The 72089-nt window shown below is 45.3% G+C and overlaps 2 protein-coding genes across 2 annotated transcripts; one reads left to right on the top strand and one right to left on the bottom strand.

Annotated features, from left to right (window-relative positions):
* Window positions 1-5780: 5780 nt before the first annotated feature.
* On the bottom strand, window positions 5781-7609 carry LOC125544132 (aspartyl protease family protein 2-like). The gene has a single exon (XM_048707713.2). The coding sequence runs from the start codon at window positions 7563-7565 to the stop codon at window positions 5994-5996; it is 1572 nt and encodes a 523-aa protein (XP_048563670.2). The 5' UTR covers window positions 7566-7609; the 3' UTR covers window positions 5781-5993.
* A 6879-nt stretch (window positions 7610-14488) lies between these two features.
* LOC147979796 (uncharacterized) lies at window positions 14489-45712 on the top strand. Its single transcript, XM_087515348.1, has 3 exons — window positions 14489-14965; window positions 45266-45442; window positions 45569-45712. Exons 1-3 carry the CDS (start codon window positions 14489-14491, stop codon window positions 45710-45712), a joined length of 798 nt encoding a protein of 265 aa, XP_087371474.1.
* Window positions 45713-72089: the final 26377 nt, after the last annotated feature.

The raw sequence follows: 72089 nt of genomic DNA, 5'->3' as shown, positions 1-72089 counted from the left end.
CACATTGTAAGGGACGATCTGTGTAAGAAAAACCAAAAAACACACACATAGCACTACTAGAAATAGCAACAAAACAAAAGAACTAACTGTTAGAAGGTTCATATAATGTGTTACCGCTGCAGGAACAAAACACAGTTGGAAATAGATGGCAAACAATGTGCCGGTTGCAAGGCTGGTTGCGCACCTTGACTTGCACACTCGACATGGTGGTGGTTGCCTATTCTACACAAAACATATTGAAAACTAAATATATAATCAGTTTGTACACTAGTAAATCAATTTCTACTAAACATAATTGGAGTTCATTTTACACAAAACATATTTAAAACTAAGTATATAATTCTACACTAGTAATTGTATACACAAATAAACAAAATCCACAGAGGGAGACACAAATAAACAAATTCTACACTAGTAATTGATAGGAGTTTATTTTATTTATTCCTAACATTCTAGACTACACTACCAGATTAAGTTGAACTTAAATCATTAATATTCCAGACACTCAAAATATTTCTAATAAAAATGCACTACAAATATTAGATTCTACATAATAGCAATCAGCACTAAAATTTCCACACAAAGCAATCCATGCAACTAACTTTGGATTCTACATCACACAAAGCAATCCATGATATATACTAAAGTTTCTACACAAATTAAAGCAACCCCCTAAATTAGCTTCTACATGAATCCCAAGGATTTCGTGTGGCATATCCGCGGACGAAGGAGGTGGGAGTGGAAAGGAAGGAGATGCGATGGGAGGGGAAGGAGTGGATCGAACCTTGCTGCCGGCGAGGGGCGGCGACGGGTGGTTGAGGGGGGTGCATACAGGGTGGGTGTGAAATAAGAGGGCGGTGGCTTAGGTCTTCTACTAAGTTGACTCAGGTGGACCATTGCTGGCGTGGGCCTAAAGTGCAACGCCATAGCTAATAACGACCCGAATAAGAAAGACTAAGATTAATGAAAGACTTAACCAAATAAAAGATTCAAAATTAGAACAGGTAGTAAAGAAATAAAAGTCCTAAAATGATAAAAACACTAATAATAATGATGACGAAAATATAATATAATATATTCATTATTTTGTGACTAGTATTATCATTGAATACTTAAAACGCATGATAAAATTGAAAAATTATTTCAGGCATGCATAGAAAACCAACACCAACACTAACAAATTAACTACGGCGGGCATAGAAAACCAACGCCACCTACATTTCAGATGGTGAGTGCATATGGGCCAACACGTTTGTGGAGTGTCTAGAAAAAACAACGTCAACACTAAACATGTAAAGCTCACGTGCTAATTATGCCAACGCCAACACTATTTGAAAAAAATAGTGTTGGCCTGGCATTGATGGAAAATGGTGCGCCACCAACGAAAGTTGTGGCTAGCCGTTTTTCCACCAGTGTTTGCCAAGTGAAGGAGGAACAATTTTTTAAGCTTGTGTTCATCAAGGTCGCCCTCGGGGAAATAGTTGGCTCTTAAGATTGTAGCACATAGCGAATCAGGATTATCTAGGAGATGCCAAGCTTGTTTAACTAACAATGCCATATTGAAACAATGTAAATCTCACAATCCCATTCCTCCTTGATTTTTTAGAACACACATTTTCCACTACGCCATTCAGTGCATCCTTTTTTGATTGTCCTCATCACCCCACCAAAATTTTGATATCGGGTCAATAATTCCTTTGTGAAAATTTTAAGGAGTTTTAAAGGCGGACATGACGTAAGTTGGAATCACTTGAACAACAAATTTGAGGGAAAGTTCCTTTCCTCCAGAAGATAACAATTTTTCTTTCCATCCACTAATTTTCATAATAGTTCTATCAATCAGAAACTGAAAGCAATCACTCTTGTCCATCCCCACATTGGCAGATAAACCTAATTATTTGTCATTGAGTGCTTCGATCATAATAGTCAGAACAGTACAAACTTGCACCCTGTCTTCCACTTTGGTATCGGGGCTAAAAAATATGTTGGATTTTTCAAGACTTACCATTTCCCCTGAGGCGGCACAATAGGAATCCAGAACTACTCTTAGAGCCTCCGCGTTCCTTGCATTCGCTCACATAAGGATCAAGGAATCATCCACAAAAAATAGGTTGGAAACTGCAGGAGCTTCTCTGCTAATCTTTATGTCGAAAATCGCATTTGCTAAGATAGCAGTTAGGCCCTGCGTACATAATAAGAACAAGTAGGGAGAGAGAGGGCCCCTGTCTTAGTTCTTTTGAAGGTTTGAAATTGTTGATCTCCTCAGCATTAAATCGAACCCTATACTTCAGAGAGGATACGTATTGCATATTTAAGATTAAGATCACCCAATTTTCTCTGAAACCCACTCTCAACACAAATTCTTTAAGAAAAGGCCATTTCACATGGTCATAAGCTTTGTGCATATCCAGTTTACTGGCACACAAACCTTCTTTACCCGCCCTTTTCTTTTAAATTGTATGAAAATACTCATAAGGCACTAAAATGTTGTATGTGATCATTCTTCCAGGAACAAAAACACTCTGGGTTGGGCTGATAATATCATAGAATTATTTTCTTTCGAGCAACAATCAATTTTGAAATAACCTTATACACCACATTGCATAAATTGATTGGTATAAATTGATCAGGTGTGTTTGTGTAAAAGCGACGGACGTCCATAAACCTCCACGGTTTGTAGAATTTTGGATGTCCGGACTGGTCCAGATGCGTTTTTGACCCCCGTTGGTTGAAGTAGATATTTAGACTAGCCACAATGGGTAGTAACATCGAGTAGTAACATGCCCATGTTACTATTCTATGTTACTACCTCTATAGTGGAGAGTAATATATGTGTGGTATCATGCAACATTTCATTTATTAGGCTATAGACTCATCTTATCTTGATATATGTGATGTTACTCATACTAGTAGTAACTAGCTATGTTACAACATGCCTATTTTTCTTTATTTATTGCTTGCCACATCATATATTTTATCTAGATATGTGTGATGTTACTATTTATGTTACTCCTGCTGTGGATAGTCTTAGGGCACTATGATGCCCGCGTTGGAGTTTCCCAAGGCAGAAGGCACGGGGTTAAAGAGGAGAACGCCCATCATCTCCCCCGCCCCCGCGTCGCCCGCAACCGGCGACTCGGGGGAAATCTTTGTCAGCGCCGGTAGCCCCCCTCCGCCAGCGCCTCCCGCATCGCCGCCGCCGGAGGGCCGGCTGGCGAAGTCGCGCCGCGCCTGGGGATGGCGGTGGTGGGGCGGTTTCGTCCTCCCCTTCGCACAGGCCCTCCCGCCCCCAGCAACCCCTCTGCCGCCATCGTGCCCCCGCGCCGCTGCCGCCGGCGGGCGGCCGGTGTCGCCGCGCCGCGCCTGACGATGGGGCTGGCAGGGCGGCTTCACCCCCTTCGCGTTGGAGCTCCTCCCCAACCTCGCCGCCCCCAGATCTGATCTGGCGTGCCGCGGGCTCCCCTCCCCTCCAATTGCTGATGTGTTCGTCCTGCCTGTCCGGAGTGGCGGCGCGGCCGTTCCCGTCGTGTACCTCCCCCATCTGCCTCTTGCCCCCTGCTCGCGCGGCTTCTCTTGCTGTCGTTCGCTGGGTCGTGCGAGGGCTCGCGTGGATGTGACGGGCTGGCCAAGGTTCGGCCTTGCCCCGTTGCAGACCGCCCTCCGTCTCCGATGGCGCCTCCTCTGAGTTACTGTGACGGCATCTGCCCGTGTGTGGTCAAGGTGTGTTTTGGGCAGCAAGCTGAAGCTTCGTGGCGGGTCCTTGCCGACGTTGCTCCGGCCCCAGCGGCCACTGACCTGCGTTCTCCAGCGTCCTTGGCCTGCCAGCGTCTTTACCGGCGCAATTTCGGCCGACACTCCGGTCGCTGCGTCCCCCTCCAGCGTCATCGGTTTGCCGATGTTCTGGCGGCTTCGCCTCCAGCAACTTGGATATGCGCTCCCTTCCGGCTCCAGCTTGGCAGTGGCGTGGGTCGCCATTATATCCTCCACGTCGGCTTTCTACCGCGCTGCCTTCCCGACCCCATCCACACTCACGGCATGTCGTTTCCAAAGCTTGTGTTCTTTCGGCAGCAGGTGCAGCCCCACCATCTCCCTACCGGGATGGCAGTCGACCGGCGGATTGTCTTCCTCATCTTCGAATCTTGATCTGGCGGCTATGGGATTACTCGGACTCAGGCCAGGCAAAATCCATGCTCGGCTTGCCGATGCTGGCAGCGGCGGCACTTACGAGTGCCGTTTCCCTTCCTGGAGGCGCTGCCATGGCCTTTATCCGTGTCCCTCTTCGAGCATTGAGGGAAACCCTAGGTCCGGTTCTTCGGATCGGATGGCGGCGACGTCATGACGTCGCACCCCTTCTTGAAGGCGCTATCTTGTTTGCTCGCGGTGTCCCTGATGTTGAATTTAAAGATGTTTGACATTGTGTTAGTTTGGTTTGCCTCTCTGTTTAGGACTAGTGGGTTTAGTTGTGTCATCTCCCCCTGTTTGGGCTGAGCACCCCTTGTCTCTCTGCTTCGGTTACCATGATCATGCCTCCTTGCGTTTATGTCATGTGTCGTATCCTTTATTATACTCATTCATTTTTTTCTATCAATGAAAAGATATGCAAGCTTTGCGTATTCACGAAAAAAAAGAAGGCACGGGGTTCTTTCTTCTTCGCCGTCGCGAGTTGGTACTACTAGTACCCGAGCAGTAGCGGGTGGTCCGGCCAGTTGTGGATGGCTTGCTATGTACTATGTGTAGTGTGTACACATTGACATTATGCGGCGGGTCACGCACCGTCGGTGCTATTTCCTCCTAGTAATAAAGCCGCGTGGCGACGGACGGGTGCAGGAGGGAGCGAATGCAGGCAGGATTTGTGGACGGAGCACGCCATGCACCGATGCCGCGTCCCGATTTTGTACAACTAGAAAAGGAAAACGCGTACTTTCATCCTTCGTTCCGACGCGTACAGTTGAGTTTCATCATGTCTGCCCCTGCACTACACGGCATTGTACGCATTTGCTGGCGAAGATGAGTAGCTGGCGCAATCGAGCGTGGCGGCCTTGTGAAACGGCTGCCTTGTTTTCCCGTGTCCTCCGCTTCCCCCTCCCATGTGCCATGTTTACACCTCTAGCGAAACCGGTCGGCCACCACCACCTCCTCTCTCTCGCTGTTTACACCGCGCGTGAGCCAGTAGCCTCAACCGGACCGGAGGAGCGTTGCCATCAGCAGCAGTCACTGACGCGGGTCGCAGCACGGTACGAGTGTTTTAAAGAAATTCGGATGCATGGGGTAGTACAGTAGGTGGCAGGAGCCCCAGCCAACAGCGACAGACACAGCCAAAAGGGGCACAGTGCCCGAGGCAGGCAGCCCCACCACAGAAGAACGGCAAAGCAAAAGCGAGCACCAACGTTCTCCTCAGCGAGGCGAACAAACCGTCCGCGATTTCGAGCCAATCTCTCTCGTGGCCTCTCTCTTCGGTCCCAATTTTCGGCCCTGGACAATTAGTGGGACCACATCTAGGACTAACCCCACTGGCGACAATTAGAGAGCTTCCAAATGACGACGGAGCAGAGGGCAATTTCGTGTCCAAGGAATTGTCAAGGCACAGCTAACCGGCCAAGCTGTGTGTGTGTGTGTGTGTGTGTGTGTGTGTGTGTGTGTGATGAAAGTGTGATCTTCAAAGTACAGTACTATAAAATAAAAGCAAGTGTGATCCAACAAAGAGAGCAAGGAGTAGTAACACGGTAGTCCAGCAGCAGCACGTAAAAAGGCCACTGGAGTTCAGTAAAATGGATGAGAAATGCTAGAAAAGGAGAGATAGCCTGTTTTTTTAACCAACACTTTTACAGCCTTATCCTCACACCCTGCCCTGCCCTGCCCGACAACTCTGCGCACCGCCAGGGCTTTCACAGCATCCAAAGCTCTCACCCATCACCTTAACTAAGGGAGCCCCTCATGATTAAATTATGACTGACAAAGCCGTACTTTCATCCGCTAATCAAGCGACGTTACTCTTAACAGCCCTTGGGCACGAAGGCGACGCGCTGGCCGTCGCCGTCGAACACCACCCGGAAACCCTGCTGCTGTATGTTGCCGATGATGGACACGCCGCCGTCCGTGCCCGCGAACGCGAAGCAGAACGTCCCTTTCGAGTCCACCGGGATCAGGTAGTTCTCCGGGGGCAGAGCCGCCTCCGCGCCACCGGCGAAGTGCATCGACACGGTCGGCACCTTCACCACCTTGCGCCCGCTCAGGTCGTAGCACGTGTCGAACAGGGAGAACCCGCCGGGCGAGAGCCGGAGCCCCGCGGCTGCCCCCCGGAATGCGTCGCGCAGAGCCGAGTAGGCCGGGCGGGCGAGCCGGGTCACGGACGTGCCGGAGTCCACGATGACGCCGCCACGCCCGGACGACGGGTCGAGACGGAGGTCGGAGTTCGCCACGCCAGGGACGCGCGCGCCGCCCACGCTGATACCGATGAGCTGCACGTAGTAGAACGTCTCCATCCGAGGGTTCTTGACCATCGGGGTGAAGGACGAGGCGACCGTGGAGCCTAGGGCGCCGGAGCCGAAGGTCACGGTCGAAGAGCGGGAGGCGGAGTTGGCCGACGAGGTACGGTCCACAAGGCAGTACGAGAAGCTCCGCCCATAACGGCGGGAGATCTGGGTGGGGAAGGATAGGCTGCCTCGGCCGAGCCCGAGGAGGCCCGCCGCCGCGACGAACAAACCCTCGTTGTCGTGGCCGCACCCCAGAGCGACGCGCGCCACGCGGGCACCGCCGGCGAAGGTGAGGGTCTCGGTGGCGAAATCCCCGGCGGTGACGGAGCCATCGCCGTAAGCGACCTGGTAGAGGCACGCACTGCGGCGCAGGTCACAGCCGCCGGAGTCGAGCCTGCGGCAAAGCGGAGCGGCGCAGCCGACCGCGCCGTAGGAGCGCGAGCGGCGCGGGTCGAACACCTGGCCAGACTGCTCGTAGCAGCGCCTGCACGGCGCGCACTGCAGCCACACGACGTCGCTGCCGGTGTCGAGCACCATGAGCGCCGGCGTGGCGGGCGTCCCCACCCCGATCTTGGTGAAGTACTCCCCGCTCCCCTGGGCCAGCCCGGACACCACCGGGGCCACGACCCCTCCGCCGCCGCGACGCGTGCCGTTGGCCGCGCCGGCGGCCGCAGAGAGGCGTGCCGCCCTCTTCTCGTCCCGCTCCAGCCGGTACGCGAGCAGCTCGGCCGCGGTGGCGTTCTTTGAGAAGTCATCCCGGTGGACCACGCGGAAACGAACTGTCGAGGCGGCGGCGTCCTCGGCAGCGGCAAAGACGTTGCTGTCGTCGTCGCGGGCTAGTTCCGACGGGGCGGAGACACGGTCGGGCGAGAGAGGGGTGGCGAGGAGGGCCTGAGTCTGGACGGGCTTGGCAGAGGCATGGGAGGCGGCGGCGAGCAGGAGGAGGAGCGCGGAGAGGGGGAGCAAAGGCGGAGGCGCCATGGGCATGTGAGGGGAGTGTGAACTGGAGGTGGGGCGGTGCTGTACTGGAGTGGAGTGGAGCGGCGCGGCGCGGCGTGTATAAGAAGGAAAGAGTGCGCGAGTCATCACCATTAGCAGGAGATTGCATTAAATTAAGATTAGAAGGGTGCGGGGTAATTATTGGGCGATTAGACGGCGGGGCAATTAATGAGATACTAGTTCTTTGCGGATGTTTGGGTTGGCAGCGGCGGTGGGGTGGGATAGGAATAAATGTTGCTTTTTATATCAAGAATAAATGTTGCTTTGCGCAGAGGAGTATGACAAATTTGACTGTGGGAAGACCTGGTGGTGTGGACACGTCTTGTGTGTGGTGTCGGCGTATCATCCGGCTTGCAGCGGGAAGCAAGAGCAAACGCGCAAGGTGACGGAGCAAGCCATTGTTTGCCGGCCGGGAGGAAGGACGAGCTTTTCCCCTGCCCAAATCCCCCGCTCAGCCTGGTATCATTTTCTTGCTACTGCGTGTTTAATGTTTTGAACTCATAATCCGGTAATCACATGGCGAAATCGAATAGGGAAATCTGGTTTTCATAGTGGCATCACGATTTTCCCCTAGGTGTGATTCACTAGTTGCTGATGCTTTTCTATGCTTTAGCTGATGGTGATGAGTGTGATCTATGTTTATGTGATTCAGGTGTGTGTCACAGCAACACGGCCTTTGTGCCTGTTTTTTGGTGCCTGCTTTTTGGTGGGAGTATCTGAAACGATAGAACTACCCATGGCAGTCCCACTTGGAGGATTTCTCGAGGATTGATGTTTGCATCAGCTCACCCTTCTTCCCTTTTGGATGAGACAGCCGATGATTTTATTCTTTTATACTTATGACAGTTTTCTCAGACATCTTTTGTGCTATGAGTAGAGACGGTATGGATTTTCATTGCAGGAAGCCATGATTTGTGTAAGGGTGATGCTTGTTCTGAATCATGTCAGGGTGTGACCGATGCTTTTTTCACAAGTACAATATCCAGAGCTATGCATTTGTCATCATTAAATGTCTTGGGCTCATTTCCACATTACATTTTCTACGAATTTATAGATGTATTATCTTGTTTCTTGATTAGTTATCTCTTAGTCATCTATTATGATTCACTTTGTATATTTTCATCTTCTTTTTCCGTCTTTTGCTGGATTTCATCACTGACGCAAACCCACTACACGTAGGTTTGTTTGAGTTCCATTCAGTGTTTCATTCATTAATTTAGTCAGTGTACTCTTTAATAAATGATAGGTGTTTAGTTTATTAGATTATCTGTTCATTTGGGTGTCACTTTCTGAGAATTCATTCGACCTAAACTGAAATGAAATTCAGTTGAATGATGAATAGCGGACTTGATTCATTTTCGGTTGTAATTTATCATTTACCCATGGTGGTTCCGCTCATTTTGTGGTATAGTCGCTCGTTGATTTTCATTTCTTAGTTTCCGGTAATCTATTTTGATCAGATATTCAACTTAGTTTTTGGTTATGTAGTTGATTTACTCATTTTGGGTTTGGCAGATAGTTCTCGGACCTTGGTATTCAGTTTGATCAGATAGTCGTTTAGTTTTCAGTCATCTATTTGATTTATCACTAATCTATTTTAACGCGATATTCAGTTTAGTTTTAAGTTACATACTCCATATGTTCACTTCTGTAAGACCTTTCATACATTTAAGACAACACCTAAAACAGTTCAATTTTGGCTGCCGCCCCTGCCTGCTACTTTCATCTCCTCTCCATCCCCTCCCCTCCCCTCCGTCGCCCCCTATGCGGGCGACTAAGGGGCTCCAACCCTAGTCGCCGGGTCACCGCTACTTCCTCTCCCCCCTCCGTCGCCACCGGTGGTCGGCGCCAGGCATAACCTGTGCATGTGATGGCGGTGGCGGAGGCACTCCTCCCTCTCTCGGGTCATAGGGTGACGCGGGGCGCCCTGGCTCGAGGGTGTGACCCCGATATAGACTGCGGCGGCGCCGATCTGGTTCATGGCGGCCCAGATCTAGACTACGGCGGTGTGGCGGCCGGCCGACATCCTAATGGCGGCTGTGGTGGTAGTGTTGGCAATGGCGATGGCTGTGGCGCAGCGACGTTAGAGGCGGCGCGGGCTGCGGGTGCGGCGGCCTGCCCTGTTCGTGCGGCGGCGCACGGCGGGTGGCGGCGTGCCATCTTCCTTTGGATCGGCGGCAGTGGCGTGGAGGTCCTAGTGGTCATGTCGGCGGCACCTCCGGTTAGATCTATTCTGATCGGTGCAGCCGGCGGTGGTGTTCATCTCTTTCGCCAGAGGTGGTCGGCCTGCGACTGGGTGGTCGGATCTCGAGATTCGCCATCTAGTCCCGGCTACGAGTCAGGGAGACATAGTTGCCGGTGAAAACCAAGCCGTTAGCGGGCGATGGCGGCGTTTTGCGCCATTACTTTGATGTAGGCATCGTCGTGTAAATGTTGTTGACCCACTCGTGCTGCTTCGGGGGAAATCCTAGGATCTGGTCTTCCGGATCGGACGATGGCAGTACTACAATGTCATTTCTCTCTTGGGAGCATCGTTCGTGGAGCATCGTTGGAAGACAGAGGTAGGAGATGGAGCGGCTTCGTCTTGCACGGAGATTCGGTGGAGCTACCAAGTCATGCCTGACCGACAGCTGCTACGCTGAGTCATGCCTGGTTGGCAGGTGCTATGCACGACAGATCTTCCAGTCTTTGCATCTGGACGGACGAGCACAGGGCGTTGGCGCCTTTGGGTGCCGTGGTGGCATCAACAGATGTCTGGAATGGCAAGGACGACGCGGATCTCTCTCCTGAAGTTGGGTCAGTGGTCCAATGATGATGACGGCTTTTAAAACGTATGCATATGGTGTGCTCTTTAGCTAGGCAGCACCGACTGTTGGTCTCGATACGTTATGTGGATGGATCGCCGACGACACCGGTTTTAGATATGAGGGTTGAGAGCACTCCACATTATCGAGTATGTAGGTGTGAGTGACGAGTTCAGATGAATAGATGTATGTTTTTGTCAGACCTTTATGGAATAATTAATAAAGATGGCTGCATGCATTGATTGATGCAGAGGTCGGGGGTTTAACCTCCTTTTATAAGAAAAAGACTTACAAAAGTGAAGAGAGGGAGTAGTTGATTACTCATTTTAGGTTTGGCAGATAATCAAATCTCTCTTCTCATTTTTCTGTTTTTCATTATTCCTTAGTTTAGAATTTCTATATTTCGTTTCTTAGTTTTCTTCAGTTATCTATTTTCAGCATTTTCAATATTGTACCATTTTAAGTTTTCAGTTTTGCTTAGTTGAGTAGTCATTGTTCAGTCTTTTATTTAGATTTCTTTTCTTAGTTTTCAGTAAAATATTTTAATCAGATATTCAGTTTAGTTTTCAGTCTTGTAGTTTATTTAATCTGTGCAACAGTTTTAGTATTTCTGTTTGAGTCTTGTATCATTTTGTTTTTCAGTCTAAAACCCTTGTTTAGTTTGGCGGTCTGTGTTATAGTTACTCCTCTTTCTTAATATTTCAAACCTTTTAGCTTTTGTTCAGTTTGACCAAGAGTATGTTTCCTTCAGATTTTTGGATCATCCATAGATGACCAAGAGAGCAGCTTCTCTCATGTGGAACCTCCCTATATTTCTGCCTCTTTCGTGCGTGTGCGTGTGCGGCTCTTTTGGTGTGAAAAACTAAAACCTACAGTTCAAAGCACTTTTGTGTTTTCATGTCAGCTCATAATTGTAAACTCGAACCTACATAATTTTATTACTTAATCATTTTTAAGAGATTGTTAGTACATATCATCCTGGTTCTGAGTAGTGTTCAGTGTCATGTAAGATATATTCAGTGGGGAGAGATGACCTCAAACTTTTTTCATGGTATGTCCCCACTTTATAGTTTTGCAAGTAGTGAGGGAGGATGAACACGAGCAGAGGAACACTGCTATCTTCACCACTGAAGTTTCGTTATGATATATTTCATTCTATTTTATTTTTATCACACACCCAGAAGCTTGCTTTAGCTAAGATATTCAGTTCCATCCACTGGGCATCTCCAACGGCAACCGAGAAAAACCTCCCGCGTCCGTCCACGTACAGGGGGGACCAGTCCGCGGACACGGATGCGGGAGACAGCCATCCAACACTGGCCGTATACATTTTCACAACAAATTAAACCAACCGGACTAAATTCGTGCAAACATGGCCTGATTTCATGCAAACTCAACCGGATTTCATACAAATATGGCGGATTTCATATAAACATGACGGATTTCATTACAAATACATCAAAGCGGTCCTAGGCGGGCTATGAAGTATAATTAATATCTAATCTAAATGAATGAACCAAGAGAAGAAAGCTTCGCCTTTTCTAGCTCCGCCTCCGTGACCTCCGCCTACGAAGCCCTAGGAACTGAAGTTGTCCGCCTTGACGTTGCCGCCAAGCGACTAACCGGCCGAAGATGGTGAGCCCGCCAAGCTTGGCATCGACGGGAGGGGAGGAGCGGTGGCCTTTCTGGGACCCGAGCAGCGGTGACCTGCCATGCACTACTCTTCCTCACTGTCAGTGGGGCCCGCGTACGTGTCGGCTTCTTCGTGGTCGTGGCATTGGGGTGTGATCTCGGTGATGTCCTTCTCGTCAATGTCGCCGAACAACGCCTCGCTCGTGTTTTCGTCGCACTCCTTGCCGATGACCGCCACCTCCGCCACCCGCTGCCGGTACTGCCAGCGGACGAGGCAGATCTCGTGGCCGGAGTGGTAGGACTCGAGCAGTGCCTCCTGCACCGCCAGGTCCGCGTCCGGCACGACCGCCCTGCCGGCGGCGACCTGCTCCTCCGCCTGAAGATGCTCCTGGAGGAGGTTGTGGTTGTAGTTGGCATCGGCTTGCGCCTCCCGGAATTGCTCCTCCCGCACCATGTCCAATGGGCACGGGCCTCGCCGATGGTGAGGGTGCAATGCACCGGCGAGGGTGGAGCAGAGGAGGAGGGTGCCGCGGAGGAAGAGGAGGATGGCATTGGCTCGTCGTCGAAGGCGTCTTCATTTGCACGTCCTCTGGCTTCCTGCCGGCCTTCCAGTCGGCAGCAATGGTGGCCATGGCCTTCTTCTGCTCCGACATAAGCCCATCCCAGAGAGCTTTGGCCGCCGTGGTATCCATCGCGGGAGTGGTGTGGAGAGGGATGACTATGAGTATGTCGGGGCACCGGGCCAGCGGTTTATATAGCACCGTTCGGCGGCAGACAGACGGACGGGTGGCGTCGGAGGAGACGTCTCGGCAATGGCATGCCATCAATGCGGACGACAAGCGGACGGACGGGCGGCCGTCATGTCGTTTGAACGTGCGGCAGTCACCTGCACTGGGAAGCAACGCGGGCAGCGCTCTCTTGGCCGGCGCGCCACTTCAATCCCAGGACCAGTGAGCGGCCGCGTCCGCTTTGGGCAGGCATGAATGCGGGCATTGACGCTCTAGAGCTGCGTTGGCCGAGAACGCGCGGGAGAGGTGAAGGCGTTTTGGTGGGCCAGGGCAGTCAGAAATAGGCTTGGGATCAGTCCGGACTCTCGTAAACCTCCCCACTTTTATCTTCGGTTTGCGGGAAAAATCACGTCCGGACCGCTCCACAGACCGATACAGGGCTACGTTGGATGGCTTTCGCGGTCCGCACAACATGGTCGGTATAGTTTGATAATGAACACCAACCATCTATCATGCATAGGTACAGGGTATGATTTGCCTAGGTTGCTAGACAGTCATAAATGGGCAACTGTTTGTAAGATATGCCAAAACTTGTTTTCAGTAAATTATTGCAGCCATCTTCGACAAGTTTTCATGTGCTGATCAGAGGTACCTGGGTTCCTAGTGTTTGTGCTCAGGCCTGTATGCACCAATACCCCTAGCCGCTTGATCTGGGCTTTCCAATCCATCTCCCATGTTTGCTATCTTCTTTCTTTTTCCTCTCTATATCTCTCTTCCCCCCCAATGAGATCTTGTGCTTTTCTATCTAGCTGCGCCTCTGCGGGGCGGGTGGTGCCTGCCCACCAGCGTGCATTCTTGGAGAAGGGTTGCATGGGTTGGGGTGGAGTGAGGCAAACTCCAATGCGCGACCCAAAATGGTCCGGCCGCATTTGTTTGGGGGCAAATGGACAAAATAGGTCGTCCAACGCACGGAGCAAATGGACCATTATCCGTTTTCGGTCCGCTTTCGACCCATTCCCAGCCCAAAGTTGGGCCGTGTTTGAGGCCGAACTGACACGCGCGGACGGGCGCGACGCGCGCCCTAGTCCCCCTGGCCTGCCCGTCGGGGACACATCCACTTTTCTCTTTCCCTTCTCTTCCTTCTTCCCGCCGCCCTCCGCCATCGCCGCCGCCACTCCCGTTCCTGGCCGCGTCGCCTTCCATCAAGCTCGTCCGCCCCACAACCACGCCATGTCATAGCCGCACCATGCCCATGTTTCGATAGAGTTTTTTGGCGGTGTTCGTAGTTCCTTGTTGCCGGTGGGATAGAAGCTACGGCCGTCAGCATCGGCCGGCGACCCCAACAACTTCCGGCAGATGTTGCATTGCCACAGCACGCCCACCCCATCAGCACCAAGCTTGCTTCACTTTATCGACTTGCTCTTTCCGGGCGCCTCTCCACCATGACTGCAAGGTGTTTGACCTGTTGCTCACAAGGTATCATGGATAGCCGGGATGCGTTTTTCTTTTACAACTTCATTTGTTCATCGGATGATTCGTCCTCGGATGATGAAGAGCTTGTGGCGACTGCATTGGTCGTCCACGACCACATTAATAGGAAGCGGCCTCGGTAAAGGGGATCAATCCCTGGCCATGTTCTGGCCTTGAAACGCATTAGAGAGAGAGGCCACACCCTTCTCTACGCCGATTACTTTGAGAATAGCACACTCTTCCAACCACACAAATTTTGCCGCCGCTTCTGTATGGAGAGACATGTGTTCAATCATATTCGGGAGGGAGTGGTAGCATATGATCCATACTTTGAGTGCAAAGAGGATGCCCTTGGCAAGCTTGGCTGCTCTTCTTACCAGAAATGCACATTGGCTATCCACATGCTTCCATAAGGATTCCTGGTGATCTTGTGGATGAGTATGTTCGTATGAGTGAGTCCACATGTCTCCTCTCAATGTATAGTTTCTACAAGGCCATGGTGACAGTGTTCGACCCTGAGTACCCGAGAGAGCCCACTGCCGCTGATACAGAGAGGTTGTTAGCGATCAATGTCGAGAGGGGCTTTCTAGGCATGCTTGGTAGTATTGCTTGTATGCACTGGAAGTGGAAGAATCGTCCATTTGCTTGGCAGGGTCAGTACAAGGGGCATGTGAAAGGTGCTACTATCATACTTGAAGTGGTGTCTTCACAAGATTTGTGGATATGGCATTCTTTCTTCGGCATGGCTGGTTCTCACAATGACATCAGAGTTCTTCAGCGTTCTCAAGTGTTTGCAAGGCTTGCAGAAGGCCACTGTCTGGAGGTCAACTTTGTGGTCAATGGCCACCAGTACAACAAGGTGTCTTCCAGTCATTCGCCGTTGTTGCCATGTCATTTGCTTGTGTGCTGCATATTTTCCATGTCATCATGTGCATTGCATCATCATGTTTTTCAAAACTTGCATCCGTCCCAGTTCCCTAGTTCTCTCCGTTGTCCGTTTTGGAGTCCCAGACTCTCTCACGCGCCCGCGACACCTCCAAAATATCATTTTATAAGTGGCATAAGAATGTTCTTGAAATGGGCCGAAAGTTGGCGTGCGGTCTTATTTGAGTGTTGGTAGACCGCTTGCTAAGTTTCGTCGCATTCAGAGCTCGTTTGATAGCCCATCCGTTAAACATATGGCCGCAATATAGCCGGTCTAACGTCGGACGTTTTCGGTCTCCGAAAACTATCATTGGGCTCCACTCCTCCTCTCTCCTCTCAGCCCAAGCCATCCTATACAGCCCTTTAGCCCACCCGCCTACCCCCTCCGCTCCGGACCGTCCAATGGAGATCGAACGACTCTGAAATAGAGCAAAACCCCCTAACCCTAGCCAAAAACTGCTATATATGGACGCCCTAGCCTTCCTCATCTGGAAACCCTAGTGTTTTCCTCAAAAACCGCACCGCTGCCAGCTTCCTCCACTCCGCAACCACCACCTCCCACCTCCCAGCCGCTGGCCCGCGAGGCCCATCGGGAGCCTGCCCGGGCCCGGAGCTGCGCCACTGCCGCGCACCCGCAGGCGCGTCGCCCTGCGCCGAGGGGCTCGTCCCGCTCCTCCCCGAGCTGGCCTCCCGGATCTCGCCGCAACCCGACCCCGCGCTTCGACCTCGCTCGCCGGAGCCATCTGCCGCTGCCATCGCCGGAGATGAGTCCAGGCCGCCTTTTTTCCCTCGCCTCACTCTCTCTTCCTCCTCTCTCTCCCCGTCCACGTCGACCTAGTCGCGCCGCCACCCTCTCCGACCGAGATCCGGCCTGGCAACCACGGCAGTCGCCGCCCCTGCCTCCTGCTCGAGCGGGATCTCGGGAGGACGACGGTGCCGCTCGCCCGCATGGGCCACCGCGCGCCCGGCCTGGCGCAGCTCCCGCGCAGGCCCCAGCCACCAGAGGCCGAGCGCCCCTTCCAGCCTCCCTCCTCTGCCCGACCGGGCCTTGGCCCAGGGTGAGTGAAAGTGCAACTATCCCTAGGTGGTTTTGGTAATTCATAACAACATATAGCTCATTGAGCTAATGCTATTCCAAGATGACTATTTCAGGAAAGCTCAATGATTGGCATGGCATGGATGTGAAAGTGGAACCCTCAAAATGCTAAGGACAAAGGATTGGCTCAAGCTCAAAAGCTCAAGACTCTTCATTTTATATTTTAGTGATCCAAGATCACATTGAGTTTTTAGGAAAAGCCAATACTATCAAGGAGGGATGAGGTGTTGCTTAATGAGCCTCTTGCTTCATGTGCTTAATGATATGCTCCAAAATCCTCAGCCACTTTCCCATATCTACATTTGACCTAAACCCTAAGCCAAACTCGGTCCTACCGATTCTTCCTATCCGGCGCCACCGAGTTTCACTTGTCATAAGCCACTGCCAAACCCTAGCAATTCGGTTCTACCGATAGGGATCTCGGTCTCACCGAGATGGGATTGCAAACTCTCTGTTTCCCTTTCGTAACTTTTCGGTCTCACCAAAAGAGCGAATCGGTCCCACTGAGATTGCAATGTAAATTCAGTGTTTCCTTTTTGTAACTTTTCGGTCTCACCGAAAGAGAAAATCGGTCCCACCGAGTTTGCCTGACCAACTCTCTGGTTAGCTAATTACCAAAATCGGTCTCACCGAGTTTGTGTAATCGGTCTCACCGAGATTACGTTATGCCCAAACCCTAACCATATCGGTCCTACTGAGTTGCATGTCAGTCCCACCGAAAATCTCTAACGGTCACTAGGTTTACCTTTTCGGTCCGACCGAGTTTGTTGATTCGGTCCCACCAAGATTGGAAAACTGTGTGTAACGATTGGATTTTGTGTGGAGGCTATATATACCCCTCCACCTCCTCTTCATTCGTGGAGAGAGCCATCAGAACACATACACAATTCCAACTCATATGTTCTGAGAGAGAGAACCACCTACTCATGTGTTGAGACCAAGATATTCCATTCCTACCATATGAATCTTGATCTCTAGCCTTCCCCAAGTTGCTTTCCACTCAAATCTTCTTTCCAACAAATCCAAATCCTATGTGAGAGAGTTGAGTGTTGGGGAGACTATCATTTGAAGCACAAGAGCAAGGAGTTCATTACCTACACACCATTTGTTACTTCTTGGAGAGTGGTGTCTCCTAGATTGGCTAGGTGTCACTTGGGAGCCTCCGACAAGATTGTGGAGTTGAACAAGGAGTTTGTAAGGGCAAGGAGATCGCCTACTTCGTGAAGATCTACCGCTAGTGAGGCAAGTCCTTCGTGGGCGATGGCCATGGTGGGATAGACAAGGTTGCTTCTTCGTGGACCCTCTGTGGGTGGTTGCTTCTTCGTGGACCCTTCGTGGGTGGAGCCCTTCGTGGACTCGCGCAACCGTTACCCTTTGTGGGTGGAGCCCTCCGTGGACTCGCGCAACCGTTACCCTTCGTGGGTTGAAGTCTCCATCAACGTGGATGTAGGATAACACCACCTATCCGAACCACGGGAAAAACATCCGTGTCTCCAATTGCGTTTGAATTCTCCAAACCCTTCCCTTTATATTCTTGCAAGTTGCATGCTTTACTTTCCGCTGCCAATATACTCTTTGCATGCTTGCTTGAATTGTGTGATGATTACTTGACTTGTCCTACAATAGCTAAAATCTGCCAAGAACTAAAATTGGGAAAAGGTTAAGTTTTTATTTGGTCAAGTAGTCTAATCACCCCCCCTCTAGATATACTTTCGATCCTACAAGTGGTATCAGAGCTTTGGTCTCCATTTGCTTTGATCTCCATAGCTTTTGGTGGTCATAGCCTTGGTTTCACAACCTAGGAGAGTATGGCGTCTAGCGAGGGAAATTATCACCGTAGAGGTCCTTACTTTGATGGTACTAATTTTGCTAGTTGGAAGCATAAAATGAAAATGCATATTCTTGGACATAACCCCGCCGTTTGGGCTATTGTGTGTGTTGGTTTGCAAGGTGACTTCTTTGATGGGAAAGAACCAAACCGTGAAGCTACCGCGGATGAGTTGAAGATGTTGCAATACAATGCTCAAGCTTGTGATATTCTCTTCAACGGATTGTGCCCCGAAGAATTCAACAAAATCAGCCGTCTTGAGAATGCAAAGGAAATTTGGGACACTTTGATTGATATGCACGAAGGTACCGACTCCGTCAAGGAATCCAAGTTGGATGTGCTTCAAAGTCAACTTGACAAGTTCAAAATGAAGGATGGTGAAGGTGTCGCTGAAATGTACTCTAGGCTTGCTCTCATCACAAATGAGATTGCCGGCTTAGGAAGTGAAGAGATGACCGATAGATTCATCATCAAGAAGATTCTAAGAGCCTTGGATGGAAAATATGATACCGTGTGCACATTGATCCAAATGATGCCCAATTACAAAGATCTCAAGCCAACGGAGGTGATTGGAAGAATTGTTGCTCATGAGATGTCACTTAAGGATAAAGAGGAACTTCACAACAAATCAAGTGGTGCCTACAAAGCCTCATGTGAAGCCCCTACATCATCAAGTGAGAAACAAAACTTCAATGAAGAATTGAGCTTAATGGTGAAGAACTTCAACAAGTTCTACAAGAGTAGAAGCAAAGATAGAAGCTTCAAGTCAAGGTCCTACAATGACAAAAGATCTTCTAGTCGAGAGCGAAACTGCTACAGTTGTGGAAGACCCGGACACTATTCCAATGAGTGTACGGCTCCCTACAAGAGAAGAGAAGATTCTCCAAAAAGAAGAAGCAAAGAATCACCACCAAGAGAGAGGAGTAGAGATGATCGTTATGAACGAAGATACTCACGGAGAAGCAAGGATTCGGAAAGGAAGGAAAAATCATCAAGGAGCTACACAAAATGAATACATCAAGCTCATGTTGGTGAATGGGTATCCGGCTCCAACTCCGACAGCCACTCCGAGAGAAGTTATCACTCCGACTCCGAAGATACTCAAGATGAAGGTGTTGCCGGTCTAGCACTTGTGTCAACCAACTCCTACGACATATTTGACTCACCAAATGAAGGAATTGGAAGATGCTTCATGGCCAAAGGTCCTAAGGTAACACACCCCGAGTATGTTGATTTCAATAGTGATGAAGATGACTTGTTAGGTGATGATTTGCTTGTTGACAACTCTAGTGATGAATACTATGATGAAACGTCAATTAATCATGCTAATCAAGATAAAACGAATGACAATGATAGGGAGAAGATTGAGGCTCTAACTAAAGAACTAAACACTCTTAAGTTAGCTCATGAAACTATCTTCGAAGATCATCGAGAACTTTTAAGAGCTCATGAGAAATTACGCTTTGAAAAGCTCAATCTTGAGCAAGAGCATGAGTTCTTAAAAGCAATCAATGATGATCTCCGCAAGAAAAGTTCTTCTTACATTGCCAAGCGTTTACTCTTATCCACTTACATGCCTCAAGTCAAGTCTAGTAACAAGAACAAGAAAGATTCTTCCTCTAGCAGTAACAATGATCATGCTAAATCCAATATTGTTGCTTCTAGTAGTTCTCTTGATTCCACTAATGATTCTCTTAGCCAAGTTACACTTGAGCAAGAAAATATCTTATTGAAGGGAATTATAGAGAAAGGAGTGTACAAAGGCCTTGCCGGGAGTAAGCAATTCGAGGAAATTGTGCGCAAGCAAGGAATGCACCGGAAGAATCAAGGTGTTGGTTTTGAACGAAAGTTCAATGCCAATGGAGTTGAGTGGGAAGAAGATCAATACCCCAAGACAAAGTTTGTTCCTCAACAAGAGAAGTATGATACTTCTTTCAAGGGGACACAAGCTCAAGATGATCTTCCACCACAAGACTACAAGCAAAAAGGCAAGGACAAGCTTCAAGAGGAAATTGACGCATTTGAAGAAGCTCCTAAGACCTTAGTCAAGTGGATTCCCAAGACTACTTCAAGTTCCACTTCATCAAGTACGACTACAACTCCAAGGATTCCCATCAAGATGATGTGGATCCAAAAGAAGAAGAACTAGAGAGTTCTTGAGGGTGACTCCGCCAACATACTTCACTCTTATCATTTTGGCAAGAACAAGTGCAATCAACTTCCACATCTTGCACTAGTTCAAGGAGTCACAAACCCTCTTGTTGGTAAGACAAGGGACAAGGTAACCTAAAAGTTTTCATGGACATCATCTTGTGTGTGCATCACTCTATGTCTATGGATATCCTTGTTTGTTCCTTGTGGGACTAACCCATGTAGGTATTGAAAGTGCAATTCACTCAAATGGATAGCTCCAAGTGATCTACATCAACATTGAGCATCCACATCTTCAACATCTACATGAAGTCATCATCGACAAAACCCGAGGTTAGTTCATCCCTCTAAGGGGGGATATCACATCTAGGGGGAGCTTTACTCTAAGACTTGAGCTAAAGCAACTCTAAACATGTGAACACAACAATGCTTTATGTAAAAGTGGTAACCCCACTTGAGCTTAAACGATGAGTATGACCTATGATCAAGTGTTCTCACTTGACTCCTAAGTCAATATACTCATATATAGATGACCTTGTCATCGCAAATTGCTTGATAGATGCTAGAATTGGTTGTGCATGCCTTGTCACATATTTCATTTGCCATCTTATTGTGTGAGCATGCTGGTTGCATATTTTACTCATTCGAGGACATCCACTTGTTGTTTTGATTGTTTGGTTTTATTTCCTTTTGCTAAGTGGATGGACAAGAATGCCTAAGAACCTCCTCTAGCTATCTATGCTTTTCTCGTCTCAAACTCTATTCATGCTACATCACAAAATTTGATCAAGTCAGATTCGAACCACTCTGTGTGAGGAGCGCTCGGAGTCCCCGATTCGTCATAAACTTAAACTTCCAAAACCTCTTTATGAGTCTCGGTCTGACCGATACCCTACTTTTGGTCCTACCGAGATCATTAAGTTGATCTAGGTTTTCGATCTCGGTGCAACCGATTTGAACCTTTCGGTCACACCGAGTTTCAGTAACTGCTTGCATTTATGAATCTCGGTGCCACCGAGTTGTTTCACTCGGTCACACCGACAGGGTCGGGCTATATATAGTCACGGGCAAAAATTTGGAAATTTCTCCAAACCCCTTCGCCCGCGCGATAGCCTGCTCTGCCAACTTGGTCTCCGGATCGTCTCCTCGCTGCCAGCCGCCTCCAGTCGCTGGTCTCCGTCGCCGTCAACGGGAATTCTACCCCACTGTTGCCGCCATAGCGAGTCTCCGCCGAACTAGGGTATGGACTCGATCTTTGTGCTATTCTCCAATCCGATTCTTAGCACATTGTGATCATCATGATTCTTGCCACAATTGAAACACTCCTATCCAGTCAATGCGCTCGTAGATTAGGTTTGATTCGAAAATTTTAGGGTTAGGTTTCCGCCGAAACCATCTCGGACCCACCGAGTTGAAAAACTCGGTCCCACCAATTTGGCTTATGCCATTGCACAAGTGAGACTCGGTCTGACCGAGAATTACTTATCGGTGTGACCGATTTTGGAACTTTGTGAAACCCTAGCAGTCTCGGTGCCACCGAACTGTGACTCGGTCTGACCGAGTTCACTAGTTTAGGTGCCAAAACTGCTTCGGTATCACCGAGTTTAAAAATCGGTAGATCCGAGATGATTTCAGTGGGAAACTAAAACTAAGTTTTTGGATCATTATTTTGCAAAAATCTCTGCATTTTGTGATGCTCATCTATTCTACCTCATCTATAAACTATTCACAGGGTCAGCAGTCAGAGTTTGCATCATGTCTGATCAGAGTGACAGCCAGAACTTGTCAGAGCAGCAAGTGCAGATGAGTGAGGGCACTAGTCCCTCCAGCTCTTCAGATGATGGCAGCAGAAGTACCCCAAGCAATTTGCCAAAAGCTGCCACCAGACAGAGGAAGAAGAGAACTTCAGATTCTGAGGATGAGGACTACGTGGCAGAAGAGGAAGCAACTTCCAAGAGAGTTGAGCCAGCACAGGGCACAAAGCCAGGGTTAAAGATCAAAAGGCCAGCAGGCAGCCTATGTCAAAGGCCAGAGCTTCAACTGAGAAGCCCACTCCCATAGAGCCAGTTGCTGTTGAAGGCAAGAAAAGAAAGGAAAGGGTGAAGAAAACCGTAGCCAGAGTGCTTGGAAAGGCTTCCATCATGGAAGAAGAGGAAGAAGAAGAGGTTGCTGCACCAGCACCTAAGGCACCTAAGCTTATGGGTGATGCTATAAGATCAGGGGCTGCCACATCTAAGCCCAAAGAAGCACCCAAAGCTGCCTCCAAGCCCAAGTCTGCACCAAAGAGGAATACAAGAAGCATCCCTACAACTGAGAAGAACAAGGCCCCGGTGCCTGAAGCTGCTGAAGAAGATGATGAAGAGCAAGTTCTCAGAAAACTCAAGCCCAAGATCCCAGACCACAATGATGCTCATCCTGTGGCTGAGGACATGAAGCTCAGGAGAGACTCAGGGCTGAGGAAGTGGGGAGAAGCAGATCCGTATGCTTCAAGGAGGAGGACTGCTGTTGACTACAGATTTCACACAAGGAACAGCAGGACTTCTATGAGACAGTGCTGCTTGATAAGAAGCCAATAGTCTGTGATATGAGATGGGTTGACTGGCAATACATCAAGGACAACGAAGAGTACTACCCTGGAGTGCAGGACAGCTTCAAGGCATGTGGAGTAGAGGACTTTGTTGGGCAGAAGCTCACAAAGTGGAACGAGGAGCTCATTATGCAGTTCTACTCCACAACACATTTTTATCCAGATGGCAAGATTGTATGGATGTCAGAGGGTACGAGGTACCAGTCTACAGTTACTGAATGGGCACAGCTCATTAATGCCCCAGAGGAGCAAGCAGATGACTTGGACATTTATGCCAAGAAGATGGACCACAACTCTATGTCCAACATGTACAAGGAGATTCCAAATGAAGCACTTGACACTTTCAAATTTGGCTCAGTGCATTATCTTCTGTCAGGGCTGCCAACTATTAATTGGATTTTGAGGCACACTCTCTTGCCCAAGTCAGGTGATCACAAGATGATCAGAGGCCATGCGATCAATTTGCTACATATCTTTGATGTGCCACAGAAGTTCAAGGTGATGAGCCTCATGGTAGAGACCATCAAGAGGACTGCAGCAGATCAGAAGAGGAGCTGTGGGTATGCCCCACAAATTCAGGAGCTCAGTAACTCCAAGATGGGCACGGGCATATACTTGTTGGACAAGGAACACTTGCCCATCCGTCCAGATTTTGAGGATAATCAAGTTGTTATGACTGAGAATGAACCATCGTCTGCACAAGCACAAGCAAAGAAGGAGAAGGCAAGGAAGGAGAAAGCTGCCAAGATGCCAACTCAAGAGGAGGCATCTGAGTATTTCTTGAAAACCAAACAAGAGCAGCTTGGTTACCTGATTGCATCCACCCTGCGGATTGAGAAAGGACTAGCCACCCTAACTCAGAACCAGGCAAGCCTAGAGAGAATCATGGAACAAAAGTTCTATGACTTGGATGTCAAGGTGACAGAGATTCAGACTGCAGTGGAGCAGCTCCAAGATGACATGCAGGAGAGGAGAGGCAGGACTACAACTGATGCCTTTGCCAGAGTGCCACGAGGTCCGAGGTCGTCTGCAGTGCCAGTTGCTGACACCAGAGCCACCACTTCTGCACCAGCTACAGCTTCAGTTCCACCAGCTCCAGCATCTACTTCAGCCTCAACTCCAACCACGTCTACAGAAGGCTTCGTCCTTGGAGTGCTCCGGACTCCACCACCACCTGAAGATCAAGCCTGAGCGTCGATCTAGCACTATGCATTTTCTAGGAACTTTTTGGTAACTTGTTGCCAAAGGGGGAGAAAAATGTATAGATCATAGGCTTCGAGAGAGAGTGTTGCTTTTATTCTCTCTTGCTTTATTTGGTGGTTTTTCGAACTTTGTTTGCTTTTGTGTGAGATACTATGTCATTGCTCGTGAGACATTGATGATCATGTGTTTGATCATAAGCTACACTTAATGCTTGCTTAATATTATCATCTTATCTATCTTATGTGATCATTCACTATTCTTGGTGATGAGTGCATGTATTTCATTCTTATCATTTTAAGCGCTCCACCAAGATGTATGTGACATGGAAGAGTAACCCATGACTCTAACTCTTTGTGCATTTGCAGTCCAAAGCAAATTTTAAATATGCACAAATTTAGGGGGAGCTCTTACTTGTCACATACTTCTCAAAGCGACGATATATTTCATGCTTATTATCATTTGTCGAAGCTTTGATCTATATGTTGTCATCAATTACCAAAAAGGGGGAGATTGAAAGTGCAACTATCCCTAGGTGGTTTTGGTAATTCATAACAACATATAGCTCATTGAGCTAATGCTATTCCAAGATGACTATTTCAGGAAAGCTCAATGATTGGCATGGCATGGATGTGAAAGTGGAACCCTCAAAATGCTAAGGACAAAGGATTGGCTCAAGCTCAAAAGCTCAAGACTCTTCATTTTATATTTTAGTGATCCAAGATCACATTGAGTTTTTAGGAAAAGCCAATACTATCAAGGAGGGATGAGGTGTTGCTTAATGAGCCTCTTGCTTCATGTGCTTAATGATATGCTCCAAAATCCTCAGCCACTTACCCATATCCACATTTGACCTAAACCCTAAGCCAAACTCGGTCCTACCGATTCTTTCTATCCGGCGCCACCGAGTTTCACTTGTCATAAGCCACTGCCAAACCCTAGCAATTCGGTTCTACCGATAGGGATCTCGGTCTCACCGAGATGGGATTGCAAACTCTCTGTTTCCCTTTCGTAACTTTTTGGTCTCACCAAAAGAGCGAATCGGTCCCACCGAGATTGCAATGTAAATTCAGTGTTTCCTTTTTGTAACTTTTCGGTCTCACCGAAAGAGCAAATCGGTCCCACCGAGTTTGCCTGACCAACTCTCTGGTTAGCTAATTACCAAAATCGGTCTCACCGAGTTTGTGTAATCGGTCTCACCGAGATTACGTTATGCCCAAACCCTAACCATATCGGTCCTACCGAGTTGCATGTCAGTCCCACCGAAAACCTCTAACGGTCACTAGGGTTACCTTTTCGGTCCGACCGAGTTTGTTGATTCGGTCCCACCGAGATTGGAAAACTGTGTGTAACGGTTGGATTTTGTGTGGAGGCTATATATACCCCTCCACATCCTCTTCATTCGTGGAGAGAGCCATCAGAACACATACACAATTCCAACTCATATGTTCTGAGAGAGAGAACCACCTACTCATGTGTTGAGACCAAGATATTCCATTCCTACCATATGAATCTTGATCTCTAGCCTTCCCCAAGTTGCTTTCCACTCAAACCTTCTTTCCACAAAATCCAAATCCTATGTGAGAGATTTGAGTGTTGGGGAGACTATCATTTGAAGCACAAGAGCAAGGAGTTCATTACCTACACACCATTTGTTACTTCTTGGAGAGTGGTGTCTCCTAGATTGGCTAGGTGTCACTTAGGAGCCTCCGACAAGATTGTGGAGTTGAACCAAGGAGTTTGTAAGGGCAAGGAGATCGCCTACTTTGTGAAGATCTACCGCTAGTGAGGCAAGTCCTTCGTGGGCGATGGCCATGGTGGGATAGACAAGGTTGCTTCTTCGTGGACCCTTTGTGGGTGGTTGCTTCTTCGTGGACCCTTCGTGGGTGGAGCCCTCCGTGGACTCGCACAACCGTTACCCTTTGTGGGTTGAGCCCTTCGTGGACTCGCGCAACTGTTACCCTTCGTGGGTTGAAGTCTCCATCAACGTGGATGTAGGATAACACCACCTATCCGAACCACGGGAAAAACATCCGTGTCTCCAATTGCGTTTGAATTCTCCAAACCCTTCCCTTTACATTCTTGCAAGTTGCATGCTTTACTTTCCGCTGCCAATATACTCTTTGCATGCTTGCTTGAATTGTGTTATGATTACTTGACTTGTCCTACAATAGCTAAAATCTGCCAAGAACTAAAATTGGGAAAAGGTTAAGTTTTTATTTGGTCAAGTAGTCTAATCACCCCCCCTCTAGACATACTTTCGATCCTACAGTGAGCCGCCCCACCCTTGGCATGCTCCTACTGTGGCCCAGCCAGTTTCGGCCCGTTATGGTTTTTCCTTGCCAGGGCGATTTTTTCTATTTAATCCAGAAAGTGTTGTTTTACAAAAAAGCCCTCTTACTTCATGCATTTAATAACTCATCAACTGTGCATCATATGTAAAAACTTTATATATTAAAAATGCTTAGAATTTCATCTAGTTTCATATTATGCAACTTTCATCTATGTTTAAAATGTTTAAAATGTTGTTTGTTTAAATTTGCTCAAATGACTTGTTAAAATGATTTATTTCATAACTAATTAATAGTAGCTCGGATTTAAATAATATTTATATGTAAATGGGGCAGAAAAATTCATAGTTTAACATGGTGGCATTACTTTGCATCTTTAAAAACTCTAAAATATGGTTTAGGTCAGAACAGTACCAACTCTAGAACTTGCATATGAGGATTTTTCGGAATTGTTGTTTGTTGGTTCCGGCCTAATTTAAACTTGCCTAAATAGTAGTTTTATTATGATTCACCTCTTACCATGTTTAATAACATTTAATATTGTTGGGTACACAAACGAGAGTGAACTAAATGTTTGAATGTGGTGTTTCATCAATATGCAACTCGTTGCATATTGAACTCCACTTAACTTGTAGTATTGGTTGTTGCACTTTGCCTTGCCATGCGATGCCTCATTAAACCGGACATGCATCATACTTGGTTGCACATCATGTCATGTGCATGTGATGGTTGTTTACCATTTTGCTTACTTCTTTCCGGTTTGCTTCTCTCATTAGCTTTGGTTTCGTTTCGGAGTTGTGAGGAGTCGTTTGACTACGTCTGTTTGTCTTCTTCATGGACTCGTTCTTCTTCCTTGCGGGATCTCAGGCAAGTTGACCATTACCCTCGATATCACTCCTATCATTGCTTGCTAGTTGTTCGCTCTATCGTTATGTCGTGCTACCTATCACTTGTTATCATGCCATCCATGTTGCCATGTCAAGCCTCTAATCCACCTTCCTAGCAAACCGTTGTTTGGCTAAGTTACTGCTTTTGCTCAGTCCCTCTGGTAGCGTTGTTAGTTGCAAGTGAAGTTGAAGTTTGTTCCATGTTGGAACATGGTTATGTTGGTTTATCACAATATCTCTTATTTTAATTAATGCATCTATATACTTGGTAAAGGGTGGAATGCTCGGCCTTATGCCTGGTGTTTTGTCCCACTCTTGCCGCCCTAGTTTTCCGTCATACCGGTCTTATGTTCCTTGATTTTATGTCCCTAACATGATGAGGGGTATGGGACCCTCTTGACAGTTTGCTTTGAATAAAACTCCTCCAGCAAGGCCCAACCTTGGTTTTACATTTGACTAACAACCTATAACTTTCCCTTTGGGTTGCAAACCCGAGGGTCATCTTTATTTTAACCCCCACCCCCCGGGCCAGTGCTCCTTTGAGTGTTGGTCCGAAACGGGCAGCCTGCGGGGCCACCTTGGGGAAACTTGAGGGCTGGTTTTACTCGTAGCTTGACCTATCCGGTGTGCCCTAAGAACGAGATATGTGCAGCTCCTATCTGGATTTGTCGGCACAGTCGGGCGGTCTTGCTGGTTTAGTTTTACCATTGTCGAAATGTCTTGTGCACCGGGATTCCGAGTCTGATCGGGTGTCTCGTGATGGAGGATTGTCTCCGCGGATCGTGAGCTTGTCATGGGCTAAGTTGGGACACCCCTGTAGGGTATAAACTTTCGAGAGCCGTGCCTACGGTTATGTGGCAGATGGGAATTTGTTAATATCCGATTGTAGAGAACTTGACACTTGACTGATGGTCTCTTTTCGGCGGAGTCCGGGAAGTGAACACGGTTTTGGGTTATGTTTGAATGTAAGTAGTTTCAGGATCACTTCTTGATCACTTCTAACTTCACGACCGTTGCGGAGCTTCTCATCTTACTCTTATTTGCATATGTTAGTCACCATATTTTCTTAGTGCTTGCTGCAGCTCTGCCTCATTACCTTATCCTACCCATAAGCTTAAATAGTCTTGATCTCGCTGGTTTTGAGCTTGCTGAGTCCTCGTGACTCACAGATACTACCAAAACAGTTGTAGGTGCCGATGATGCCGGTGCAGGTGATGCTACCGAACTCAAGTGGAAGTTCGACGAGGTCCTTGGTCATTATTATGCTTCGTTTCCTGCTGATCAGTAGTGGTGCCCAGTTGGGACGATTAGGGATCTAGCTTTTGGGGTTGTCTTCTTTTATTTTGGTTCCGTAGTCGGACCTTGATTGTACTCTGGATGATGTATGTTTAACTTGTTATTTGTGTGAAGTGGCGATTGTAAGCCAACTCTTTATCCCTTTCTTATTCAGTACATGGGATTGTGTGAAGATTACCCCTCTTGTGACACAACCACCATGTAGTTATGCCTCTAAGTCATGCCTCGACACGTGGGAGATATAGCCGCATCGTGGGCGTTACAGATAAATCGCGCATCATAGAAGTGCTTTTGTCAAGGGTGACCGACACGTGGCATCCACCGTAACGGGCTGCCGTCAAGCTATCGGGTCCGGCTTTGGATCCGATAACCCGTTCACAGTCTGGACCAATGGGAAATTTCCACGTGTAAAATTCTGATTAGCCGGAGGAAACACGTGTCAGCTGATACGTCTCCAACGTATCTATAATTTTTGATTGTTCCATGCTATTATATTATTTGTTTTGGATGTTTAATGGGCTTTAATATAACTTTTTATATTTTTGGGGACTAACCTACTAACCAAAGGCCCAGTGCAAATTGCTTTTTTTTGCCTATTTCAGTGTTTCGCAGAAAAGGAATATCAAACGGAATCCAAATGGAATGAAACCTTCGGGAGAGTTATTTTTTGAACAAACGTCATCCTAGAGACTTGGAGTGGACATCAAGATAGAAGCGAGGAGGCCACGAGGCAGGGAGGCGCGCCCAGGGGGTAGGCACGCCCCCACCCTCGCGGGCCCCTGGCAGCTCCACCGACATACTTCTTCCTCCTATATATACCCATATACCCTGAAAACATCCAGGAGCACCACGAAACCCTATTTCCACCGCCGCAACCTTCTATACCCGTGAGATCCCATCTTGGGGCCTTCTCCAGCGCTCTGCCGGAGGGGGAATCGATCACGGAGGGCTTCTACATCAACACCATAGCCTCTCCGATGATGTGTGAGTAGTTTACCACAGACCTTCGGGTTCATAGTTATTAGCTAGATGGCTTCTTCTCTCTCTTTGGATCTCAATACAAAGTTCTCCTCGATTCTCTTGGAGATCTATTCGATGTAATTCTTTTTGCGGTGTGTTTGTCGAGATCCGATGAATTGTGGGTTTATGATCAAGATTATCTATTAACAATATTTGATTCTTCTCTGAAATCTTTTATGGATGATTTAAATATCTTCGCAAGTCTCTTCGAATTATCAGTTTGATTTGTCCTACTAGATTGATCTTTCTTGCAATGGGAGAAGTGCTTAGCTTTGGGTTCAATCTTGCGGTGTCCTTTCCCGGTGACAGCAGGGGCAGCAAGGCACGTATTGTATTGTTGCCATCGAGGATAAAAAGATGGGGTTTATATCACATTGCTTGAGTTTATCCCTCTACATCATGACATCTTGCCTAATGTGTTACTCTATTCTTATGAACTTAATACTCTAGATGCTTGTTGGATAGCGGTCGATGTGTGGAGCAATACTAGTAGATGCAGAATCATTTTGGTCTACTTGTCGCGGACGTGATGCCTATATACATGATCATAACTATGTGCTTTTCTATCAATTGCTTGATAGTAATTTGTTCACCCACCGTAGAATTTGCTATCTTGAGAGAATCCACTAGTGAAACCTATGGCCCCCAGGTCTATTCTCCATTATATTATTCTCCCGTCAACAAGCTATTTCTGCCGCTGTTTATTTTGCAATCTTTATTTTCCAATCTATACAACAAAAATACCAAAAATATTTATCTTATTATTTTTATCAGATCTTACTTTAGTGAACGTGAAGGGATTAACAACCCCTTTATCGCATTGGTTGCGAGGTTCTTGTTTGTTTGTGCAGGTATGAGGGACTTGCGTGTAGTCTCCTACTAGACTGATACCTTGGTTCTCAAAAACTAAGGGAAATACTTACGCTACTGCGCTGCATCACCCTTTCCTCTTCAAGGGAAAACCAACGCAAGCATAAGAGGTAGCAAGGAGGATTTCTGGCGCCGTTGCCGGGGAGGTTGCACCGAGTAAAGTCAAGATTTGATCTCTCACCAACGTGCGATTTCTGGCGCCGTTGCCGGGGAGATCTACGCACAAGTCAAGACATACCAAGTACCCATCACAAACTCTTATCCCTCGCATTACATTATTTGCCATTTGCCTCTCGTTTTCCTCTCCCCCACTTCACCCTTGCCGTTTTATTCGCCTTCTTTTACGTCCGCCTCTTTTCCGCATGTTTCTTTTCGCTTGCCTCATATTTGCCTGTGTGTTGGATTGATTGTTTGTCATGATGGCTCAAGATAATACTAAATTGTGTGACTTCTCCAATACCAACAATAATGATTTTATTAGCACTCCGATTGCTCCTCTTACCGATGCTGAATCTTGTGAAATGAATACTGATTGGCTGAATCTTGTCATGAAAGATCCGTTTTCTGGCCTTCCTAGTGAATATGCCGCTACCCATCTAAACAGCTTTGTTGATTTATGTGACATGCAAAAGAAGAAAGATGTGGATAATGATATTGTTAAATTGAAGCTATTTCCATTTTAGCTTAGAGATCGTGCTAAAACTTGGTTTTCGTCTTTGCCTAAAATAGTATTGATTCATGGAATAAGTGCAAAGATGCTTTTATCTCTAAGTATTTTCCTCTCGCTAAGATCATCTCTCTTAGAAACTGTAACATCCCAAAATTCTAAATTTTGGAATGTTGTATTAAATAATTAATTATGACTGTTTGTTTGATTGTTGTATGAAATTGAGTGGAAATTGATTTTTTTTAAAGTTGAATGAGAGGGAATAAAAGGACTTTCCCAAAACTTTCATCTTGCATTTTTCTTGATCTCCATGAATTCAAAGTCATCTCATCACAAGACCCTAGAGTGAATATAATATGACTTCTTCCATTTGAAGAAATAAAAAAAGGGGTTGAAAATGATTTGAATTCCATTTGAAATATTTCAAACTTAGAAACTTTAAGCAACTCAATGAGTTCATGAGGGAAGATAAAATGACTTCTTCAAATTCTAAGAAAGAGAGTTGGAAGTTTCAAAGGAATAATTTGAAGTCACTTTGAAGTTATTTGAATTTCCAAGTTTCAAATCCTCTTGGAAAATTATTTAGTTTTAATTCAAAATATTTTTTCCTAAAAATAAATAAATGGAAATTAGGGTAAAATGATTCCCTTCAATGGAAAATTAGGAGAAAATAAATTTGAAATCAACTTGCTATTTAAAAAATGATTTTTATTGATTTTAAAAGCAACGGTAGCACTGTTTGACTTTTATGAATTTTTATGGAATTTAGTTGAACTTGAGAAATAGTTCATCTTATTCTTGGTAATTTTCTGAACATTTTGGTATATAATATGCCTATGTAATTTTTTATTTACTTTATTCTACTGCAGTTTTCCTTTATGTTTTTTTAAAAGAAAAAAAACGCACACACGCACCGCCTGGACCGGGACACTGTTCGGCCCAGAGGCAAACAAGCCGGCCCGCTCCGCCTTTCAGCCCACGGTCTGCCCCGCGCCCGAGCGCCCTTTGCGTCGGTCGACTGCCAGCGCCTCCCCCTCGCTATCCTCTCGCCGCTGCCGCTGACTAGCGGGGCCCATCCTCGGGTCGCCCCCAACCTCCCGCCGCGCCGCTCGGAACGAGCTTGCGCGTGTGCCGCCCGCAACTGTCGGCCGCTCCGCTCGGGATAGAGCTCATCCCCGAACCACCGGAGCACCAGACTGCGCCTATAAATGCCCCGACTCCCCTCTGTCGATCCCGCCGCCTCGCATCTACCCACGCCGCTTGTAGCCGCCTCCTCGTCGTTTTGCATCTCGCCGGAGCCGAGGTCTTCGACGGTCCATTCCATCGTCAGTGAGCCCCTCCGGTACCTACCTTCATCTTCTATCGACTCTCCTACTCCTCGCGCATCTCCTTGACATCTTGCTTTGTCTTAGATCGAGCCGGAACAACGCCTTGATCGACACCGACCTCGCCGGAGCGCCCGGAGCACAGGAGCTCTGCTGCCTTCGCCCCTCTCGACTCCGACGCCCCGAGGAACCCCGCCACCACCACCGAGCGCGTCGCGTCGCGCTGCGTCTCCCCGTCGCCTTCCCTGCCGCCCAGGACCACCGCAGCCGCCGCCCCACCGACGGAGAGCCCCGCCGGAGCACGGAGCCCCTCGTCCTCGCGCCGCCCATCCAGATGCCCCGAGGATACCTGCCACCACCACCACGACGCTCGCGCCACGCCGCAACCCTCCGTCCACTTCGCCACCGTAGAAGCCCGCCGGAACCGTCGCCTCGTCGACGCTGAGGTCCTAGCCAATGTCGGCGCCGCTGCAGTTGCCCTCTGTGAGCTGCCCTGCCTCCTCGTTTTTTTCTAGGTCTAGGTTTTTTTGTGAACCGTTACACAAAAAAACCCACCGGTTTTTAAACCGGTCGGTTCACTTAGTTTAGCCGCGGTAGCCCGTTTTTCTTATATGTCGACCGTTCGCCGGTTAAGCTCGCAACGAATGGGTATGCACCAGTAGGAATTTTCCACGTGTCAGGGACCTGCTTGCGATAGTTTTCTTCACTGTTTAGTCCCTGTAATTAGCAGATTAGTCCCTAAACTTAGAATAGCCACACCTTTTTAACCGTAAGTCCAAATTCGACGAAACCAGTGGCAAAATGTTCGTCTCGAATAGCTTTATCCAGAGAACCAGCTTTGAAAACTTTTGGCCAATTTCAAATTTGAATTTATTCAGGTTTGAGTTCAAACTTCAACTGGCCATATCTCCTAAACCGTAGCTCCGATTGATGTGATTCTTTTTGCACCATATCATCGTAGCCAAACCCTACCACTTGGACCATTGTCACATATTTTCACACACCTAGGATCTGTCCAGGATAGTTTTATTACTATGCAAGTATGCACGATAGATCACATCACGGTTTTGCACCTTATGTCACTTATTGTTGGCACCTAGAATTATTTGCATGCAAGTTATGTGTGTTGGGTTTCCATTTGGATTTCTGAGTCCTTTTGTTGCATGTTATTGCTCTCTGGAATGATTGCTTATGTATGCTATTTTACTTTGACGATAGACTGTCTAGAGTGCGAAGCGGAGTACTATCGATCTCTGGAATTCAACTATCAGTATCAAGGCAAGTTCACATTTGACCATTCTTCCAATTACCTATGTTTATATTATGCACTTAGTCCTTTTGTGGTAGGATTGCATGGTAGGATTTATTGTTGCCAGATGGCTATATCGTTACCTAGTAGTTCATTTGAGGTTGGTTTGATCTATACATCCTTGTCACCACCGTGTAAGTTTATTTTTGCCTCGCTAAATGTAGATGTGGTGTGGGAAGCGAACATGGCGAGACATGAGTGACAAAGTAGTAATTAGGACCAAGACTTGTAAATGAACTACCTGGGCGGTATTTGGTTTGAATGGTGGCGAAGTACAGTGGGAGCATGCATGGTTAATCCATGGTGGTGCACCACTAGTGGTCGGCCGCCCAGGCTCAAAGAGATCAATCGTATTCTCTTGTCTAGAAGCTTCCGTGTGCAGCCACAAGCTAATATGAGCTCTGGCTTAGTTGAGTAGATAATGTGACCTCTTTCGGGGTAGGCTAGCAGATGTAGACTGAGTAGGTGTACCGGCCTATCCATGGGTTAAGGGGAAATACTTTCGAAAGACTATGTCTCGGTCATCCTGTTCTCAAACACCAGGTAGTGCGAGAATTTCAAGGGAGGCAATCGAGTCTTGTGGGGAAAAGTGTGCAAACCTCTGCAGAGTGTTAAAACCTAATCGATTAGCCGTGTCCCCGATCACGGACAACTTGAGCATCTAGTAGTGGAAATGCTGGGAGATCTCATCACTCTTAATTAAACAGTTGTGTTGTAAATGAAACTTTGGGAATGGATTGAGTTGGGTTTACCAACTCATCCTATGCTATACAATAGTGGTAGAATAATATCTTTTATTCTAGGGAAAAACTAGCTTTATGCAAAAACTAAACTTAGAGCTTTCCACCAGCCAAATTGCATGTACAAATAGGTTCATTATTCTTATTATGTGACTTGCCAGTACATTCAATGTATTGACCTACAGGGCTGCAACGTCTTATGTTGCCGGGATTTGCTTGTTGGGGAACGTAGCAGAATTTTAAAATTTTCTACGCATCACCAAGATCAATCCATGGAGTCATCTATCAATGAGGAAAAGAGGAGTACATCTACATACCCTTGTAGATCACGAGCGGAAGCGTTCAAGAGAACGGGGTTGATGGAGTCGTACTCGACGTGATTCAAATCACCGATGACCAAGTGCCGAATGGACAGCACCTCCGCGTTCAACACACGTACGGTTGGGGAGACATCTCCTCAAACTTGATCCATCAAGGGGTGGTAGGAGAGGTTGATGAAGATCCAGCAGCACGCCGGCGTGGTGGTGGAAGCAACGGTGATCTCGGCAGGGCTTCGCCAAGCGCTGGGAGACGGAGGAGTGTCACGGGAGGGAGAGGGAGAGGCCAGGGGCTTGGGTGCGCAGCCCTCCCTCCCCCACTATATATAGGGTGGCTAGGGGGGCGCTAGCCCTAGGAGATCCAATCTCCTAGGGGGGGGGGGCGGCCAAGGGGGTGCCTTGCCCCCCAAGGCAAGGGTGGCGCCCCCACCCCTAGGGTTTCTAACCCTAGGCGCAGGGGGAGGCCCAAGGGGGGGGTGCACCAGCCTCACTAGGGGCTGGTTCCCCTCCCACTTCAGCCCATGGGGCCCTCCGGGATAGGTGGCCCCACCCGGTGGACCCCCGAGACCCTTCCGGTGGTCCCGGTACAATACCGGTGACCCCCGAAACCTTCTCGATGGCCGAAACTGGACATCCTATATATGAATCTTTACCTCCGGACCATTCCGGAACTCCTCATGACGTCCGAGATCTCATCCGGGACTCCGAACAACTTTCGGGTTACCATGTGCTAATATCTCTACAACCCTAGCGTCACCGAACCTTAAGTGTGTAGACCCTACGGGTTCGGGAGACATGCAGACATGACCGAGAAGCCTCTCCGATCAATAACCAATAGCGGGATCTGGATACCCATGTTGGCTCCCACATGCTCCACGATGATCTCATCGGATGAACCACGATGTCGAGGATTCAATCAATCCATATACAATTCCCTTTGTCAATCGGTACGTTACTTGCCCGAGACTCGATCGTCGGTATCCCAATACCTTGTTCAGTCTCGTTACCGTCAAGTCACTTTACTCGTACCGTAATGCATGATCCCGTGATCAACCACTTGATCACATTGAGATCATTATGATGATGCATTACCGAGTGGGCCCAGAGATACCTCTCCGTCATACGGAGTGACAAATCCCAGTCTCGATTCATGCCAACCCAACAGATACTTTCGGAGATACCTGTAATGTACCTTTATAGTAACCCAGTTACGTTGTGACGTTTGGCGCACCCAAGGCACTCCTACGGTATCCGGGAGTTGCATAATCTCATGGTCTAAGGAAATGATACTTGACATTCAGAAAAGCTACAGCAAATGAACTACACGATCTTTGAGCTAAGCTTAGGATTGGGTCTTGTCCATCACATCATTCTCCTAATGATGTGATCCCGTTATCAATGACATTCAGTGTCCATAGTCAGGAAACCTTGACTATCTTTTGATCAACGAGCTAGTCAACTAGAGGCTCACTAGGGACGTGTTGTGGTCTATGTATTCGCACATGTATTACGATTTCCGGATAACACAATTATAGCATTAACAATACACAATTATCATGAACAAAGAAATATAATAATAACCATTTTATTATTGCCTCTAGGGCATATTTCCAACAGTCTCCCACTTGCACTAGAGTCAATATTCTAGTTACATTGTGATGAATCGAACACCCATGCAGTTCTGGTGTTGATCATGTTTTGCTCTAGGGAGAGGTTTAGTCAACGGATCTGCTACATTCAGGTCCGTATGTACTTTACAAATCTCTATGTCTCCATTTTGAACACTTTCACGAATGGAGTTGAAGCGACGCTTGATATGCCTGGTCTTCCTGTGAAACCTGGGCTCCTTGGCAAGGGCAATAGCTCCAGTGTTGTCACCGAAGAGAGTCATCGGGCCCGACGCATTGGGTATGACTCCTAGGTCGGTAATGAAGTCCTTCACCCAGACTGCTTCTTGTGATGCCTCCGAGGCTGCCATGTACTCCGCTTCACATGTAGATCCCGCCACAACGCTTTGCTTGCAACTGCACCAGCTTACTGCCCCACCATTCAAAATATACACGTATCCGGTTTGTGACTTAGAGTCATCCAGATCTGTGTCGAAGCTAGCATCGACGTAACCCTTTACGACGAGCTCTTCGTCACCTCCATAAACGAGAAACATTTCCTTGGTCCTTTTCAGGTACTTTAGGATATTCTTGACCGCTGTCCAGTGTTCCATGCCGGGATTACTTTGGTACCTTCCTACCAAACTTACGGCAAGGTTTACATCAGGTCTGGTACACAGCATAGCATACATGATAGACCCTATGGCCGAGGCATAGGGGACGACACTCATCTTTTCTCTATCTTCTGCCGTGGTCGGGCATTGAGCCGTGCTCAATCTCGTACCTTGCAATACAGGCAAGAACCCCTTCTTTAACTGATCCATTTTGAACTTCTTCAATATCTTGTCAAGGTACGTACTTTGTGAAAGACCAATGAGGCGTCTCGATCTATCTCTATAGATCTTGATGCCTAATATATAAGTAGCTTCTCTGAGGTCCTTCATTGAAAAACACTTGTTCAAGTAGGCCTTTATGCTTTTCAAGAATTCTATATCATTTCCCATCAACAGTATGTCATCCACATACAATATGAGAAATGCTACAGAGCTCCCACTCACTTTCTTGTAAATGCAGGCTTCTCCATAAGTCTGCATAAACCCAAACGCTTTGATCATCTCATCAAAGCGAATGTTCCAACTCCGAGATGCTTGCACGAGCCCATAAATCGAGCGTTGGAGCTTGCACACCTTGTCAGCATTCTTAGGATCGACAAAACCTTCCGGCTGCATCATATACAATTCTTCCTTAAGGAAACCATTAAGGAATGCCGTTTTGACGTCCATTTGCCATATCTCATAATCATAGAATGCGGCAATTGCTAACATGATTCGGACGGACTTTAGCTTTGCTACGGGTGAGAAAGTCTCATCGTAGTCAACCCCTTGAACTTGTCGATAACCCTTAGCGACAAGCCGAGCTTTATAGATGGTCACATTACCATCCGCGTCTGTCTTCTTCTTAAAGATCCATTTATTTTCTATGGCTCGCCGATCAACGGGCAAGTCAGTCAAAGTCCATACTTCGTTTTCATACATGGATCCTATCTCGGATTTCATGGCTTCCAGCCATTTGTCAGAATCCGGGCCCACCATTGCTTCTTCATAGTTCGAAGGTTCACCGTTGTCTAACAACATGATTTCCAAGACAGGGTTGCCGTACCACTCTGGTGCGAAACGTGTCCTTGTGGACCTACGAAGTTCAGTAGCAACTTGATCTGAAGTTTCATGATCATCATCATCAACTTCCTCTCTAGTCGGTGCAGGCACCTCAGGAACATTTTCTTGAGCTGCGCCACTTACCGGTTCAAGAGGTAATACTTCATCAAGTTCTACCTTCCTCCCACTTATTTCTTTCGAGAGAAACTCTTTCTCTAGAAAGGACCCATTCTTGGCAACAAAGATCTTGCCTTCGGATCTGAGGTAGAAGGTATACCCAACAGTTTCTTTAGGGTATCCTATGAAGACGCATTTTTCCGACTTGGGTTCGAGCTTTTTAGGTTGAAGTTTCTTGACATAAGCATCGCATCCCCAAACTTTTAGAAACGACAGCTTAGGTTTCTTCCCAAACCATAATTCATACGGTGTCGTCTCAACGGATTTCGACGGAGCCCTATTTAAAGTGAATGCGGCAGTCTCTAAAGCATAGCCCCAAAATGATAGCGGTAAATCGGTAAGAGACATCATAGATCGCACCATATCTAATAGAGTGCGATTACGACGTTCGGACACACCATTACGCTGAGGTGTTCCAGGCGTCGTTAGTTGTGAAACTGTTCCACATTTTCTTAAGTGTGTGCCAAATTCGTGACTCAAGTATTCTCCCCCACGATCTGATCGGAAGAACTTGATTTTCCTGTCACGTTGATTCTCAACCTCACTTTGAAATTCCTTGAACTTTTCAGAGGTCTCAGACTTGTGTTTCATTAAGTATACATACCCATATCTACTCAAGTCATCAGTGAGGGTGAGAATATAACGATAGCCACCGTGAGCCTCAACACTCATTGGACCGCACACATCAGTATGTATGATTTCCAATAAGTTGGTTGCTCGCTCCATTGTTCCTGAGAATGGAGTCTTGGTCATTTTACCCATGAGGCATGGTTCGCACGTGTTAAATGATTCGTAATCAAGAGACTCTAAAAGTCCATCTGCATGGAGCTTCTTCATGCGTTTGACACCTATGTGACCAAGGCGGCAGTGCCACAAGTATGTGGGACTATCATTATCAACCTTACATCTTTTGGTATTCACACTATGAATATGTGTAGCATTACGCTCGAGATTCATTAGGAATAAACCATTCACCATCGGAGCATGACCATAAAACATATCTCTCATATAAATAGAACAACCATTATTCTTGGATTTAAATGAGTAGCCATCTCGTATTAAACGAGATCCTGATACAATGTTCATGCTCAAAGCTGGCACTAAATAACAATTATTGAGGTTTAAAACTAATCCCATAGGTAAATGTAGAGGTAGCATGCCGACGACGATCACATCGACCTTGGAACCATTCCCGACGCGCATCATCACCTCGTCCTTCGCCAGTCTCTGTTTATTCCGCAGCTCCTGCTTTGAGTTACAAATGTGAGCAACCGCACCGGTATCAAATACCTAGGAGCTACTATGAGTACTCGTAAGGTACACATCAATTACATGTATATCACATATACCTTTCGTGATGCCGGCCTTCTTGTCCGCTAAGTATTTGGGGCAGTTTCGCTTCCAGTGACCACTTCCCTTGCAATAAAACACTCAGTCTCGGGCTTGGGTCCATTCTTTGGCTTCTTCCCGGCAGCTTGCTTACCGGGCGCGACAACTCCCTTGCCGTCCTTCTTGAAGTTCTTCTTACCCTTGCCTTTCTTGAACTTAGTGGTTTTATTCACCATGAACAATTGATGTTCCTTTTTGATTTCCACCTCTGCTGATTTCAGCATTGAATACACCTCAGGAATGGTATTTTCCATCCCCTGCATATTGTAGTTCATCACAAAGCTCTTGTAGCTCGGTGGAAGCGACTGAAGGATTCTGTCAATGACCGCGTCATCCGGGAGATTAACTCCCAGCTGAGTCAAGCGGTTATGCAACCCAGACATTTGGAGTATGTGCTCGCTGACAGAACTATTTTCCTCCATCTTACAGCTGAAGAACTTGTCGGAGACTTCATATCTCTCGACCCGGGCATGAGCTTGAAAAACCATTTTCAGCTCTTCGAACATCTCATATGCTCTGTGTCTCTCAAAACGCTTTGGAGCCCCGGTTCTAAGTTGTAAAGCATGCCGCACTGAACGAGGGAGTAATCATCAGCACGTGTCTGCCAAGCGTTCATAACGTCTTGGTTCTGTGGGACGGGTGCGTCACCTAGCGGTGCTTATAGGACATAATCTTTCTTGGCATCTATGAGGATGATCCTCAGGTTTCGGACCCAGTCCGTATAGTTGCTGCCATCATCTTTCAGCTTGGTTTTCTCTAGGAACGCGTTGAAGTTGAGGACAATGTGGGCCATTTGATCTACAAGACATATTGTAAAGATTTTAGACTAAGTTCATGATAATTAAGTTCATCTAATCAAATTATTAAATGAACTCCCACTCAGATAGAAATCCCTCCAGTCATCTAAGTATAACATGATCCGAGTTAACTAGGCTGTGTCCGATCATCACGTGAGACGGACTAGTCAACATCGGTGAACATCTTCATGTTGATCGTATCTTCTATACGACTCATGCTCGACCTTTCGGTCTTCTGTGTTCCGAGGCCATGTCTGTACATGCTAGGCTCGTCAAGTCAACCTAAGTGTATTGCGTGTGTAAATCTGTCTTACACCCGTTGTATTCGAACGTTAGAATCTATCACACCCGATCATCACGTGGTGCTTCGAAACAACGAACCTTCACAACGGTGCACAGTTAGGGGGAACACTTTCTTGAAATTATTACGAGGGATCATCTTATTTAAGCTACCGTCGTTCTAAGCAAATAAGATGTAAAACATGATAAACATCACATGCAATCAAATAGTGACATGATATGGCCAATATCATTTGCTCCTTTGATCTCCATCTTCGGGGCTCCATGATCATCGTTGTCACCGGCATGACACCATGATCTCCATCATCATGATCTCCATCATTGTGTCTTCTTGAAGTTGTCTCGTCATCTATTACTTCTACTACTATGGCTAACGCTTTAGCAATAAAGTAAAGTAATTACATGACGTTTATGTTGACACGCAGGTCATAAATAAATAAAGACAACTCCTATGGCTCCTGCCGGTTGTCATACTCATCGACATGCAAGTCGTGATTCCTATTACAAGAACGTGATCAATCTCATACATCACATATATCATTCATCATTCATCACAACCTTTGGCCATATCACATCACAAAACACTTGCTGCAAAAACAAGTTAGACGTCCTCTAATTGTTGTTGCAAGTTTTTACGTGGCTGCTATAGGTTTCTAGCAAGAACGTTTATTACCTATGCCAAAACCACAACGTGAATTGCCAATTTCTATTTACCCTTCATAAGGACCCTGTTCATCGAATCCGATCCGACTAAAGTGGGAGAGACAGACACCCGCCAGCCACCTTATGCAACTAGTGCATGTCAGTCGGTGGAACCGGTCTCACGTAAGCATACGTGTAAGGCTGGTCCGGGCCGCTTCATCCCACGATGCCGCCGAATCAAGGTAAGACTAGTAACGGCAAGCAAATTGACAACATCTACGCCCACAACTACTTTGTGTTCTACTCGTGCATAGTAACTACGCATAGACCTAGCTCATGATGCCACTGTTGGGGAACGTAGCAGAATTTTCAAATTTTCTACGCATCACCAAGATCAATCTATGGAGTCATCTATCAATGAGGGAAAGAGGAGTGCATCTACATACCCTTGTAGATCAAGAGCGGAAGCGTTCGAGAAAACAGGGTTGATGGAGTCGTACTCGACGTGATTCAAATCACCGAAGACCAAGTGCCGAACGGACAGCACCTCCGCGTTCAACACATGTACGGTTGGGAAGACGTCTCCTCCAACTTGATCCAGCAAGGGGGAAGGAGAGGTTGATGAAGATCCAGCAGCACGACGGCGTGGTGGTGGAAGCAACGGTGATCTCGGCAGGGCTTCACCAAGCGTTAGGAGACGGAGGAGTGTCACGGGAGGGAGAGGGAGAGGCCAGGGGCTTGGGTGTGCAGCCCTCCCTCCCCCCACTATATATAGGGTGCCTAGGGGGGGGCGCCGTCCCTAGGAGATCCAATCTCCTAGGGGGGGCGGCGGCCAAGGGGGTGCCTTGCCCCCCAAGGCAAGGGTGGCGCCCCCACCCCTAGGGTTTCTAACCCTAGGCGCAGGGGGAGGCCCAAGGGGGGCGCACCAACCCACTAGGGGCTGGTTGCCCTCCCACTTCAGCCCATGGGGCCCTCCAGGATAGGTGGCCCCACCCGGTGGACCCCCGGGACCCTTCCGGTGGTCCCGGTACAATACCGGTGACCCCCGAAACCTTCCCGATGGCCGAAACTGGTTTTCCTATATATGAAACTTTACCTTGACGTCCGGGATCTCATCCGGGACTCCGAACAACTTTCGGGTTACCGTGTGCTAATATCTCTACAACCCTAGCGTCACCGAACCTTAAGTGTGTAGACCCTACGGGTTCGGGAGACATGCAGACATGACCGAGAAGCCTCTCCGGTCAATAACCAACAGCGGGATCTGGATACCCATGTTGGCTCCCACATGCTCCACGATGATCTCATCGGATGAACCACGATGTCGAGGATTCAATCAATCTGTATACAATTCCCTTTGTCAATCGGTACGTTACTTGCCCGAGACTCGATCGTTGGTATCCCAATACCTTGTTCAGTCTCGTTACCGGCAAGTCACTTTACTCGTACCGTAATGCATGATCCCGTGATCAACCACTTGATCACATTGAGCTCATTATGATGATGCATTACCGAGTGGGCCCAAAGATACCTCTCCGTCATACGGAGTGACAAATCCCAGTCTCGATTCGTGCCAACCCAACAGACACTTTCGGAGATACCTATAATGTACCTTTATAGTCACCTAGTTACGTTGTGACGTTTGGCACACCCAAGGCACTCCTACGGTATCCGGGAGTTGCACAATCTCATGGTCTAAGGAAATGATACTTGACATTCAGAAAAGCTACAGCAAACGAACTACACGATCTTTGAGCTAAGCTTAGGATTGGGTCTTGTCCATCACATCATTCTCCTAATGATGTGATCCCGTTATCAATGACATCCAATGTCCATAGTCAGGAAACCATGACTATCTTTTGATCAATGAGCTAGTCAACTAGAGGCTCACTAGGGACGTGTTGTGGTCTATGTATCCACACATGTATTACGATTTCCGGATAACACAATTATAGCATGAACAATAGACAATTATCATGAACAAAGAAATATAATAATAACCATTTTATTATTGCCTCTAGGGCATATTTCCAACATTGCTACGACGAGTAAGAGTTACGTTGTAGGGTTACGGTCTACAATCAACTTGCCGTTGGCATTGATGGACTCCACACCCTTATGTTTGTTTCCGCTGAGACTTATGAGGTATATATCAGTTTTACATTATTTATACATGTGATTGCACTTCGATATATACATTGATGTACTGTGTGTGCCAGCATACCGATCCAGGGATGTCACGGATACCCAGAGGCTTGACCGTTTGAGGTCGGGTCGCTACAGAGATGGTATCAGAGCACATGTTGATTGTAGGACGCGACCCTAGAAACTGGAAAGCCCTTAGGAAAGAACTCTCTAAAACTTAATTTTCAAAAAGATCCTCTACCTCTCTTCTTTTCTAAGTGTTATAAAATCTTTCCTTTTATCTTGAATAGTTAGACAATACCCTTTTCCCTTTGACCACACGGATGATCAACTGATGAGACCCCTCCGAGAAGGGCAAGATATCGGACTTTGCCATACACTGGAAGAATTGAAGCTACAACAGTCGAAGCCTTTGAAGAATTGAAGAATTTGAAGACACCGACAAATTCCAAGATTTATATGACCTTTAGAGGACTAAACCCTTGTTGTATACTCACGTTAGATGCGATGATTTGTGAGCTGTCATATTTTGTGTGTGTTTTCCGACAGCAACAAATAAAACTTATTTTCAAAACTATATTGTGTGTATTGTGTGTATCTCTCTCTATCTCTCTCGTATCTCATCCCAAAACCCTTGGACCCAATAGATGATGAATGAAGATGGACTTGTATTCTCTGAACCGATCACTCAGTTGGAGGTAGAGCTATGGATTCAAAACATGGAGAATCACTTCAGGAGCAATTTGGTTGCAAGGAAGTATGAGGTTCAATACGCTCTTCAGTACTTTACAAAAAGTGTTGCAACCTGGTGGAAAATGCATCACGCCATACAAGGATGTAATCGAGCAAAAACTTGGGAGGAACTGAAGAAGACTTTGTTGGGATCCCGTCTTATCTAGAAGCACAGTGATAAACCGAAAAAGAAACCTTGTGCCTGCAAGATATGCGGAGAAATAGGACATACCCATGAAGAACACAAGGATGGATGCCCTCATTGTGAAGGAAATCACCAAGCTGAAGAATGTCCAACCATGAAGGTTACTTGTTTCTTGTGTGAAGGAACTACACACTACCCTGCCCAGTGTCATATTTATCCCAAGGTACAAGAAATTACCAAGCAGCAGAAGTAAGCAGTGAAAGAAGCCCTCAGGGAAAGTTTAAGAAAATCGATGATGAAAGAAGATGTTGACGGCCCTAATGGAGAAAGCCTAAACAGATTTTACTCCAATGCTTGCTATTCATGTGGAGAAGAAGGACATTTTTCACAATATTGCATGAAGGAAAACCAAGAGTATCTGGGAGACTTCCCGATAGAAGAAGTGGAGTTTGATCCACATGAGATAGAAGAATTGATCGGAACGAAGAAGTCGAGGAAGAGAAAGAGCATGTATCCCCAGAACAACCCAATTTCTGCAGAAAAGGACCTGAGTCAAATCACTTGTTACAGATGCAAGGATTTAGGTCATTACGCTAGCAAATGCCCAGCAAGGGAGCCAAGAACCCAAGGAGCCAAGATAACCACCAGGAAGCCCCTGGATTTGTCTGAAGTCATTTGTTTATGCTGCAAAGGAGTAGGACATTTTGCCAGAGAATGTTCAGACCCGAGGAGAGCTTGAGCAGAGTAGTTGAGATCTTGATATTGGAATAAAGCATGTAATAAAGTTGGAACACACTTTTATTTTCGTTGGGGATGTTGAGTTGAGTTGTGAAATGGAAATTGTAATAGCTCATGAAGCAATAAAAGTTGAGGTGTTTGGAATCTCATATGAAATGTTATGAGTTGTTTGTTGGTTGTGAGTGCCTCTCTCACTATGTCACCCAGACTTAAACCTTGAACCCATGGACAAGCTGATTACAAACCTTTCCCCGAAAAATAACCACATTTCACCCAAGGAAATACATACAGTATCCTGAGTACCCTTCTATCTTATACATGCAGATGACAACCCTTTACGAGTCTTTTCTCAAGGGCTCGGAAACGATCATGACCCTGACTGGTGATCAGGATTACCCAAAAATCCTGAAGGACATGATGAAGCATATTCATCTTGAAGGAGATGCAGTCTACAAGGGTTATCCTTTCATGGAGAATGGAGTTAAACTTTGGTACGTGGAAGTACACCTCCACCATGTGAAGGGAGTTTGCCCAAAGACTATGGGTCAATACTTTTTCATTTCTTGAGTACCACGAGCAACATTCTTTGATTCTATTCGTGAAGCTGCCATGGAAGCCATATGTCAGATGGGAGAAATACTAGAAGCAAGACTCCGTCATACTCAGGAATACTTGAGGGAGGTGCATGCAGAGATGATTGAGATGAAGCTCATGGCCACCATGATGAAGCAAAACATCGATGATTTGAAGGATCACATCGCACAATTCTAGTGGGACTGAAGCATCTTAAAGTAGGGCAAAAGAATAAAGATGGAAGTAATGCTTGGCCATGCCAAACTATGTGGGTGGCAGCTTTTGTAATAGTGTACCTTTGAAATTTGAGTTTTGAGTAGTGGTTAAGGATGTAATAAAGGATTTGATATGAAGAGAATATGAATTATGGATGAACCAGTGCATTTTTTGGCGTTACTTTTTTGTGTGAACACTTGACCAATGGAAAAGAAAATGTATTCCATAGAGTGGAATTTGGACAAATGAGTTGGAGTTTTGTTTTAGTTATGATGGTTACCCCAAGAGTATGAAGGAATGAAGTACTATTGGATTTAAAGGAGATGTAATATTGGAATATGGAACAATAGTAACTCCAAGGATGGGTTAAAGATATACAAGTGTTGAAGTGGGCCATAACCCACAGGACCCAGGATTTGATAAGGAAACAAGCACAATCTTGTTGAAGAACATAATTCTGAAAGAAGCTATGATTTCATCAGCATACGTTTCATAGGAGGTTACGTAAAACCTGAGAGTTGTGAAGAAACGATAGAGATTTTGTGTGGCTTGCAGAACCAAGGGATTTATCCGAACCCGGTTCGTGGAGAAGAGAAGTTCTGCAATGCTTGTGAGGATGCCCAAGTGTTAGAAAACGCGATTCACTATTTGCGTATGTGGTAATGATTCAAGTACGAGATGGATTGGCCCCCATACCGGAGACTTCTATCATGAACTATCATATGTTGATGGAAAATCAGATAGCCTTAAAACCCTAGAAGAGTGTCGACACGACAAGCCAAAAGCCTTAGAATGGCAGGACGATGGAAACCCTGTACAAGCACTTGCTGCCAATCATAGGTTATGCGGTGAGGTTCAGCCCAGACCCATTTCCTGTAGGAGAAACCAAAATTTGTCGACCACCATGAGGTTTTCGATAGTTGTTTAGCATTGGTGTCAGACCTGTCAAGTCTCAGAAGGATCCTATTTTGATGCAAGGACTCTTGATTTTGAGGAAAAGGCCATGCCCTTACTAGAAGAGCAAAAGTGAAGGAGTTATCTTGGAGAATATGAGAAAACCGACACCGTCAACGCAAAGGATGGAGTACATGAGTTTTGTGGGAACCGTGACCATGCTTTTAAGGGTGGTAGCACCCCATACCTCTTGGGTTGATTAATGGATTTCCAAGAAGACCCCCCAAACCTAACCTTCTTTCTAGCCTCTCAGAATCTCGAGGACGAGATTCATTTTAAGGGTGGTAGTTTGTAACATCCCAAAATTCTAAATTTTGGAATGTTATACTAAATAATTAATTATGACTGTTTGTTTGATTGTTGTGTGAAAGATGGTGTGAAATTGAGTGGAAATTGATTTTTTTAAAGTTGAATGAGAGGGAATAAAAGGACTTTCCCAAAACTTTCATCTTACATTTTTCTTGATCTCCATGAATTCAAAGTCATCTCATCACAAGACCCTAGAGTGAAGATAATATGACTTCTTCCATTTGAAGAAATAAAAAAAGGGGTTCAAAATGATTTGAATTCCATTTGAAATATTTCAAACTTAGAAACTTTAAGCAACTCAATGAGTTCATGAGGGAAGATAAAATGACTTCTTCAAATTCTAAGAAAGAGAGTTGGAAGTTTTAAAGGAATAATTTGAAGTCACTTTGAAGTTATTTGAATTTCCAAGTTTCAAATCCTCTTGGAAAATTATTTAGTTTTAATTCAAATTATTTTTCTCCTAAAAATAAATAAATAAATGGAAATAAGGGTAAAATGATTCCCTTCAATGGAAAATTAGGAGAAAATAAATTTGAAATCATTTTGCTATTTTAAAAATGATTTTTATTGATTTTAAAAGCAACAGTAGCACTGTTTGACTTTTATGAATTTTTATGGAATTTAGTTGAACTTGAGAAATAGTTCATCTTATTCTTGGTAATTTTCTGAACATTTTGGTATATAATATGCCTATGTAATTTTTTATTTACTTTATTCTACTGCAGTTTTCCTTTATGTTTTTTTAAAAGAAAAAAAACGCACACACGCACCGCCTGGACCGGGACACTGTTCGGCCCAGAGGCAAACAAGCCGGCCCGCTCCGCCTTTCAGCCCACGGTCTGCCCCGCGCCCGAGCGCCCTTTGCGTCGGTCGACTGCCAGCGCCTCCCCCTCGCTATCCTCTCGCCGCTGCCGCTGACTAGCGGGGCCCATCCCCAGGTCGCCCCCAACCTCCCGCCGCACCGCTCGGAACCAGATCGCGCGTGTGCCTCCCGCAACTGCCGGCCGCTCCGCTCGGGATAGAGCTCATCCCCTCACCACCGGAGCACCGGACTACACCTATAAATGCCCCGACTCCCCTCTGTCGATCTCGCCGTCTCGCATCTACCCATGCCGCTTGTAGCCGCCTCCTCGTCGTTTGCATCTCGCCGGAGCCGAGGTCTTCGACGGTCCATTCCGTCGTCAGTGAGCCCCTCCGGTACCTACCTTCATCTTCTATCGACTCTCCTACTCCTCTCACATCTCCTTGACATCTTGCTTTGTCTTAGTTCGAGCCGGAACAATGCCTCGATCGACACCGACCTCGCCGGAGCGCCCGGAGCACAGGAGCTCTACCGCCTTTTCCCCTCTCGACTCTGACGCCCCGAGGAACCCCGCCACCACCACCGAGCGCGTCGCGTCGCGCCGCATCTCCCCATCGCCTTCCCTGCCGCCGAGGACCGCCGCAGCCGCCGCCCCACCGATGGAGAACCCCGCCGGAGCACGGAGCCCCTCATCCTCGCGCCGCCCATCCGGACGCCCCGAGGATCCCCGCCACCACCACCGCGACGCCCGCGCCACGCCGCACCCCTCCGTCCACTTCGCCACCGTCGAAGCCCGCCGGAACCGTCGCCCCGTCGATGCCGAGGTCCTAGCCAACGCCGGTGCCGCCGCAGTTGCCCTCTGTGAGCCGCCCTGCCTCCTCGTTCTTTTCTAAGTCTAGGTTTTTTTGTGAACCGTTACACAAAAAACCCACCGGTTTTATTTTTACCGATCGGTTCACTTAGTTTAGCCGCGGTAGCCCTTTTTCTTATATGTCGACCGTTCGCCGGTTAAGCTCCGCAACGAATGGGTATGCACCAATAGGAATTTGCCATGTGTTAGGGACCTATTTGCGATAGTTTTCTTCACTGTTTAGTCCCTGTAATTAACAGATTAGTCCCTAAACTTAGAAGAGCCACAACTTTTTAACCATAAGTCCAAATTCGACGAAACTAGCGGAAATTTTTTCGTCTCGAATAGCTTTATCCAGAGAACCAGCTTTGAAAACTTTTGGACAATTTCAAATTTGAATTTATTCAGGTTCGAATTCATGCTTCAACTAGCCATATCTCCTAAACCGTAACTTCGATTGATGTGATTCTTTTTGCACCATGTCACCGTAGCCAAACCCTACCACTTGGACCATTGTCACATATTTTCACACACCTAGGATCTGTCCAGGATAGTTTTATTACTATGCAAGTATGCACGATAGATCACATCACGGTTTTGCACCTTATGTCACTTATTGTTGGCACCTAGAATTATTTGCATGCAAGTTATGTGTGTTTGGTTTCCATTTGGTTTTCTGAGTCCTTTTTGTTGCATGTTATTGCTCTCTGGAATGATTGCTTATGTACATTATTTTACTTTGACGATAGACTGTCCGGAGTGCGAAGCCGAGTAATATCGATCTCTAGAATTCAACTATCAGTATCAAGGCAAGTTCACATTTGACCATTCTTCCAATTACCTATGTTTATATTATGCACTTAGTCATTTTGTGGTAGGATTGCATGGTAGGATTTATTGTTGCCAGATGGCTATGTTGTTACCTAGTAGTTCATTTGAGGTAGGTCTGATCTATACATCATCGTCACCACCGTGTAAGTTTATTTTTGCCTCGCTAAATGTAGACGTGGTTTGGGAAGCGAACATGGCGAGACATGAGTGACAAAGTAGTAACCAGGACCAAGACTTGTAAATGAACTACCTGGTTGGTATTTGGTTTGAATGGTGGTGAAGTACAGTGGGAGCATGCATGGTTAATCCATGGTGGTGCACCACTAGTGGTCGGCCGCCCAGGCTCAAAGAGATCAATCGTATTCTCATGTCTAGAAGCTTCCGTGTGCAGCCACAAACCAATATGAGCTCTGGCTTAGTTGAGTAGATAGTGTGACCTCTTTCGGGATAGGCTAGTAGATGTAGAATGAGTAGGTGTACCGGCCTATCCGTGGGTTAAGGGGAAATACTTTCGAAAGACTATGTCTCGGTCATCCTGTTCTCAAACACCAGGCAGTGCGAGAATTTCAAGGGAGGTGATCGAGTCTTGCGGGGAAAAGTGCGCAAACCTCTGTAGAGTGTTAAAACATAATCGTTTAGACGTGTCACGGGTTACGGACAACTTGAGCATCTAGTAGTGGAAATGCTGGGAAATCTCATCACTCTTAATTAAACAGTTGGGTTGTAAATGAAACTTCGGGAATGGATTGAGTTGGGTTTACCAACTCATCCTATGCTATACAATAGTGGTAGAATAATATCTTTTATTCTAGGGAAAAACTAGATTTATGCAAAAACTAAACTTAGAGCTTTCCACCAGCCAAATTGCATGTACAAATAGGTTCATTATTCTTATGATGTGACTTGCCAGTACATTCAATGTACTAACCTACAGGGCTGCAACGTCTTATGTTGCAGGGATTTTCTACGACGAGTAAGAGTTACGTTGTAGGGTTACGGTCTACACTCAACTTGCCGTTGGCGTTGATGGACTCCACACCCTTATGTTTTTTTCTGCTGAGACTTATGAGGTATATATCAGTTTTACGTTATTTATACATGTGATTGCACTTTGATATATACATTGATGTACTGTGTGTGCCAGCATACCGATCCAGGTATGGCACGGATACACAGAGGCTTGACCGCTTGAGGTCGGGTCGCTACAGAAACGATATCATGAATTTAAGCAACTTGATCATGAGCATGTTGCACAAGCTTGGGAGAGGATGAAATTAATGATACGTAATTGCCCTACTCATGGGTTAAACTTATGGATGATCATACAAAATTTTTATGCTGGATTGAATTTTGCTTCTAGAAATCTTTTAGATTCGGCCGCGGGAGGCACTTTTATGGATATCACTTTAGGAGAATCTACTAAACTCCTAGATAACATTATGGTTAATTATTCTCAATGGCACACCGAAAGATCTACTAGTAAAAAGTTTCATGCTATAGAAGAAATTAATGTTTTGAGTGGAAAGATGGATGAACTTATGAAATTGTTTGCTAATAAGAGTGTTTCTTATGATCCTAATGATATGCCTTTGTCTTCTTTGATTGAGAATAATAATTAATCTATGGATGTGAATTTTGTTGGTAGGAACAATTTTGGTAACAATGGTTATAGAGGAAACTTTAATCCTAGGCCGTTTCCTAGCAATTCCTCTAATAATTATGGTAATTCCTACAACAACTCTTATGGGAATTTTAATAAGATGCCCTCTGATTTTGAGACTAGTGTTAAATAATTTATGATTTCGCAAAAGAATTTCAATGCTTTGCTTGAAGAAAAATTGCCTAAGATTGATGAGTAGGCTAGGAACATGGATAGAATTTCTCTTGATGTTGATTCTTTGAAACTTAGATATATTCCACCTAATCATGATATCAATGAGTCTAAGCCATGAGAATTTCCATTGATGAGTGCAAAGAAAGAACCGTTAGGATGCATGCTAAAAAGGATTGCTTTATAAAAGCGTGTTCTTCTAGTTTTCACGATAATAAGGATGAAGATCTAAAAGTGATTGATGTGTCTCCTATTAAATATTTGTTTTTCAATATGAATCTTGATAATGATGGGACTGGAGATGAGTCAACTTTAGCTAAAAGGCGTCCCAATGATTTAGAGTTTTTAGATCTTGATGCAAAAATTAATAAAAGTGGGATTGAAGAGGTCAAAACTTTACATATCAATAAACCCACTATTTTGCATTTCAAGGAATTTAATTATGATAATTACTCTTTGATAGATTGTATTTCCTTGTTGCAATCCGTGCTAAATTCTCCTCATGCTTATGATCAAAATAAAGCTTTTACCTAACATATCGTTGATGCTTTAATGAAATCTTATGAAGAAAAGCTTGAATTAGAAGTTTCTATCCCTAGAAAACTTTATGATGATTCGGAACCTACTATTGAAATTAAAATTAAAGATCATGAATGCTATGCTTTATGTGATTTGGGTGCTAGTGTTTCCACGATTCCAAAAACTTTGTGTGATGTGTTAGGTTTCTATGAATTTGATGATTGCTCCTTAAATTTGCATCTTATGGATTCCACCATTAAGAAACCTATGGGAAGGATTAATGATGTTCTTATTGTTGAAAATAGGAATTATTTTCCCGTAGATTTCATTGTTCTTGATATAGATTGCAATCCTACATGTCCTATTATTCTTGGTAGACCTTTCCTTAGAACGATTGGTGCAATTATTGATATGAAAGAAGGAAATATTAGATTCCAATTTCCGTTAAGGAAAGGCATGGAACACTTTCCTAGAAATAAAATTAAATTACCTTATGAATCTATTATGAGATCCACTTATGGATTGCATACCAAAGATGACAATACCTAGATCTGTTCTTGTTTTTATGCCTAGCTAGGGGCGTTAAACGATAGCTTTTGTTGGGAGGCAACTCAATTTTATTTTTGTTTCTTGCTTTTTGGTTCTGTTTAGTAATAAATAATTCATATAGCTTCTGTTTAGATGTGGTTTTATGCTTTTAATTAGTGTTTGTGCCAAGTAGAACCTTTGGGAAGACTTGGGGGAAGTTTTTGTGATCTTGCTGTAAAAAGCAGAAACTTTAGCGCTCACGAGATTTGCTGCCATTTTTTTACTGGAGAGTGCAATTAGGTTGATTCTTTTTGAAGATGATTAATAGAAAAATTCCTCACGTCCACCAATTTATTTGAGAATTTTTAGGGTTATAGAAGTATTCGAAACCTACAGATTACTACAGTCTATTCTGTTTTTGACAGATTCTGTTTTTCGTGTGTTGTTTGCTTATTTTGATGAATCTATGGCTAGTATCGGGGGGGGGGGGGTATGAACCATAGAGAATTTGGAATACAATAGTTTTAACACCAATATAAATAAAGAATGAGTTCATTACAGTACCTTGAAGTGGTGGTTTGTTTTCTTATACTAACGGAGCTCATGAGATTTTCTGTTGAGTTTTGTGTTGTGAAGTTTTCAAGTTTTGGGTAAAGATTTGATGGATTTTGGAATAAGGAGTGGCAAGAGCCTAAGCTTGGGGATGCCCAAGGCACCCCAAGGTAAAACTAAAGGACAACCAAAATCCTAAGCTTGGGTATGCCCCGGAAGGCATCCCCTCTTTCGTCTTCGTCCATCGGTAACTTTACTTGGTGCTATATTTTTATTCACCACATGATATGTGTTTTGCTTGGAGCGTATTGTATGATTTGAGTCTTTGCTTTTTATTTTACCACAATCATCCTTGCTGTACACACATTTTGGAGAGACACACATGAATCGGAATTTATTAGAATACTCTATGTGCTTCACTTATATCTTTTGAGCTAGAAATTTTTGCTCTAGTGCTTCACTTATATCTTTAAGAGCACGGTGGTGGTTTTATTTTATAGAAATTATTGATCTCTCATGCTTCACTTATATCATTTTGAGAGTCCTTTAGAACAGCATGGTAATTTGCTTTGGCTATAAAATTAGTCCTAATATGATAGGCATCCAAGATGGGTATAATAAAAACTATCATAAAAAGTGCATTGAATACTATGAGAAGTTTGCTACTTGATGATTGTTTTGAGATATGAAGATGGTGATATTAGAGTCATTCTAGTTGAGTAGTCGTGAATTTGAGAAATACTTGTTCTAAAGTTTGTGATTCCCATAGCATGCACGTATGGTGAACCGTTATGTGAAGAAGTCGGAGCATGATTTATTTATTTATTGTCTTCCTTATGAGTGGCGGTCGGGGATGAGCGATGGTCTTTTCCTACCAATCTATCCCCCCAGGAGCATGCGCATAGTACTTTGTTTCGATAACTAATAGATTTTTGCAATAAGTATGTGAGTTCTCTATGACTAATGTTGAGTCCATGGATTATATGCACCCTCACCCTTCCACCATTGCTAGCCTCTCTAGTACCACGCAAGTTTCACCAGTACCATAAACCTTCCTCAAAACAGCGACCATACCTACCTATTATGACATTTCCATAGCCATTCCGAGATATATTTCCATGCAACTTAGCACCATTCTATTTGTTATGACACGCTTCATCATTGTCATATTGCTTTGCATGGTCATGTAGTTGACATCGTATTTGTGGCAAAGCCACCTTTATAATTCTTTCATACATGTCACTCATGAGTCATTGCACATCCCGGTACACCGCCGGAGGCATTCACATAGAGTCATATTTTGTTCTAAGTATCGAGTTATAATTTTTCGAGTTGCAAATAAATAAAAGTGTGATGATCATCATTGTTAGAGCATTGTCCCATGTGAGGAAAGAATTATGGAGACTATGATTCCCCCACGAGTGGGGATGAGACTCCGGACGGAAGAAAAAAAAGGAAAAAAGGCCATAAAAAAGAGAAGGCCCAAAAAATGAGAGAAAAAGAGAGAAGGGACAATGTTACTATCCTTTTACCACACTTGTGCTTCAAAGTAGCACCATGATCTTCATGATAGAGAGTCTCATATGTTGTCACTTTCATATACTAGTGGGAATTTTACATTATAGAACTTGGCTTGTATATTCCAATGATGGGCTTCCTCAAAATGCCCTAGGTCATCGTGAGCAAGCAAGTTGGATGCACACCCACTTAGTTCTTTTGTTGAGCTTTCATACACTTATAGCTCTAGTGCATCCGTTGCATGGCAATCCCTACTCACTCACATTGATATCTATTGATGGGCATCTCCATAGCCCGTTGATACGCCTAGTTGATGTGAGACTATCTTCTCCTTTTTGTCTTCTCTACAACCACCATTCTATTCCACCTACAGTGCTATGTCCATGGCTCACGCTCATGTATTGCGTGAAGATTGAAAAAGTTTGAGAACATCAAAAGTATGAAACAATTGCTTGGCTTGTCATCGGGGTTGTGCATGATTTAAATATTTTTTGCGGTGAAGATGGAGCATAGCCAGACTATAAGATTTTGTAGGGATAACTCTCTTTGGCCATGTTATTTTCAGAAGACATGATTGCTTTGCTAGTATGCTTGAAGTATTATTAATTTTATGTCAATATTAAACTTTTGTCTTGAATCTTTCAGATCTGAACATTCATGCGACAATAAAGAAAATTACATTGATAATTATGCTAGGTAGAATTCCACATAAAAAATTCTGTTTTTATCATTTACCTACTCGGGGACGAGCAGGAATTAAGCTTGGGGATGCTTGATACGTCTCCAACGTATCTATAATTTTTGATTGTTCCATGCTATTATATTATCTGTTTTGGATGTTTAATGGGCTTTAATATACCTTTTTATATTATTTTTGGGACTAACCTACTAACCAAAGGCCCAGTGCAAATTGCTATTTTTTTTGCCTATTTTAGTGTTTTGCAAAAAAGGAATATCAAACGGAATCCAAACAGAATGAAACCTTCGGGAGAGTTATTTTTGGAACAAACGTGACCCAGGAGACTTGGAGTGGATGTCAAGAAAGAAGCGAGGAGGCCACGAGGCAGGGAGGTGCGACCCCACCCTCGTGGGCCCCTCGCAGCTCCACCGACGTACTTCTTCCTCCTATATATACCCATATACCCCGAAAACATCCAGGAGCACCTTGAAACCCTATTTCCACCGCCGCAACCTTATGTACCCATGAGATCCCATCTTGGGGCCTTTTCCGGCGCTCTGCCGGATGGGGAATCGATCACAGAGGGCTTCTACATCAACACCATAGCCTCTCCGATGATGTGTGAGTAGTTTACGATAGACCTTCGGGTCCATACTTGTTAGCTAGATGGCTTCTTCTCTCTCTTTGGATCTCAATACAAAGTTCTCCTCGATTCTCTTGGAGATCTATTCGATGTAATTCTTTTTGCGGTGTGTTTGTCGAGATCCAATGGATTGTGGGTTTATGATCAAAATTATCTATGAACAATATTTGATTCTTCTCTGAAATCTTTTATGCATGATTTAAATATATTTGCAAGTATCTTCGAATTATCAGTTTGGTTTGGCCTACTAGATTGATCTTTCTTGCAATGGGAGAAGTGGTTAGCTTTGGGTTCAATCTTGCGGTGTCCTTTCCCAGTGACAGCAGGGGCAGCAAGGCACGTATTGTATTGTTGCCATCGAGGATAAAAAGATGGGCTTTATATCATATTGCTTGAGTTTATCCCTCTACATCATGTCATCTTGCCTAATGCGTTACTCTGTTCTTATGAACTTAATACTCTAGATGCATGCTGGATAGCAGTCGATGTGTGGAGTAATAGTAGTAGATGCAGAATCATTTTGGTCTACTTGTCGCGGACGTGATGCCTATATACATGATCATGCCTAGATATTCTCATAACTATGCGCTTTTCTATCAATTGCTCGACAGTAATTTGTTCATCCACCATAGAATTTGCTATCTTGAGAGAAGCCACTAGTGAAACCTATGGCCCCCGGGTCTATTCTCCATTATATTATTCTTCCATCAACAAGCTATTCTGCCGCTATTTATTTTGCAATCTTTATTTTCCAATCTATACAACAAAAATCCCAAAAATATTTGTCTTATTATTTTTATCAGATCTCACTTTCGTAAGTGACCGTGAAGGGATTGACAACCCCTTTATCGCGTTGGTTGCGAGGTTCTTGTTTGTTTGTGTAGTCGCCTACTAGATTGATACCTTGGGTCTCAAAAACTGAGGGAAATACTTACGCTACTGTGCTGCATCACCCTTTCATCTTCAAGGGAAAACCAACGCAAGCTCAATAGGTAGCATCAGCTTGTCAGTGGGTCAGATAGGCACCTATGATATGTCGACACGTGTGACAGCCCACCACCGGCCCATTTAGCTTACAAAGGCCGGCCTGTTTGACTTGGTCAAAAGTTAGCGGGCTGGCACTTGAAAAGCTTGTTAACGGTCTCTTCGCAAATAGCCCATTTTACGGCCTAGTAACTCACGACCCGTTAGGGCCTACCTGAAATCAGCCCAACAACGTCATGTGGACCATCGAATATAACACCAGCCTGTTTCACTTTCGGCCCATGTATGGCCCATGATGTCTTTCGGCCCATATGAGTCCTTCATATATTTAGGCCCTTTAAAGGCCCACGGTGATTCTAGCCCATAATGAATAGTAAATTTCTTTGTACCTGTTAATGGCCCATGATTCACATGGGCCGTTTCCACCCCGTGTTAGCTTTCGGCCTACTGACGGCCCATACGTTCTTGGGCTCCTTTCCGACCCTCGATTACTTCCACCCGTTACTGGCCTACTCCCCTAATGGGCCAAATTCGGCCCATGGCAAGAGTCGGCCCGTTTCTGGCCTGTTAAGCCGTTGCGCCGTTTCCAGCCCGTCCTATATTCTGGCCCATTAATGACCTGTTATGCCTATGAGAATTAAGCCTCTGCTGACCTCCGGCCTGTTAACGACCCGTTACCGTGCTGGGCTGATACCAATTATGCCCGTTTACGGCCCATGTAGAACCATTTATCCGACGGCCCGAGGCCCACCGATTCTACGACCGTGTTGGAGGCCCATTTAAAGATGGCCCGTAGGAGGCCCATGGATTCTACGGCCCGTAGCAGGGTCAAGGTTACCACGGTCCATAAATGGCCCATGGTTGTTGTGGCCATTAGCAAACCAGGGAAAAAGAAGACTAGGAAATAAATAAGCTCGAAACTAACGCTAGGCTATTAAGGCGATTGCACAGATTACATCCACTGGGCATCAAAGATCGCCACCAGTGCAAATATAGGGAACACCCTACACTATACCAAAATGGCTTGCTGTTTTCTTCAGCCGGTGGCTGCATGTTAAGAACAAATTTTGTATCGCAACAAAACAAATTACAACTAGAAAACAAAAGGAAGGTTGGCATAAAAGTTAACAATCTGGCAGATAAATGCACCACCAGAAGTTTAGAAGCTCAGTTCATTTGACCTGACTCTTACGTTTTCATGATGTATTGTCCGATGGAGCACCATAACTTTCGCCTTCATTTCTCCTAGGCTCCTGAACAACATAGCAAATGCTTGATAGTCTAGTTTCAAAACCATGCATATCTTGACGACATCGAACAATGTCTATCCTTGTTTCACAAAGGGTCTCTGTTAGGGAACGGACTTGTGTCTGGAGCGCAGATATAACATTGTTTTGAGCTTGCATATCTTGATCATGAGGCAGTTTGGACGAGATTGCCTTAACAACCAACCCAATATTACGCAGGAACGTGCTTTTGGCACTGTTAGTGGACAGGTACTGACCCACTGCAGCAAGAGCTGACATTGTGGTTATAGTTGCCTCGCCACCTTCAGAAGGTGGCGGTTCCACCATTTTTTCATAGCTTGCTGAAAAGTTGAGTTTTTACATTAGTAGTACCAGAACATAAGATATTAAGGAGGCAGCAAAACCAAACAAAATACCTTTGGTCTATATACAAAACTTATTCTGGTGAACCCATGTAAAATGTTAGTTGTATTTTACTGCAAAGTACATAATAAAACCAGGTTCCAAACATATGACCATGTACCATGGCTAATGTATTGTCTATTTCTTCACATTGTATTGACAGCTAAGGATAAAGAGACAAAGTTTGTAATAAGGTAAGCATAGTATGACATCATTCATATCACAAAACAACTAAGAACAGACAAACAAGTAATTGTAATGTCGTGTGGGCAAGTCCAGCATGGAACTAGATTACAGGTCAAGATCAAAGGAACATCACTCCTCTCTTTTAAACCTTGTAAGGTGCAATGATACACTAAGACAATTGTGTATAAAATTGAAAAGAGTAATAGACATTGTCTGCAAACCATGAAGTTCAAGGCACAAGTCAGAGTAAGTAGTAGTTAAAAGGCATGAGGATTAAGGACTTACAACATCAGCTTTGACTGGTGTAGTTATGTCCTTCATCTTGCTGGTGTGACAATCCTTGAAGATTTCCACAACATTTGGTTCAGGTACTTTTTGGTCCTTGCGGGCTTTCCTCTGCATTTGGAAAAAGTCAATATAGATCTGATAATATGGTACAGCGAAAAGAGTGAAACAATAGCTAATTACAAGAGCCTCGTAGTGTGCAATATAGCTACAAGATCCTGTCGTCTATTGGAATTTCACTTTCGTATGGTTGGCCTTGTTCTTTGAATAGTTCACCTAAAAGAAGATAGATTTGTGTGGCACATGCGTAAATAGGACTTCAACATGTGATCTGATCACATATATATAATGTACCTGATACTTTGGATCAGACCAGCGTTTAACGAGGCCTCTCCAGTCTTCATCCGATATATTTTCCACTGGAGATGTTAGGGCAAGTTCACTGTTAGCCTTGCCTTCAAAGTGAGTTTTCCTCAAGTTATACCGATACTATCGCAGAGCAGACTTGAAAACATGGTTGCAAGCTTGTCTGGTTGCATCATCTTGGCTATCCAACTTGAAACTCATCTGTTGAAAATTATGGGAGTCTCATTATCAGCAACCTAGAAAGTATTGGACAGAGCAATACGATATCACTAGTTTCCATACATAACCATACTTACAAATAAATGGTCGAGGAAGGTGTTGAACTGGGTTTCGTCTTTGTCATTCATGTACTGAATCCATGTTGGGAGGATACGTACATGACACCTAACGAAAACCGCTGCCTCCGATACTAACTTGGCTGACTCTGTAGCATTACATGGCCTTTTTAAACCTGCCTCAAAATGGATCTCAATTCTTCCTCCTCTAGATTTAGTTAACCTATCGAGCATTATCCCTGATGTTTGTTTCCTCTTGCGCCTAGGTGCTAGTCCAACAACGAACATAGGAAGTGTTAGTGTACATCAAACTGTGAGACTACATATAAATAAGCATGCAACTGTAACTTGACTCCAGCAACTACCTTCTTGCCGTTGAAGCTCACAAAGTTCATCTAATCTTGCCTACTCATCTGGTGTCAAGAGTGCTTCGAAAGTAGTGTAAGGTGGCAAGGGAGCTTGGGAACGTGCTGCTAGCTGAGTTGACCAACGAGTAAATCGTGCAACTGGTGGTACTATGGAGGGTGTTGCAACAACAAAGGATGTCTCTGCTTATTTGGTGGCAGCTATTTGTTTTTGTTTGGCTTGTTCTGCAGCTCGTGTAGCACGGGATACCCTATCGGTACAATTTTTCGCTGGACTTTGACCTTCTATTGCACCATCAGTACCAGCAGAATCTGCAGGATTCTTCCGCTTTCCTCTCCCTGTCGTTCTGTGTTGCTTCCTCTTTCTATGTGCCATGTTAAGTCAAGCCGATAAAAAAACGGATAACAATTTAATTCTTCAGAGCAAATTGATGCGTGATACAGACGAACTGAACTTTGATGTTAGACAACCACATGATAGGAGGATGTAATATGTACGAAAAACAAGACATGATGAGATAACCAGAACTATGATGTGTAAACTAAGCAGAAGACATTTCACTAAATTAGAAGCAATGCAATGGAAGGTAGACACCATATGAAAGATGCTACAAATATCGCTCTGCCAAGTTAACAGTGTCTCATCATAAATGCCGTTTAAACAAATGTGAAGCAGTACAAGAAATAAATCATATGCAAGATGTAAACTACATCATACTACCAAGTTAGAGGTCTCTCGTCATTAGTGCCATTGCATATTCATAGCTTATGATGTGTAAACTAAGGAGAAGGCATTTCAACAAATTAGAAGCAATGAAAGCTAGATACCATATGAAAGATGCAACGAATATCATTCTACCAAGTTAAAACTGTCTCGTCAGAAGTGCCATTTCAAAAAATTAGAAGTAGTACAAGCTAGAAAAGAATGCGAGATGTAACCTATATCACACTCCCAAGTCAAACATGTCTGATGATAAGTGATTGTTGCAGGTTACACAACAGTAGTAATTTGATGTAAGAACATGGTGTGATAGACAGATATTGTATGTTCTAGAAATAGGAACACATGTCTTAGTCACAAGTATAATGTGTAAAGCAAGCAGATGAAATTCAACAAAATTAGAAGCAATACAAGATAGACATCCTACATAACATGCAACCACATATACCAGTGCCAAGTTAGAGGGAGCACCTGTGATGGTGCACTAGGGGAGACGTGCTCATCACCAACACAGCTACGTTGAGTGTCTATGCATGTGTTGTCTTGGAAATCATCTTGGGGGGATGGAGGAGTAGAATCTATAGAGGCCCTCCGTTTGGAAGGAGCACCTTTGTAACTCCCACAATGCGGCTATATCTCCCACGTGTCGGGGCACGTCCTAGAGGCATAGCCGCATGGTAGGTTTGTCGCAAGAGGGGTAATCTTCACACAATCCCATGTACTGAATAAGAAAGGGATAAAGAGTTGGCTTACAATCGCCACTTCACACAAATACAAGTTAAACATACATCATCCAGATTACAATCAAGGTCTGACTATGGAACCAAAAATAAAAGAAGAAAACCCCAAATGCTAGATCCTCGATCGTCCCAACTGGGCTCCACTACTGATCAACAGGAAAAGACACAAAACAACAATCAAGAACTTCATCGAGCTCCCGCTTGAGCTCGGTTACGTCACCTGCACTGGTATCATCGACACCTGCAACTGTTTGGAAGTATCTGTGAGTCATGAGGACTCAGCAATCTCACACCCGCAAGATCGAGACTATTTAAGCTTATGGGTAGGAAAGGGGTAATGAGGTGGAGCTGCAACAAGCACTAAGCAAATATGGTGGCTAACATACGCAAATAGGAGCAAGAAGAGAAGCAACACAATGGTCGTGAAGCTAGAAGTGATCAAGAAGTGATCCTGAAACTACTTACGTTCAAACATAACACAAGACCATATTCACTTCCCGGACTGCGCCGAAAAGAGACCATCATGGCTACACACGCGGTTGATGCATTTTAATCAAGTTAAGTGTCAAGTTCTCTACAACCGGACATCAACAAATTCCCATCTGCCACATAACCGCTGGCACAGCTTTCGAAAGTTCAAACCCTATAGGGGTGTCCCAACTTAGCCCATCACAAGCTCTCACGGTCAACGAAGGATATTCCTTCTCCCGGGAAGACCCGATTAGACTCGGAATCCCGGTTACAAGACATTTCGACAAGACCAGCAAAGCCGCCCGATGTGCCGACAATCCCGATAGGAGTCGCACATATCTCTTTCTCAGGGCAACACCGGATGAGACTAGCTACGAGTAAAACCAACCCTCAAGTTTCCCCGAGGTGGCCCTGCAGGCAGCTCGGTTCGGAACAACACTTAGAGAAGCACTAGCCCCGGGGGGGGGGGGTTAAAATAAAGATGACCCTCAGGAGCGCGAATCCCAAGGGAAAATAATAGGTGGTGGTGAGGCAAATGGTAAAACCAAGGTTGGGCCTTGCTGGTGGAGTTTTATTCAAAGCGAACTATCAAGGGGTTCCCATAACACCCAATCACGTAAGGAACACAAAATCAAGGAACATAACACCGGTATGACGGAAACTAGGGCGACAAGAGTTGAACAAAACACCAGGCATAAGGCCGAGCCTTCCACCTTTTTCCAAGTATATAGATGCATAAATTAAAATAAGAGATATGTGATATCCCAACATATCCATACTCCAACATGGAACAAAACTTCAACTTCACCTGCAACTAGCAACACTATAAGAGGGGCCGAGCGAAAGCGGTAACATAGCCAAACAACGGTTTGCTAGGAAGGTGGGTTAGAGGCTTGACATGTCAATATGGGAGACATGATAAACACGTGGTAGGTAGCACGACATAGCGATAGAACGAACAACTAGCAAGCAAAGATAGAAGTGATTTCGAGGGTATGATCATCTTGCCTGAGATCCCGCAAGGAAGAAGAATGAGTCCATGAAGATGACAAACGGATGTAGGGATGTAGTCGAACGGATCCTCACAACTCCGAAACCGAAGCTAACAAGAGAAGCAACCCGGAAAGAAGCAAGCAACATAGTAAACAACCATCACATAAACATGGCATGATGCACAACCAAGTATGATGCATGTCCGGTTTAATGAGGCATGGCATGGCAATATGCACAAACAATACTACAAATTAAGTGGAGCTCGATATGCAACGAGTTGCATATTGACGAAACACCACATTCAAAAATTTAGTTCACTCTCGTTTATGTACCCAACAATATTAAATGTTGTTAAACATGGCAATATGGTGAAGCATATGAACACTACCTATCTAGGAAAGTTTAAATGAGGCCAGAAACAACATCGAATTAGGTACTGTTCTGCCCTAAAGATAATTTTAGAGTTGTTAAACATGCAAAGTACTGTGACCATGTTAAACTAGGCATTTTTCTACCCCATTTACATATAAATTTTATTTAAAATGGAGCTACGGTTATTTAGTTATGAAATAAATCATTTTAACATGGAATTTAAGAAAATTAATGCAAACAACAAGTTTAACATTTTAAACATGGATGAAAGTGGCATATTATGAAACTACACAAAATTCTAAGCATTTTACATATAAAGTTTGTTTTAATCCGATGCACAGTTAGTGAGATATTAAATGGATGAAGTCTAGGGGTTATTCTGCAAAACAAGTAAATCCTGAAATAAATGCTAAAATCGCAGAGCCAAAAAATATATGACATGGGACGAATCTGGGCAGAGGTTCAACATAACAGAAAAAAGGGCGCTGGTGGTGGCCTCACCATGGGCCATGGCCCAGTCAGGGGAGAGACGAGGCAGACGGGCCGGCGCTGGGCTTGGGCAGCTGGGCCGGTTAGCGGGGCCCATGCGGCCCATGTGCGTGCGAGCGGCAGAGGAGGTTGGCGAGCTGGGCGCTCGTCCTCCTCGCGTACAGGCAACAGCGGCAGCGGACTCCGTACGATGGTGGGGGTGGCGCTCCGGTGCTGGGGTCGACCGGCCGGCGGTGGGGATGGACAGATCCGGTCGGTGATGTCTACTACACAACCTTCTTCTTGTAGACATTGTTGGGCCTCCAAGTGCAGAGGTTTGTAGGACAGTAGCAAATTTCCCTCAAGTGGATGACCTAAGGTTTATCAATCCGTAGGAGGCGTAGGATGAAGATGGTCTCTCTCAAGCAACCCTGCAACCAAACAACAAAGAGTCTCTTGTGTCCCCAACACACCCAATACAATGGTAAATTGTATAGGTGCACTAGTTCGGCAAAGAGATGGTGATACAAGTGGTATATATGGATGGTAGATAAAGGTTTTTGTAATCTGAAAATATAAAAACAGCAAGGTAACTAATGATAAAAGTGAGCACAAACAGTATTGCAATGCGTTGAAACAAGGCCTAGGGTTCATACGTTCACTAGTGCAAGTTTTCTCAACGATAATAACATAGTTGGATCATATAACTATCCCTCAACATGCAACAAAGAGTCACTCCAAAGTCACTAATAGCAGAGAACAAACGAAGAGTTTATGGTAGGGTACGAAACCACCTCAAAGTTATCCTTCTGATCGATCTATTCAAGAGTCCGTAGTAAAATAACATGAAGCTATTCTTTCCATTTGATCTATCATAGTGTTCCTACTAGAATAACACCTTAAGAAACAAATCAACCAAAACCCTAATGTCACCTAGATACTCCAATGTCACATCAAGTATCCGTGGGTATGATTATACGATATGCATCACACAATCTCAGATTCATCTATTCAAACCAACACAAAGTACTTCAAAGAGTGCCCCAAAGTTTCTACCGGAGAGTCAAAACGAAAACATGTGCCAACCCCTATGCATAGGTTCATGGGCGGAACCCATAAGTTGATCACCAAAACATACATCAAGTGGATCAATAGATTACCCCATTGTCACCACGTGTATCCCACGCAAGACATACATCAAGTGTTCTCAAATCCTTAAAGACTCAATCTGATAAGATAACTTCAAAGGGAAAACTCAATCCATTACAAGAGAGTAGAGGGGGAGAAACATCATAAAATCCAACTATAATAGCAAAGCTTGCGATACTTCAAGATCGTATCACCTCAAGAACATGAGAGAGACAGATCAAACACATAGCTACTGGTACATACCCTCAGCCCCGAGGGAGAACTACTCCCTCCTCGTCATGGAGAACGCCGGGATGATGAAGATGGCCACTAGAGAGGGATTCCCCCCTCCGGCAGGGTGCCGGAACAGTTCTAGATTGGTTTTCGGTGGCTACGGAGGCTTCTGGTGGCGGAACTCCCGATCTATTGTGCTCCTTGAAGTTTTTAGGGTATGTGCGTATATATATGAGGAAGAAGTACGTCGGTGGATCTCCGGGCTGTCCACGAGGCAGGGGGCGCCCCCAGGGGTGGGCGCGCCCCCACCCTCGTGGGCAGCCCGGGACTCTCCTGGCCCATCTCCGATACTCCGTGGGCTTCTTCTGGTCCAAAAATAAGTTCTGTGAAGTTTCAGGTTAATTGGACTCCATTTGATTTTCCTTTTCTACGATACTCTAAAACAAGGAAAAAACAGAAAATGGCACTGGGCTCTAGGTTAATAGGTTAGTCCCAAAAATCATATAAAATAGCATATAAATGCATATAAAACATCCAAGGTTGATAATATAATAGCATGGAACAATAAAAAATTATAGATACGTTGGAGACATATCAGTCGGCACAGGCCGGATCGGGTTGATCCCGGTCGGATCCGAGGCGGCAACCGATGTCCGGTGATGGGGTCAGCGACCTGCAGCGAGAGGGAGTCCGGTGAGGGCGCGAGCGAGAGAGAGATCGAAGCAGAGGAGCAAGGAGGCAATGGGCGCGGTGACCTGGGTCGTTGCTCGCTAGCGGTAGAGTGACGAGGGACGTCCGGGACGGCGCCGACAGAGTCCAGCGGTGGGTATCGGGGAAACCGGCGGGAGGTTGCGGGGAGCTGCGGGGCTCGTGCGCGCGTGCTCGCGACGGGATGCCCCGGGCCCAGATCTGCCTGTGGCGGGTTTGCGATGGGCTTCGCCGGGCTCTGCGGGAGGTGGAGGAAGACAAAGGCTGAGGTGGCGCGCGGCGGTTGGCTGCACCCAGCGCAGATGGCGGCGAGGGCGAATGGCGGTGTGCCAAGGGGCGGCGGCAGGTTAGGCCGGCGCGGAAACTGAGGAGTGGGTAGGTGGCTGGCGGCTGATAGGTGGGAGGCGGGGTAGGGTTAGGTTTAGACTAGGTTTAGCCAAAAATGGACTAGGTGGGGGGTTTAAATAGGCAGGGATTAGGTTTAGGGGTGTTTGAGGGGCTTTCGGGGCCCTCCGATCACGATCGGACGAATCCGAACGTGAGGGGGGTCTAGGCTGGGCCTAGGTGGACTGTGTAGGAGGTTGTGGGTTGAGAGGAGAGAAGAGAAAATGGCCTGACACAGTCTTTGGAGACCAAAAATGTCCGACATATGACCGGCTATAATGCCGCTATAGTTATCCATTGGGGCGTCAAACGGACTCTGAATGCGATGAAATTTGGCGGGAGGTCTATCTACACTATAATAAGACCACACGCCAACTTTCACCCCATTCCGAGAACATTTTTCGGCCACTTATAAAATAATATTTCAGAGGTGCTACGGGCGCGTGCAAGCGTGTCTGGGCTCAGAACGGACAACAAAAGGAACAGGGAGATCGGGACGGATGCAAGTTTTAAAAACATGAGGATGCAATGCACATGATGACATGGCAAGATGCAACACGCAAGCGAATCACAAGGCAACAACAGCGAATAACTGGAAGACACCTGGTGCAACAGTCTCAGGACGTCACAACACCCCACCACTACAAGAGGATCTCGTCCCGAGATCTAGGATGGCACCGGAGAGAAATGAAAGAGGTAGAGAAGAGGTAAACTAAGTTGCTTCTTGGACAAACGAGTGAAACCATGAACCTTGAGAGGTTGAACAAATTGAAAGAAAGAAAACCAACAAAGATGAACAAAGTTGAAAACAATCCGTTAGAAAAGAGGAACAAGGAACATTACTAGAACCTTGTTGGTTGAAAGACATAAGAAAAAGGGTTGCAATGGACAAGAAGTACATGCAAGCACTCCGGTAGAAACGAGATGTACAAGGAACGATAAGGATCAATAACGACAACACTCCGGTTGGAAATGGAAGGTAAAGAATATGAGCTTGGCAATATGAAAGCACTTGGATGAGAGTCCGGTTAGAAGAGGAATGATAGCCACAACACTCCGGTTAAAACAAGATAGAGAAGGAATAAGAATGATATAAATTGGACAACACTCCGACAGTAAATGGAAGGAATTGAACATGAACTTGACAAGATGAGAGGATACTTGATGAAATCACAACACACTGCCTCCGAAACTACTGAAAGAATGGCACAATGGGTAAGAAAGATTTCAGACAGCACTCCGGTCCTAAAGGAGGCAAAAACTTGACAGAATGGGAAGAACTTGAAAAGAGGGCAAGACACTCTGGTTGAATGGATAAGCAAAGGAAAGAACATGATCTTGACAAAACAAGATGATGGGTCAAAGAGAGCAACATCACAATGCCTCCGGAACAAATGTAAGAATGGAATCAAAAGAACGGAGGAGAAAACAACATCTTCTACCTCAAATGAGCTTGAAAAAGCATCTTTAGGAGAAGTGTCGAATGGAGTTGTTGGAAAACCAACAACAAAAAGAGTAAGCTTGTTGTGGGCTTATGGAAAACATCTCGAAATCTTGAGGTGAAATTCTACCACTAACGAAAACAATAGATTGGATTGATATGAACAAGGAGACGAGAACCTTATTTCACCGGGAGGATAAATGAAGAATTTGGGTTGTTTATAAGCACCATAAATAGCAACAACCCTTAAGGAAAACTTTAGGTGAAATATAACACAAGATAACTCCAATGAAGAGATTGATGGGTTGCAAAGGATCTCAGGAGAGAATTGAAAATTATGGGTTTAAAATATGTCATTCCGGATAACTTGTTAATCATGAAACTCGAAGGGAAATTGTCAAGAATGACATAACACCACCTCAAAAGATGAGATATGAAAGAATTGCACATCGAAATGCAAGATGAAGAATGCTTGACCTCCTCAAAAAAACATGTGTTGAGCACCATGTTTATCTTTGAGTATAGCTTGGCGGATCATAACTTCAAGAGAAATCTTAAAGAACAATAGAAGAATGCAAAGAAATCCTTGATGAGCCACCATGTAGAGCCTCCATGAAGAACTCCTGTAATAAAGGATGATAGAAAGAAATAGAAGTTGAAAACACAAGGTGAAGCCTTGCGATGATTAGATGGAGCTTCGCGACGATATAATTGAGAGTGCTTGGAACTCCGGGAAAGAAAGATGGACAACTTGGAACCGAGAATGTGACATGATGAACAACTCTAGAACGAAGAAACTAGATCACTTGGATGAAACAATAATAAGAATTACGTTATGCGCATCCTTCACCAATTTAAATTGATGACAAGCAACGTATTTGTCATACTACTTATTCTCGTAGAAAGGATTAAGAGAGACATAGTGCCAACTTGAGAAGGTCTTCAACGAACCACTGGTAGGATTGAAAACAATGAATAAATTAATATGAGAACATAGGAAGAGGAATCTTGATTGAACCACCGTAATAATTGAAAAAGAACGAAGTAAAGGGATGAATCACCGGTAAGAATTAGAGAACGAATGACGATACTTGAGGGAATTTAGATACATGAGAACGAAGAGATCAGGATCTGAATAGATCATACTTGAATGATGCACCGGTATGATTTGGAGAACGAGAGCTGAAAGCTGGAATGAATAATTTTGAGATGATGGGTTCCGGAGAATCAAACTAAAAAGACTCTTGAATTGCTCCGGTGGGTGAAAAGAATTCTCACAATTGAAAACAATTATGAGAGAATGGCATCAAGCTAGACCCATGAATCTTGAAGAGAATGGAGCAAGATTTAAGAGAAACTCTTCTTCGGTCTGCAAATGTTGATAATGATGATGAGAAACACCACCTTGAATTGTTGAGGCACTCCGGAATGGAAATTAGAAAGGTTGAACCAATGATGAAAAGAATGTGAAAGATCTTGGAGAAGGCATATGAATGATGACAATTCATTCTTACGCCAAACTTGGAAAAGAATTTAAGAGTAACTCCGAAAAAATTAGAAGAGTCAGGTAAGAACCTGGGAAAAGACCTGTGGGTTAGGGCCCACTCAAGATAAAGACCGATGAACGATTTAAAAGGAAGATTGCACCGGTTGAATTAAATGGCTCAAAAGAGATAACAACCTCGCGATAGCTTAAACGAATTAGCAATGGAAACGCGAATCTTCTGAGATATCTTCAGCACTCCAGAACAAATGAATAGCGAGAGGTGAATAAATAAGAGAGTCTTCGATAAGAACTTCCAACATGGAAAGCATGTGAACCAATGAAAATGATATGATCAACACCGAAAGCTTGATTTGAATCCACCAGAGAAGATAAAAGAAACGTAGAATGATGAACTTGTAGAGCAGCTTCACGAGAACAACCGGGTAAGAACCTTGAAGGAAAAGAATGAAGAGACTTCGCATGAATATAAATGGATACTTGATTAAGAAATCAGAGTCCTTGAAGAAGAAGGGTGAGAAAACAAAGGCAACTTGCGACGGATGAAACAAACACCGTTGAGAAAACTAATAACTGATCTAGCAGAAATTGAAAGGATATGATTAACTTGGAGAGAAAGCACACCGGTTGAAAAGGATTGACATGACCAACTTGATGATCAAGAAGGATTAGCAACCGCATAGAAATATGAGAACACCATTTAGGAAAAAGGTTTGGATTCAACACTTGACATTGAAGCAACTCGAATACCACAACTCAAAACAAAACAAAGGATTGGCTTGCAAAATAAGCCGGAAACAAACATATGATAGATCCCATATCGTATCATGTGTCTGTTGGAAAGATATTCTAGGAGCTACTTGAATTCCCACTTATAAACTACCGAAACTTTCTGGTTATGCAATCAGGTGTTGGGGATACAGGGGAAGCATAATATCTCACCCAAACTAACAATTTCTACATCCAGCTGTATCCATCCTTCAACACATAACCAAGAAACCTTCGAAAATCATGTACCTCGACCTTCGAAAAGCACCCGTTATACAAGTTATGGCAATACTCCCGAACTCCCGCCCCAGTACTGGGTGACGTCGTGGTTATCTAACCAACAACTACATAAAAGAGATTTTTGATGTCGGCAAAACTCAGGTATTCCAGAACTTCAACGATAAAATTGTGATGACAACACCTCGGAGCTCAACTCCCCGGGACACTGCCACAACCCCTAAATGTTAGGAGGCACCAAGAACAATGTTCTCGTCACAAGACTATCAGAATGATTACAAGATACCTGCATGATCCTAAAAAACATTTAGTGAAAACTTGAGGAGATGAAAGTCAAAACTTCTACGTCAGGAGGCCTCACCAGAGTGACGAAGGGACTGAGGTGTAAAAAGAATCCTACTCTCCGATATATATAATCCTAAGACTCAAAACATTTTGTACTAGACTCAACAACGTTAGCGATTCGATCAAGCAGAGGGCTCCTAAGTCAGGGATGGCTCTGATTACCAACTTGTAACTCCCACAATGCGGCTATACCTCCCACGTGTCGGGGCACGACTTAGAGGCATAGCCGCATGGTACATTTGTCGCAAGAGGGGTAATCTTCACACAATCCCATGTACTAAATAAGAAAGGGATAAAGAGTTGGCTTACAATCGCCACTTCACACAAATACAAGTTAAACATACATCATCCAGATTACAATCAAGGTCCGACTACGGAACCAAAAATAAAAGAAGAAAACCCCAAATGCTAGATCCCCGATCGTCCCAACTGGGCTCCACTACTTATCAACAGGAAAAGACACAAAACAACAATCAAGAACTTCATCGAGCTCCCGCTTGAGCTCGGTTGCGTCACCTGCACTGGTATCATCGACACCTGCAACTGTTTGGAAGTATCTGTGAGTCACGAGGACTCAGCAATCTCACACCCGCGAGATCAAGACTATTTAAGCTTATGGGTAGGAAAGGGGTAATGAGGTGGAGCTGCAACAAGCACTAAGCAAATATGGTGGCTAACATACGCAAATAGGAGCGAGAAGAGAAGCAACACAACGGTCGTGAAGCTAGAAGTGATCAAGAAGTGATCCTGAAACTACTTACATTCAAACATAACACAAGACCATGTTCACTTCCCGGACTCCGCCGAAAAGGACCATCACGGCTACACACGCGGTTGATGCATTTTAATTAAGTTAAGTGTCAAGTTCTCTACAATCGGACATTAACAAATTCCCATCTACCACATAACCGCGGGCATGGCTTTCGAAAGTTCGAACCCTGCAAGGGTGTCCCATCTTAGCCCATCACAAGCTCTTACGGTCAACGAAGGATATTCCTTCTCCCGGGAAGACCCGGTCAGACTCAGAATCCCGGTTACAAGACATTTCAACAATGGTAAAACAAGACCAGCAAAGCCGCCCGATGTGCTGACAATCCCGATAGGAGCCGCACGTATCTCGCTCTCAGGGCAACACCGGATGCGACTAGCTACGAGTAAAACCAACCCTCAAGTTTCCTCGAGGTGGCCCCGCAGGCAGCTCGGTTCGGACCAACACTTAGAGAAGCACTGGCCCGGGGGGAGGGGGGTTAAAATAAAGATGACCCTCGGGAGCGCGACTCCCAAGGGAAAAGAATACGTGGTGGTGAGGCAAATGGTAAAACCAAGGTTGGGCCTTGCTGGAGGAGTTTTATTCAAAGCGAACTGTCAAGGGGTTCCCATAACACCCAACCGCGTAAGGAACGCAAAATCAAGGAACATAACACCGGTAGGATGGAAACTAGGGCGACAAGAGTGGAACAAAACACCAGGCATAAGGCCGAGCCTTCCACCCTTTACCAAGTATATAGATGCATTAATTAAAACAAGAGATATTGTGATATCCCAACATATCCATACTCCAACATGGAAAAAAACTTCAACATCACTTGCAACTAGCAACGCTATAAGAGGGGCTGAGCGAAAGCGGTAACATAGCCAAACAACGGTTTGCTAGGAAGGCGGGTTAGAGGCTTGACATGGCAATATGGGAGGCATGATAAACAAGTGGTAGGTAGCGCG

The sequence above is a fragment of the Triticum urartu genome, chromosome 3A (assembly GCF_056163025.1).
Source record: "Triticum urartu cultivar PI428250 chromosome 3A, HENAU_Tu73, whole genome shotgun sequence".
NCBI classification, from domain to species: Eukaryota; Viridiplantae; Streptophyta; class Magnoliopsida; order Poales; family Poaceae; genus Triticum; species Triticum urartu.
This window is presented reverse-complemented; position numbering and strand designations above follow the sequence as displayed.

What these genes read in the sequence shown, in the direction of transcription:
- LOC125544132 (XM_048707713.2), bottom strand. Translation starts at nt 7,565, where the DNA reads ATGGTGATGACTCGCGCACTCTTTCCTTCTTATACACGCCGCGCCGCG.
- LOC147979796 (XM_087515348.1), top strand. Translation starts at nt 14,489, where the DNA reads ATGCACATTGGCTATCCACATGCTTCCATAAGGATTCCTGGTGATCTT. An exon ending in ATGGCCACCAGTACAACAAG is followed by an intron (nt 14,966 to 45,265) that starts GTGTCTTCCAGT and finishes TTATACATGCAG; the next exon opens with ATGACAACCCTTTACGAGTC. An exon ending in TTAAACTTTGGTACGTGGAA is followed by an intron (nt 45,443 to 45,568) that starts GTACACCTCCAC and finishes GCCATATGTCAG; the next exon opens with ATGGGAGAAATACTAGAAGC.